The 72,089-nt window shown below is 32.6% G+C and overlaps 3 protein-coding genes across 3 annotated transcripts; 1 reads left to right on the forward strand and 2 right to left on the reverse strand.

Moving 5' to 3' along the window:
- The first annotated feature begins 38,380 nt into the window (after positions 1 to 38,380).
- Positions 38,381 to 40,786, forward strand: LOC139857729 (methylsterol monooxygenase 1-2-like). Its single transcript, XM_071846558.1, has 5 exons — positions 38,381 to 38,767; positions 38,963 to 39,285; positions 39,987 to 40,134; positions 40,251 to 40,283; positions 40,537 to 40,786. The coding sequence occupies exons 1-5, from the start codon at positions 38,438 to 38,440 to the stop codon at positions 40,609 to 40,611; spliced, it is 909 nt and encodes a 302-aa protein (XP_071702659.1). The 5' UTR covers positions 38,381 to 38,437; the 3' UTR covers positions 40,612 to 40,786.
- A 1,501-nt stretch (positions 40,787 to 42,287) lies between these two features.
- Positions 42,288 to 44,048, reverse strand: LOC139860552 (pentatricopeptide repeat-containing protein At3g49170, chloroplastic-like). Its single transcript, XM_071849302.1, has one exon. The coding sequence runs from the start codon at positions 44,046 to 44,048 to the stop codon at positions 42,288 to 42,290; it is 1,761 nt and encodes a 586-aa protein (XP_071705403.1).
- Positions 44,049 to 54,823: 10,775 nt separating this feature from the next.
- On the reverse strand, positions 54,824 to 56,227 carry LOC139860553 (pentatricopeptide repeat-containing protein At5g25630-like). Its single transcript, XM_071849303.1, has one exon. It carries the CDS (start codon positions 56,225 to 56,227, stop codon positions 54,824 to 54,826), a length of 1,404 nt encoding a protein of 467 aa, XP_071705404.1.
- Between the last annotated feature and the right edge of the window lie 15,862 nt (positions 56,228 to 72,089).

Here is a 72,089-nt window from a genome sequence, read left to right on the forward strand (position 1 = left end):
GAATTGTAATAGTACGATCTTGATTAGTTAAATTACCAGAATTCAAGAGTAAAGATGAAATTATCAAGAAAATATGTTCTTGATATGTTTATAGATTAGATAGAATGTAATAGTTGTGTAATATGGCACATGATGACGTTATGATCTGTGAATCATCATGTTCCATTAGAAACTCAGCATGACTTACTGTAATATAATCACGTTGATCAAGTGTCATTATATTATACTAACTCATGCTTCAGTTCCCAACACTACTTCAAAAACATTAATACTTCAAACTCGAAGGTTTCAGAATTTAGAAACTAAATAGTTTCCTTTATGATGTAATACAGATAACGCGAAGAGATAAATAATGTCGGACAAGAGTATTTATGAAGATATCTTTAGAAATATCGAAGATATTTATGATGATATTTTAGAATTTCTAGGATCAAAGGTTGATGAAGAAAGATTTTCCACAAGATTTAACATGACTTCGGAGCAAGATATTTGCTTAAGATTTCATTGAATCCAAAATTAACTGGGTTCTTTGAATATAGAGTTTGGTCCTTGTATTTGTCCTCGGTCTCCTTCAGGGTTAGCTCAATCCGTTTTTCAGTACTAAATTTTTTTATCGAGCGTTCCCAACCTTCCATTCTTTATTATCAAACTTTTGGCCATTTAGACCATCTATAATTTTGCTGTTTCCTCTGCATTTAATGCTACCATATCTGAATCATCGGTTATCAATCCGAGGTGGTTTCAAGATAATTGTGTTTTTAGATGATTAAACACTGATGGTAATATGGTGGAATATAAAAGGTTTTTCGGTAACAATAAAAGAGCACGCCTATATATCAAGATTATAATAAAGTTGTTTCAAACGAAAAGTCGATTTGCTGGAGCTGTGACAAAATTGGCTAATTTGGAGAGGGATTGTAAAATTATTTTCGGTAATAACAACGCCAAAGGAGGTATCACATATACGTGTTAATCGTTTACTCAGGTGATGTTTTTAGGTGCATAACTATATGCATCAATCTTTCCTTCCGTAGATGATGTGCGGTTGGTTCATCCACTCGATCGAGATGTTTTCGAGAATCATGAAAGGTTTGAACGCAGATTGTAATCGTCAAGATACAAATGAGGTTTAAGATGAAATCAAGTGGCAAACTTGAAGAAATGTTTAGTTTCATATGTTATAATCAATATTTTAATTGATTTTAATTCATTTTAATTGTCCAATGTTATTAGTCCACAGTCGATAGTCCACAGTTAACAGTCCAATAATTTATATATAGTTTAATATATAATATTCGAATTAATTAATACGTATCGTGACCCGTGTACATGTCTCAGACTCGATCACAACTCAAAGTATATATATTATTATAGAATCAACCTTAACCCTGTATAGCTAACTCAAGCATTACTGCATATAGAGTGTCTATGGTTATTCCAAATAATATATTTAGATGCGTCGATATGATATGTCAAAACCTTGTATACGTGTCCCGATATTTAAAGTGCGTAAAATAAATAACAGAAATTAAATGACAATAAATAAAATTGCGAGAATATAAATTGCGATAATTAATTTGCGATAAATAAAATGTAATCAGTTAGCTAGGAAAAGTTAGCGTGGATTCTTAACTAAATTTCTCATAGTTAATTTGTTTGTTTCTAACAAATTTTATTTTGTCCAATGTTTTTCTTTATTATGCCACTTGTTGGATAGGTCAAAATTCAAATATGAAATTGAATGAAAATGGTTATTCTGTGATGAACGGATTAGTACTTCTGTGGTTGTAAGTAGGATAGTAAATGACTATTGAATCAAATTCGAAGAATGTACAGTGTAACTTATTAATGTGAAATCTAAATATTTATAGGGTATTACCTAACCGTTAAAATATTTTCACTATTAACAGTTTGTACAAAAAAAAATTTAATTACAATCTTTATGAAAATATACTTACATATATATTTTCCTCAGATGTAATCATGGATTTAATGAGTTAATATGATATTAACTCATCTGATTTACTGTTAGAACAAGAATATATAATATCTAAAACATTAGAGGTTACATAACCATCATGTTGAATGAAGATAAATGATGTAGAACGTCATGTAGAACGGTGATTATACTCGAGGTACGGAATGAGATGTTGAGGCGTGTGATGTTGAAACTTGGGTTATTGGTGGTACTGGTGTTGTCGGTGCTGTTGCTGAAGCTGGTAGGTTTTGCACCACGTTTTTCCAAATTGATTACTCGAGCGCGAAGTTCGTTGACTTCTTCGATTACTCCGGGATGATTTTCGGTAAGAACGAGCGAATGAATAAGATCCAGAATTTGAGATAGTATATAATCATGATGAGATACTCTGGAAATGAGAGTGAAATTGGTGTCTCGGACTAGTTCGCCGGTAAGTGCTTCAGGTTCATTGCCAAGAGGTGAATTCGGTTGGTGGAAGGATCGCCTTCTTCGCGTCTCCATTGATTAAGTAGACTATGAACCCATCAGATGAATTGGGAATGGCTGATTTGTTGATTCATTCTGGTGACGCTATTTTCGGAGCTTAGGTGAACTTCCATGTCGGAATAGCTGTCGGATTCTGAAGAACTTGAACTAGTGGCGAGTTCCATTTCGTACAATTGAGTAAAGGGTTTTTCGGTATGAAATAATTTTTCAAATATCGGATGGTATTATAATTACATAGAATATCTATATATATAGCATAAAGATTTTGCAGATTACGGAGAAAATTTCGAAAGCTGTCAGGCAAAGGTAACAGTAACAGATACGCTAAGATATGGATTAGTAGATACGCTAAGATATGAATTTGTCTATACACTATTCATACAATCAATGCAGTAAGATGTGTCTAGACTAAGAATGATAAGCAGGTAATTTTCGACAAGAATGATAAGAAAAACTTTTTGACATACAACTAAGGTCGAAGTCCAGACTCACTAATGCATCCTAATGACTATCAGTTAGACACACTAATGCAGACCTGGTTTACTAAGACCACCGCTCTGATACTACATTATACGACCCGTCCTAATCCATCTGGACGAATACATTACATTTGGTTACATTACGAGGTACTTGACCTCTATATGATACATTTTACAAACATTGCATTCGTTTTTAAAAGACAATCTTTCATTTCATCGAAAGATGAGGGCATGCATACCATTTCATAATATATCTAACTATAATTGACTTAATAATAATCTTGATGAACTCAACGACTCGAATGCAACGTCTTTTGAAATATGTCATGAATGACTTCAAGTAATATCTCTAAAATGAGCAAATGCACAGCGGAATATTTCTTTCATACCTGAGAATAAACATGCTTTAAAGTGTCAACCAAAAGGTTGGTGAGTTCATGGGTTTATCATAAACAATCATTTCCATTATTTTAATAGACCACAAGATTTTCATATTTCATAAACATTATTCTCATATCAGGCATTTCGCAAACTGCATAGAGATAAAAATCATTCATATGGATTGAACACCTGGTAACCGACATTAACAAGATGCATATAAGAATATCCCCTATCATTCCGGAAAATTCTTCGGACATGATAAAAACGAATTCGAAGTACTAAAGCATCCGGTACTTTGGATGGGGTTCGTTAGGCCCAATAGATCTATCTTTAGGATTCACGTCAATTAGGGGTGCACTAATTCTCAAAATTAGTGATGTTCCCTAATTCTTAGGCTACCAAGCAAAAAGGAGCATATTCGGCTTCGATCATTCAACCATATAATGTAGTTTCGATTAGTTGTGTCTATTTCGTAAAACAGTTATAAAAGCAGCGCATGTATTCTCAGTCCCAAAAATATATATTGCAAAAGCATTTAAAAAGGGAGTAATGAAACTCACGATACTGTATTTTTTAGTAAAAATGTATATGACGACATTGAACAAGTGTAGGGTTGGCCTCGGATTCACGAACCTATATCAAGTATATATATTAACACGTATAATGAACATATAATAATATTCAACTCGGTTTATATTTATTAATCATATAATATATTACTTATTTAAAATAGTCATGTATTTATTATTTCAAAGGCTACATATAATTATATATATGTTGTTTTTGTATTAAAATAGTAAATTAAATACACTTAAGATATATGTAATAATTATTTATTTATTTATTTTATATATAAATATCATTTGTTGGTTAATATAATAATTATAATAATAATAATAATGATAATAATAATGATAATGATAATAATAAAAGACTTATATATTTTATATACTTATCTTTATAATTTCATAAATTTTATAAAAGTAACTAAAATCTATTGTAACATATACATATTCATACTTATATCATATTCATTTTTAATATCATAGTTTATATTTATATTATTTTCATAATGCAATCAAACTTTTATTAATATCTAATTTAATACTTTTAAATTCTAAGATCATTAATTTATTAAATAAAAATTACATCAACTATCCCTCTCAATTCTGGGTAAAATATAAAAAGTTCTAAAATTTAACAAACAGCTCCTAAATATTTTTTTTAATAAGTCCATAATTTATAGAACTCATTTTCGGAGCACCGTTTATTTTAAAATCATATAAGTTCGAATTTAACTTGCTTAATATCAATCAGAACATCAACGAGTGTTACAATTATTTAATATTTATTTTTAATATACTTTATTTGTATATAAATATGTTTTTTAAATAATAATTATTGTTTTTGCATAATTAATTTCTAACAATTACATCATAAATTATATTTCAAATTATATATATATTTATTTAAATATATACATATCTATTTACAAATAGTTGTTCGTGAATCGTCGAGAACAGTCAAAGGCCAAATGTATTTATGAAACAGTTCAAGATTTTTGAGATTTAATTTTACAGACTTTGCTTATCATATCAAATTCATATAAAGATCAAGTTTAAATTTGGTCGGAAATTTTCAGGTCGTCACAATTACCATTATTACTATCATTATTATTATTATCCTTAGTCTAGTATTATTACAATTATTAATTTAACAAATAAATTATCTTTATATAAAAATGTATTTAATGCCCATAACTTAAATATATTAATATTTTATTTATTTAAAATATATGAAATGAATATATAAAACATATAAGTTATTTATGTAAAAATGATATAACTAATAAACATATATATATATATATATATATATATATATATATATATATATATATATATATATATATATATATATATATATATATATATAGGGGCAGGTTCAAACGAGAACCACAAAAAAAGCGAGAACTGTGAGAACTTTTTAATTTCTTAGTTTTTATGCATTTATATTCAACAAATTACGTGCAAATGTTAATTAATGTTCATATCATTAACAAACATATGTTCATTACCACAAATTATGTGTTAAATTGTTAATTATATAAAGTGTTCACATGTTACACAACTAAGTATGCACATGTGAACAGAAAACTATATATTTGATTCTATAGGTAATTTATAAGTTTTTTCAAATTATTTTATGTCCATTCTTACTCTCTATTAACATTTATGGGTGATTCAATTTGTTCACATGTGAAAATCTTAATAAAGTAATAGTTCTCGCGGTTCTCGCCCTTTTTATGGTTCTCGTTTGAACTTTTGGCTATATATATATATATATATATATATATATATATATATATATATATATATATATATATATATATATATATATATATATATATATATATATATATATATATATAAATTTGTTCGATTACAATTATGTGTGTTAATATATATAAAAAATGATATAGGTTCGTGAATCTGAGGCCAACCCTACATTGTTCATTATCGTCATATGTATTTTTACTACAAAATACAGTATTGTGAGTTCATTTGATTCTCTTTTACTCTTTACATTTTTGGGACTGAGAATACATGCGCTGTTTTTACAACTGCTTTATTAAATGTTTTTGAAATATATTTTGAACTGCGAATACATGAACTGCTTTTATAAATGTTTGACGAAATAGACACAAGTACTTAAAAACATTCTACAAATGAGTTATTATGAGTACACCGGATATCACCCCTTTTAGTCTGGTAATCTAAGAATTAAGAAACCGAGCTCCTAATTGACGTGAATCTTAAAGATAGATCTATGGGCACTAACCAACCCTAATCAGAGAATTTGAACTGCTTTAGTACTTCGAAATAGGTATACAACTGCCAGCTTTAAAAGATATGATCTGTTTGTGAGGTGTACACAACCATCATATTTAAAAGAATGGCCTGATTGTATGCTTTTTGCATGACCGTGCGGAATGCCGGTATGCGGGGGATGTAGTGACCCGAACTTTTCCATGTGTATATATATTAATTAAGATTGATATTTACATGACTAAATGTTTCCAACGTGTTAAGCAATCAAACTTGTTAAGACTTGATTAAATGAAATAAGTTTCATATAGACAATTGATCATCCAAGTTGACCGGCGATTCACGAACGTTACAAATTTGTAAAAACTACATGTTGTGGTATATATAGACATATATATATGGTTGACATGAGATTATGATGAGTAAGTATCTCACTAAGTATATTAACAATGTGTGATATACATAAGAAATGAGATTACTAAGTTAAGAAACTCGAAATGATATATATAACGATTATCGTTATGATAACGTCTACTAAATACATATGTATCATATTAAGATATTGATACACTATATTTAACATGATAAAATGATATTTAAATATATCATTAAGTGTGTTAACAATGAACTACATATGTAAAAACAAGACTACTAACTCAAGAATTACAAAACGAGACTTATATGTAACGATTATCGTTGTAACGGTATTTTAATGTATATATCATATTAAGAGATATTCATACATCATAATATCATGATAACATAATAATTTAACATCTCATTTGATATAATAAACATTGGGTTAACAACATTAACTGAGATCGTTAACTTAAAGGTTTCAAAACAACACTTACATGTAACGACTAACGAAGACTTAACGACTCCATTAGAATGTATATACATGTTGTGTTTTGATATGTATTCTTACACTTTTGAAATATTTCAAGACACATATCAAAGTACTTCTACTTAACAAATGTGATGGCCCGTCCTAATCCACCTAGACGAAGTCTTCAACATTTGATTTCTTTGCGAGGTACTGACCTAAATATGCCATGAATGACTTCAAGTAATATCTTTCAAACGAGCAAATGCACAGCGGAAGACTTAATTCGTACCTGAGAATAAACATGCTTAAAAGTGTCAATCAAAAGGTTGGTGAGTTCATAGGTTTATCATAAATAATACTTCCAGTAACGGTAATGGACCACAAGATTTCAGTTTCCATAAATATCCTTACACCGCAGTGTAATAAAAACATTCTACAACCATGGGCACCTGGTAACAAGCCTTAACAATAATAATGATGAATACCCCTGATGTATAATAATATCTGCACCAAATCAAGTGCGTTTCGTTAACCTCGAAGTACTAAACACCCATTAAATGCTAGCGCGACTAGCCCGGATGGGGTTGTCAAACCCGATAGATCTATCAATAGGATTCGCGCCTACCAGTTCATAAACCAATAGATTAATGTTACCAAGCTAGGGGAATATTTGTGATTCTAACCCACGTAGAATTAAGTTTAGTACTTGTGTCCATTTCGTAAAACAGTTATAAAATATTGCATGTATTCTCAGCCCAAAATATATATAATAAGGGAGTAATGAAACTCACAATACTGTATTTTGTAGTAAAAATACATATGACGACATTGAACAACTGAACAATGCAGGGTTGGCCTCGGATTCACGAACCTATATCATTTGTATACTTATTAATACACATAATCGTAATCGAACAACTTTATTTATTATATCTTAATTTATATATTATATATTTAATTTGTGTATATATTCAAAATGATTAATATCTATATAATTATATTAATATATATATCTGATTTGTTATATATTAAAAATACTTAAATTGTTATTTATGAATATTTATATAAAATTGTTAATATGTTTAGTACATACTTATAACCTTAATAATATCCTTAAAACTTTTATTTTCATAATAATTTTAATGTTAATAATATTAATAAGTAATAATAATGATATTAACTATAAAACTGATAGTAATACTTTTATTCATAATGGTAATACTTATTTATATTATTTATGATAGTAATGATGATTATAAAAAATAATAATAATCATAATACTAATTAAAATTATACTATTAATTATACCATAATGAAAGAAATAACTATATTTTAACTTGTAATCATTTTTTATATATTAATGTTACATATTATTAATTATATCGTACTCATATTATATAATAACACATTTGAATATTTAACATCTATATATTTTGTATATATTACAACATAGCTATAATATTAATTGTGTACCGAATTTATATATATATTTATTTTAATATTATCTTAATTATTTTATATATTACTCTTCATATTTAATTCGAATTAATATATACACTTACCTATATATATTTATTCACATATTTATTTACAAACATTTATTCGTGAATCGTCGGGAATAGTCAAGGTCAAATGAATAATAGAAATAGTTCAAAAAATTTTGAGACTCAACCTTATAGACTTTGCTCATCGTGTTGAAATCATATAAAGATCAAGTTTAAATTTGGTCGGAAATTTCCGGGTCGTCACAGTACCTGCCCGTTAAAGAAATTTCGTCCCGAAATTTGAGTGAGGTCGTCATGGCTAATCATAAAAATGTTTTCATGACGATTATGAGTTGAATAATAGAGTTTTATCATCATTGAGTAATATGGATAAAACAATTCAATTATTCGAAGAGTACGAATGAAGCTATCACAAAAGAGTAAAATGAATAAATGCATATTTGTCTTAACCGATGACGTACTCATGGTTGATTTCCAGAATTTAAGGGATTTAGAGATAATCTTCAAAATCTAAAAGATTTGATTCTTCGGTAATTAAGGAAATTAGGATCTCTATAATTAAATTCGGTTATCAGTCCTGATTGCTCTGTCAGATATTTTCACTATAAATCAACTTCTTCCATTCCATTACTTTCACCATTTTAATACTTTCTTTCTTAGTTCATACATCCAAAAGATTGTGAAATGCTTAATCCAGTTCTAATCATTGTTCTTATTCTGATTATCGCAACCATCATTCTCCTCCTCCAACTTCCACCGGAGGAATATGTTTTCTTCTACTTCGCCCTTGGAGTTATAGTGTTTTTAATTCTCCCGTATCTTTATGTTGAGATTGAAATAACACGGTTTGTGATTTCTGTGTTGTTATTGGGCTTTATATTCTCCATTATATTTCGGAGCTCTATGCTTTTGTTTTCTCTTCCCGACTTTAAGTCAAGCGAATAATGGTCCAGAATTTGTAGGTTTGAACTTTCGAATGAACATGACTAACGTTCTAAGAAAGAAATAGTAATAGCACGATCTTGATTGGTTAAATTATCAAAATTCAAGAGAACAGATAGGACTATCAAGAAAATATGTTCTTGATATGGGTGTAGATTATGTAGAATGTAAGAGTCGTGTAAAATGGTACATGATGACGTTATAGTCTGTGAATCATCACGTTACATTATAAACTCAGCATGACTTACTGTAATATAACCACGTTGGCCCGACGTCATTATATTATACTAACTCATGCTTCAATTTCCAACACTACTTCAAAATCATTCATAATTCAAACTCGAATTTTAGAGAAATTTAGAAACTAAGGTAGTTTCCTTTATGATGTAATATAGATAGCACGAAGAGATAAATAATTTCGGACGAGAATATTTATGAAAATATCTTCAGAAATATCGAAGATATTTATGATGATATTTTTGAATTTCTAAGTTCGATGGTTGATGAAGAAAGATTTTCCGCAAGATTTTAACATGAGTACGGAGCAAGATATTCGTTGAAGGTTTCATTGGATCCAGAATTACCTGGATTCTTTGAATATACAGTATGGTCCTTGTATTTGACCTTGGTCTTCTTAATGGTTTGCTCAATCTGTTTTTCAGTACCAAATTTTTCTATCGAGCGTTCCCAACACTCTCTTCTTTATCATTAAACTTTTGACCGTTTAGACCATCTACAATTTTTCTGTTTCCTCTGCATTTAATGCTATGATATCTGAATCATCGGTTATCAATCCGAGGTGGTTTCAAGAGAATTGTGTTTTTAGATGATTAAACGCTGATGATAATATGATGGAATATAAAAGGTTCCCCTGTAACAATAAAAGAGCACGTATATTTATCAAGGTTATAATAAGGTTGTTTCGAACGAAAAGTTGAAGTTGATTTGCTGGAGCTGTGACAAAATTGGCTAATTTGGAGAGGGATTGTAAATTTTTTTTTTTTTTTTTTTGGTAATAACAACGCCAAAGGAGCTATCACAGATACGTGTTAAACGTTTACTCAGGTTCCGAGTGTTTTCAGGTGCATAACTATATGCATCAATCTCTTCTTCCGTAGATGAAGTGCGGTTGGTTCATCCTCTCAATTGAGGTGTTTTCAAGAATCATGAAAGGTTTGAACGCAGATGGTAATTGTCAAGATACAAATGAGGTTTAAGATGAAATCAAGTGGCAAACTTGAAGAAATGTTTAGTTTCATATGTTATAATCAATATTTTAATTCATTTTAATTGTCCAATGTTATTAGTCCACAGTCGATAGTCCACAGTTAACAGTCCAATAATTCATATATAGTTTAATTTATAATATTCGAATTAATTAATACGTATCGTGACCCGTGTACATGTCTCAGACTCGATCACAACTCAAAGTATATATATTATTTGAGAATCAACATCAACCCTGTATAGCTAACTCGATCATTACTGCATATAGAGTGTCTATGGTTATTCCAAATAATATATATAGATGCGTCGATATGATATGTCAAAACCTTGTATACGTGTCCCGATATTTAAAGTGCGTAAAATAAATAACATAAAATAAATGACAATAAATAAAATTGCGAGAATTTAAATTGCGTTAAATAAATTGCGATAATTAAATTGCGATAAATAAATGTAATAAGGAATTAACAGTTAGCTATGAACAGTTAGCTAGGATTTTGTTAGCGTGGATTCTTAACAAATTTTCTCATAGTTAATTTGTTTGTTTCTAACAAATTTTATTTTGTCAAATGTTTTCTTCATTATGCCACTTGTTGGATTCTGATAAGTCAAAATCCAAATATAAAATTGAATGAAAATGGTTATTCTGTGGTGAACGGATACGTATATCGGTGGATGTAAGTAGGATAGTAAATGACTGTTGAATCAGATTCAAAGAATGTACAGTGTAACTTATTAAAGTGAAATCTAAATATTCCTCGGGTATTACCTACCCGTTAAAATACTTTCACCATTAACCGTTTGTATAAAAGAATTTTTAATTACAATCTTTATGAAAACATATATACATATATATTTTCTTCAGATCTAATCATGGATTTAATGAGTTGATATAATATTAATCTCATTTGATTTACCGTTAGAACAAGAATATATAATCTCTAAAACACTAGAGATTACATAATCATCATGTCGAACGAAGATAAATGATGTAAAACGTCATGTAGAACGATGATTATACTCGAGGTATAGAATGAGATGTTGAAGCGTGTATTGTTGATGGTACTGGTATTGATGTTGGTGGTACTGTTGGTGTCGTTGATGTTGCTGAAGCTGGTACGTTTTGCACCATATTTTTCAAGGCTACAACTCGGGCGCGAAGTTCGTTAATTTATTACTCCGGGATGATTGGCAGTTGGAATAAGCGGATGAATAAGGTTTAGAATTTTAGATAGAATATAATCGTGGCGAGATACTCTGGAAATGAGTGTGAAAATGGTGTTTCGAATGAGTTCGCCGGTAAGTGCTTCAGGTTCTTCACCAAGAGTGCAAGTTGGTGGGTGGAAAGGATCGCCTTCTTCTTGTCTCCATCGGTTAAGTCGACTACGAACCCATCAGATGAATTGGGGATGGATGATTGGTTGATTCATTCTGGTGACACTGCTTTCGGAGCTTAGGTGAAACTCCATATCGGAATAGCTGTCGGAATCCGAGGAATTTGAACTGGTTGATGGATTCATCTCGTACGATCAGATGAAGGATTTTTCGATAAGAAATAGATTATAGGATGTAGATTAGTACCCTACAATACATAATTTACATATGCATATATAATACTAAAATCCCATAAGTTACGGAGAAATCTACGAAAGCTGTCAGGCAAAGGTAACAATAACAGATACGCTAAGATATGAATTTATCTATACACTATCTATGCAATAGAGGCAGTAAGACGTGTCTAGACTTTAAGGATGATAAGCAAATAATTTTCAACACTAAATGATAAGCAAAACTTTTGACATGCAGACACGGTCGAAGTCCAGACCCACAAATGCATCTAAACAACTATCAGTTAGACACACTAATGCAAGACCTGGTTCGCTAAGACCACCGCTCTGATACCAACTGTGATGGCCCGTCCTAATCCACCTAGACGAAGTCTTCAACATTTGATTTCTTTGCGAGGTACTGACCTAAATATGCCATGAATGACTTCAAGTAATATCTTTCAAACGAGCAAATGCACAGCGGAAGACTTAATTCGTACCTGAGAATAAACATGCTTAAAAGTGTCAATCAAAAGGTTGGTGAGTTCATAGGTTTATCATAAATAATACTTCCAGTAACGGTAATGGACCACAAGATTTCAGTTTCCATACATATCCTTACACCGCAGTGTAATAAAAACATTCTACAACCATGGGCACCTGGTAACAAGCCTTAACAATAATAATGATGAATACCCCTGATGTATAATAATATCTGCACCAAATCAAGTGCGTTTCGTTAACCTCGAAGTACTAAACACCCATTAAATGCTAGCGCGACTAGCCCGGATGGGGTTGTCAAACCCGATAGATCTATCAATAGGATTCGCGCCTACCAGTTCATAAACCAATAGATTAATGTTACCAAGCTAGGGGAATATTTGTGATTCTAACCCACGTAGAATTAAGTTTAGTACTTGTGTCCATTTCGTAAAACAGTTATAAAATATTGCATGTATTCTCAGCCCAAAATATATATAATAAGGGAGTAATGAAACTCACAATACTGTATTTTGTAGTAAAAATACATATGACGACATTGAACAACTGAACAATGCAGGGTTGGCCTCGGATTCACGAACCTATATCATTTGTATACTTATTAATACACATAATCGTAATCGAACAACTTTATTTATTATATCTTAATTTATATATTATATATTTAATTTGTGTATATATTCAAAATGATTAATATCTATATAATTATATTAATATATATATCTGATTTGTTATATATTAAAAATACTTAAATTGTTATTTATGAATATTTATATAAAATTGTTAATATGTTTAGTACATACTTATAACCTTAATAATATCCTTAAAACTTTTATTTTCATAATAATTTTAATGTTAATAATATTAATAAGTAATAATAATGATATTAAATATAAAACTGATAGTAATACTTTTATTCATAATGGTAATACTTATTTATATTATTTATGATAGTAATGATGATTATAAAAAATAATAATAATCATAATACTAATTAAAATTATACTATTAATTATACCATAATGAAAGAAATAACTATATTTTAACTTGTAATCATTTTTTATATATTAATGTTACATATTATTAATTATATCGTACTCATATTATATAATAACACATTTGAATATTTAACATCTATATATTTTGTATATATTACAACATAGCTATAATATTAATTGTGTACCGAATTTATATATATATTTATTTTAATATTATCTTAATTATTTTATATATTACTCTTCATATTTAATTCGAATTAATATATACACTTACCTATATATATTTATTCACATATTTATTTACAAACATTTATTCGTGAATCGTCGGGAATAGTCAAGGTCAAATGAATAATAGAAACAGTTCAAAAAATTTTGAGACTCAACCTTATAGACTTTGCTCATCGTGTTGAAATCATATAAAGATCAAGTTTAAATTTGGTCGGAAATTTCCGGGTCGTCACAACAAAAATGCTTACAATTACATTCTCGTTCAGTTTCATCAACAATTCTACTCGTATGCACCCGTATTCGTACTCGTACAATACACAGCTTTTAGATGTATGTACTATTGGTATATATACTCCAATGATCAGCTCTTAGCAGCCCATGTGAGTCACCTAACACATGTGGGAACCATCATTTGGCAAGTAGCATGAAATATCTCATAAAATTACAAAAATATTAGTAATCATTCATGACTTATTTACATGAAAACAAAATTACATATCCTTTATATCTAATCCATATACCAACGACCAAAAACACCTACAAACACTTTCATTCTTCAATTTTCTTCATATAATTGATCTCTCTCAAGTTCCATCTTCAAGTTCTAAGTGTTCTTCATAAATTCCGTAAGTATAGTTTCATAAAAATCAAGAATACTTCCAAGTTTACAAGTCTACTTCCAAGCTTTCTAATCCATTCCAAGTAATCATCTAAGATCAAGGAACCTTTGTTATTTACAGTAGGTTATCTTTCTAATTTAAGGTAATATTCATATTCAAACTTTGATTCAATTTCTACAACTATAACAATCTTATTTCGAGTGAAAATCTTACTTGAACTGTTTTCGTGTCATGATTCTGCTTCAAGAACTTTCAAGCCATCCAAGGATCCTTTGAAGCTAGATCCATTTTTCTCATTTCCAGTAGTTTTATCCAGAAAACTTGAGGTAGTAATGATGTTCATAACATCATTCAATTCATACATATAAAGCTATCTTATTCGAAGGTTTAAACTTGTAATCACTAGAACATAGTTTAGTTAATTCTAAACTTGTTCGCAAACAAAAGTTAATCCTTCTAACTTGACTTTTAAAATCAACTAAACACATGTTCTATATCTATATGATATGCTAACTTAATGATTTAAAACCTGGAAACACGATGAACACCATAAAATCGGATATACGCCGTCGTAGTGAAACCGGGGGCTGTTTTGATTTGGATAATTAAAAACTATGATAAACTTTGATTTAAAAGTTGTTCTTCTGGGAAAATGATTTTTCATATGAACATGAAACTATATCCAAAAATCTTGGTTAAACTCAAAGTGAAAGTATGTTTTTCAAAATGGTCATCAAGATGTCGTTCTTTCGACGGAAATGACTACCTCTTTAGTAATTGACATGTAACTTAAATTTTCAACTATAAACCTATACTTTTTCTGTTTGGATTCTTAAATTAGAGTTCAATATGAAACCATAGCAATTTGATTCACTCAAAACGGATTTAAAATGAAGAAATTATGGGTAAAACAAGATTGGATATTTTTGATCTTTTTAGCTACGGGAAATGTTTAACAAATCTATACAAATCATATCCTAGCTAACTTATATTGTATTATACATGTATTCTAATATATTATGTAATCTTGGGATACCATAGACACGTATGCAAATGTTTTGACATATCATATCGACCCATGTATATATATTATTTGGAACAACCATAGACACTCTATATGCAGTAATGTTGGAGTTAGCTATACAGGGTTGAGGTTGATCCCAAAATTATATATACTTTGAGTTGTGATCTAGCCTGAGACATGTATACACTGGGTCGTGGATTGATTCAAGATAATATATATCGATTTATTTCTGTACATCTAACTGTGGACAACTAGTTGTAGGTTATTAACGAGGACATCTGACTTAATACACTCAAATCTTTAAAATATAATAAAAATGGTTGTAATTATATTTTGAACATACTTTGATATATATGTACATATTTGTATAGGCTCGTGAATCGATCCGTGGCCAAGTCTTATTTCCGAGGAAGGAAATATCTGTAAAAGTGAGTTATAGTCCCACTTTTAAAATCTAATATTTTTGGGATGAGAATACATGCAGGTTTTATAAATAATTTACAAAATAGACACAAGTACGTGAAACTACATTCTATGGTTGAATTATCGAAATTGAATATGTCCCTTTTTATTAAGTCTGGTAATCTAAGAATTAGGGAACAGACACCCTAATTGACACGAATCCTAAAGATAGATCTATTGGGCCTAACAAACCCCATCCAAAGTACCGGATGCTTTAGTACTTCGAAATTTATATCATATCCGAAGGGTGTCCCGGAATGATGGGGATATTCTTATATATGCATCTTGTTAATGTCAGTTACCAGGTGTTCACCATATGAATGATTTTTATCTCTATGTATGGGATGTGTATTGAAATATCAAATCTTGTGGTCTATTGTTACGATTTGATATATATAGGTTAAACCTATAACTCACCAACATTTTTGTTGACGTTTAAAGCATGTTTATTCTTAGGTGAATACTAAGAGCTTCCGCTATTGCATACTAAAATAAGGACAAGATTTGGAGTCCATGTTTGTATGATATTATGTAAAAACTGCATTCAAGAAACATATGTCGATGTAATATATTTCTATTGTAAACCATTATGTAATGGTCATGTGTAAACAATATATTTTAGATTATCATTATTTGATAATCTACGTAATGCTTTTAAAACCTTTATTGATAAAATAAAGGTTATGGTTGTTTTAAAAATGAATGCAGTCTTTGAAAAACGTCTCATATAGAGGTCAAAACCTCGCAACGAAATCAATTAATATGGAACGTTTATAATCAATATGAACGGGACATTTCAGTTGGTATCCGAGCGTTGGTCTTAGAGAACCAGAAAATTGCATTAGTGTGACTTACCGAGTTTGTTAGGATGCATTAGTGAGTCTGGACTTCGACCGTGTTTTTCTTCAAAAATGATTGCTTAACATTTTTTTGTTGGAAACTATATATTATTAACATGTAAATATTATGTGATATATTAATCTCTTAACGTGTTTGCTATTGTGTGATAGATGTCTACCTCTAGTACAAATCCCATTGATTCACCTAATAATAATGAAGAGTCGAATATATTTTGGGAAGATTCACAAATTCCCGAAGAGGAACCGGAAGAGGAGGAACCGGAAGAGGTGGATCCGGAAGAAGAGGAACCAGAAGAGGAGGAATCGGAAGAGGAGGAACCAGAAGAAGAAGAGGTTCCGGAGGAAGAAATATTGATACCTATAGTAAATCGATTAAATAAAAGAAAATCCTCAACCAACGGACCAAAGTTAATAATGGTCAATGGTGTTTCCGCCGAGGAAGCAAAATATTGGGAAGATTAAGAAATTTTCCGATGAATCGGATCCCGATGAGGATTCCGATGATGTTATAGAAATTACCTCGACCCAATTTAATAAAGCGAAAGAAAATAATAAGGGAAAAGGTATAAAAATAGAGAAACCCGATTCCAACCCCGATGAACTTTATATGTATCGACAACATCCGTATTTCCTAAAATGTAACAATGACCCGGGAACCTCTAAACCTCCAGGTTTTTCTAAACCATTATGGAAAACGACGGCTCGTATTAGAGGAACATCATATATCCCTATAAAATTAGGAAAAAGAACCAAGTCCGAAGAAGAAGAAACCGGTGATTCAGATTAGAGGGGTGTGAGCATGTTGTGTAATAAATGTATTGTAGTGTGCTTGTACTTTTATGTTCTATGTAAAAATTGCTTGTATTTTTTGTTATTACGAATCTAATCCTTGTCTATTTTACAGTAAAAAACAAAATAGACGTTAAGGGTAGACAACCGAATATTTTAGAAGACCTACCAGAGGATATGATTGAGGAAATCTTGTCTAGAGTCGGTCAGAATTCATCAGCCATTTAGTTATGGCGAAATTAACTTGTCAAACATTTGAAAGACTTTCCAGAAATGCCTTAGTTTATAAAAGGCTTTCCTTTGATAGGTGGGGTATATCACATTGGGAAGACTTTAAGTTACGCCGTGTTTTCTTTAAAGCGTTAAATGCGGGGAACCCAAATGCAATTTTACGCTACGGGTTAAGAACCTATTTTGACTCAACATATCCCAACATAGGATTTCGTGAATTAGAAAGAGCTTCTAACATGCAACAAAAAGAAGCATGTTATGCTTACGGGTTAGTGATGTTAGCTTCTTACCAAAGTGAGAAAAAGAACATCGGATTGCAACTTTTAAATAAAACCTTCCCACAAGTGACGGATTCAGTAGTTGGGGTGAGAAACAAGGTTTTTAGATTATTACGGGGCTGTTGGACATTACAAAACCCTCGTCCTTTTGACGACACTACAACATGCTGCCTAGCCAATGGTCATAACGGTTATTTTTCACAAAACCAAGGATGGAAAGTCATCTTAGTAAAACCAGAATGCATGACTTGTTTCTAGACTTATGAATTACGTGTCTTTATTTCCTTTGCTGAAAAACTTGCGTATTAACTAGATTTATCTTCAAAACTGTCATGTATCATAGTGTACTATATTTCATGTTATATGTAATATAGCGAAGTTGTAAGTTTGAAGAATATTTGTATGTGATATATTATTATAATCAGTTTTTCATATGGAATTGTAGTAGTTGAATTGTATATTAGCTACTAAGTATGAACTTAACGGGTAGGTAGTACCCGAATTTAAACTTATAAAACGTTAATATGAAGAAAAAGCTTTTATAAATGAGTTCATATTATGCTACGAGATACTATTGACTACTCTTAATATTCTGTATGATTAACTTGTTTCATTTGACTATTTTGAAGGAAATGGCACCGACTACTCAACACACCTTGAATATGAGCGAAGAGGAATTTCGTGCCTTTCTTGCTTCAAACATAGCCGCAGTACAGGCCGCGCTACATACCAAAAATAACTCTGAATCTAGCAATGCAGCTAACGGCGCAAGAAATCGTGTAGGATGCTCCTACAAAGAACTCACTGCCTGCAAACCTTTGGAATTTGATGGAACCGAAGGACCAATTGGATTGAAACGGTGGACCAAGAAAGTCGAATCGGTATTTTCCATAAGTAAGTGTACTGAAGAGGACAAAGTTAAGTACGCTACGCATACCTTCACAGGTATTGCGTTAACATGGTGAAATACCTATCTAGAACAAGTGGGACAAGATGCTGCTTACGCGCTACCGTGGTCAGCATTCAAGCACTTGATGAACGAGAAGTACCGTCCCAGAACCGAGGTCAATAAGCTCAAGTCAGAACTTAGAGGGTTACGAACACAGGGATTCGATATTACTTCGTACGAAAGACGATTCACAGAATTGTGCCTATTGTGTCCGAGAGCGTTCGAAGATGAGGAAGAGAAGATCGACACGTTTGTGAAAGGGTTACCGGAGAGAATCCAAGAAGATATAAGTTCACACGAGGCTGCCTCCATACAAAAGGCATGTAGAATGGCTCTCAAACTAGTGAACCAGATTGAGGGAAGAATTAAAGAACAGGCGGCTGAAGAGGCCAACGTGAAGCTAGTCAAAAGAAAGTGGGAGGAAAACGGTGATAAGAGTCACCAATACAAGAACAACTATCCCAACAATCGCAACATCAATCGCAGCTACAAGAAACGACACAACAACAACAACAACAACAACAACAACAACAACTACAACAATCATCCCAACAACAATAACAACCGCAACAATAACAACAACAACAACAATCAGAAGCAGCTATGCCAAAGGTGTGAAAAGTATCACTCGGGGTTCTGCACCAAATTTTGCAACAAGTGTAAAAGAAATGGTCATAGCGCGGCGAAGTGTGAGGTCTATGGACCAGGGGTTAATAGAACGAAAGAAACAAATGGTGTCGGAACGAGTAATGGCGGAGCAAGTAGTGTCAGAGCAAGTTATGCCAATGTAGTTTGTTATAAATGTGGAAAAGCGGGCCACATTATTAGAAGTTACCCGAATCAGGAGAACAGGAATGGACAAGGCCGCGGAAGAGTTTTCAATATTAATGCGGCAGAGGCACAGGAAGACCCGGAACTTGTTACGGGTACGTTTCTTATTGACAATAAATCTGCTTACGTTTTATTTGATTCGGGTGTGGATAGAAGCTATATGAGTAGAGATTTTTGTGCTAAATTAAGTTGTCCATTGACGTCGTTGGATAGTAAATTTTTACACGAATTAGCAAACGGTAAATTAATTTCAGCAGATTATATATGCTGGAATCGAGAAATTAAACTGGGTAGCGAAATATTTAAGATTGATTTGATACCAGTAGAGTTAGGGAGTTTTGATGTAATAGTTGGCATGGACTGGCTAAAGGAGATGAAAGCAGAGATCGTATGTTACAAAAATGCAATTCGCATTGTACGAGAAGAAGGAGAACCCTTAATGGTGTACGGAGAAAAGGGCAACACGAAGCTACATCTTATTAGTAATTTGAAGGCACAAAAACTAATAAGAAAAGGTTGCTATGCTGTTCTAGCACACGTCGAGAAAGTACAAACTGAATAAAAGAGCATCAATGATGTTCCCGTCGCAAAAGAATTTCCCGATGTATTTCCGAAAGAATTACCGGGACTACCTCCACATCGATCTGTTGAATTTCAAATAGATCTTGTACTAGGAGCTGCACCAATAGCTCGTGCTCCTTACAGACTAGCACCCAGCGAGATGAAAGAACTGCAAAGCCAACTGCAAGAACTATTAGAACGTGGTTTCATTCGACCAAGCACATCACCATGGGGAGCTCCTGTTTTGTTTGTCAAGAAGAAGGATGGTACATTTAGGTTGTGTATTAACTACAGAGAGTTGAATAAACTTACCATAAAAAACTGTTATCCACTGCCGAGAATTGACGACTTATTTGATCAACTACAAGGCTCGTCGGTTTATTCAAAAATCGATTTACGTTCTGGATATCATCAAATGCGAGTAAAGGAGGATGATATTCCAAAAACTGCTTTTAGGACGCGTTATGGTCATTACGAGTTTATGGTTATGCCGTTTGGATTGACTAACGCACCGCTGTGTTCATGGACCTTATGAACCAAGTGTGTGGGCCATATCTTAACAAGTTTGTCATTGTTTTCATCAATGTTATACTTATTTACTCAAAGAATGATCAAGAGCACGAAGAACATTTGAGAAAAGTGCTAGCAGTATTGAGGAAAGAAAAACTGTACGCTAAGTTTTCAAAGTGTGCATTTTGGTTGGAAGAAGTTCAATTCCTCGGTCACATAGTGAAAAAAGAAGGTATCCAGGTGGACCCAGCAAAGATCGAAACCGCTGAAAAGTGGGAAACCCCAAAAACTCCGAAGCATATACGTCAATTTTTAGGATTGGCTGGTTACTACAGAAGATTCATCCAAGATTTCTCCAAAATAGCAAATCCCTTGACTGCATTAACGCATAAAGGGAAGAAATTTGAATGGAAGGATGAACAAGAGAAGGCGTTTCAGTTATTGAAGAAAAAGCTAACTACGGTACCTATATTTTCATTGCCTGAAGGGAATGATGATTTTGTGATTTATTGTGACGCATCAAATCAAGGTCTCGGTTGTGTATTAATGCAACGAACGAAGGTGATTGCTTATGTGTCTAGATAATTGAAGATTCACGAGCAAAATTATACGACTCACGATTTGGAATTGGGTGCTGTTGTTTTTGCATTAAAGACTTGGAGGCATTATTTATATGGGGTCAAAAGTATTATATATACCGACCACAAAAGTCTCCAATATATATTTAATCAGAAGCAACTGAATATGAGACAACGCAGGTGGATTGAACTGTTGAATGATTATGATTTTGAGATTCGATACCACCCGGGGAAGGCGAATGTGGTAGCTGACGCTTTGAGTAGAAAGGACAGAGAACCTATACGGGTAAAAACTATGAATATAATTATTCGTACTAACATTACTACTCAAATAAAGGAGGCGCAACAGGGGGTTGTAAAAGAAGGAAAGTTGAAGAATGAGATACCCAAAGGATCAGAGAAACATCTTAATATTCGGGAAGACGGAACCCGATATAGGGCTGATAGAATTTGGGTACCAGGGTTTGGAGATGTGAGAGAAATGGTACTTAAGGAAGCACATAAAACCATATATTCAATACATCCCAGAGCGGGGAAGATGTATAAAGATCTCAAGAAACACTTTTGGTGGCCGGGTATGAAAGCCGATATTGCTAAATATGTAGGAGAATGTTTGACGTGTTCTAAGGTCAAAGCTGAACATCAGGAACCATCAGGTCTACTACAACAACCTGAAATCCCGGAATGGAAATGGGAAAACATTACCATGGATTTCATTACTAAATTGTCAAGGACTGCAAGTGGTACTATTTGGGTAATAGTTGATCGTCTCACCAAGTCAGCACACTTCCTGCCAATGAGAGAAGATGACAAAATGGAGAAGTTAGCGCGATTGTATTTGAAGGAGGTTGTCTCCAGACATGGAATACCCGTCTCTATTATCTCTGATAGGGATGGTAGATTTGTTTCAAGGTTCTGGCAGACGTTGCAACAAGCATTGGGGACTCGTCTAGACATGAGTACTCCCTATCATCCACAAACTGATGGGCAGAGAGAAAGGACGATACAAACGCTTGAAGACATGCTACGAGCATGTGTTATTGATTTCGGAAACAGTTGGGATCGACACCTACCATTAGCAGAATTTTTCTACAACAACAGTTATCATTCTAGTATTGAGATGGCGCTGTTTGAGGCACTTTATGGTAGAAAGTGCAGGTCTCCGATTTGTTGGAATGAAGTGGGGGATAGACAGATTACGGGTCCGGAGATAATACAAGAAACTACCGAGAAAATCATCCAAATTCAACAACGATTGAAAACCGCCCAGGGTCGACAAAAGAGCTACAAGGACAGTAAAAGAAAATATATAGATATTGAAATTGGAGAAATGGTCATGCTTAAGGTTTCACCTTGGAAAGGCGTTGTTCGATTTGGTAAACGGGGGAAACTAAATCCAAGGTACATTGGACCATTCAAGATTATAGATCGTGTCGGACCAGTAGCTTACCAACTGGAGCTACCTCAACAACTCGCGGCTGTACATAACACTTTCCACCTCTCGAATTTGAAGAAATGTTTTGCTAAAGAAGATCTCACTATTCCGTTGGACTAAATCCAAATCAATGAAAAACTTCAATTCATTGAAGAACCCATCGAAATAATGGATCGTGAGGTTAAGAGACTTAAGCAAAACAAGATACTGATTGTTAAGGTTCGATGGAATGCTCGTAGAGGACCCGAGTTCATCTGGGAGCGTGAAGATCAGATGAAGAAGAAATACCCACATCTATTTCTAGAAGATTCGTCAACACCTTCAACAGCTTAAAATTTCGGGACGAAATTTATTTAACGGGCAGGTACTGTAGTGACCCGAACTTTTCCATGTTTATATATATTAATTGAGATTGATATTTACATGACTAAATGTTTCCAAAGTTTTAAGCAATCAAACTTGTTAAGACTTGATTAAATGAAATAAGTTTCATATAGACAATTGATCACCCAAGTTGACCGGCGATTCACGAACGTTACAAATTTGTAAAAACTACATGTTGTGGTATATATAGACATATATATATGGTTGACACGATATTATAATGAGTAAGTATCTCACTAAGTATATTAACAATGTGTGATATACATAAGAAATGAGATTACTAAGTTAAGAAACTCGAAATGATATATATAACGATTATCGTTATGATAACGTCTACTAAATACATATGTATCATATTAAGATATTGATACACTATATTTAACATGATAAAATTATATTTAAATATATCATTAAGTGTGTTAACAATGAACTACATATGTAAAAACAAGACTACTAACTCAAGAATTACGAAACGAGACTTATATGTAACGATTATCGTTGTAACGATATTTTAATGTATATATCATATTAAGAGATATTCATACATCATAATATCATGATAACATAATAATTTAACATCTCATTTGATATAATAAACATTGGGTTAACAACATTAATTGAGATCGTTAACTTAAAGGTTTCAAAACAACACTTACATGTAACAACTAACGAAGACTTAACGACTCCATTAGAATGTATATACATGTTGTGTTTTGATATGTATTCTTACACTTTTGAAAGACTTCAAGACACATATCAAAGTACTTCTACTTAACAAAAATGCTTACAATTACATCCTCGTTCAGTTTCATCAACAATTCTACTCGTATGCACCCGTATTCGTACTCGTACAATACACAGCTTTTAGATGTATGTACTATTGGTATATACACTCCAATGATCAGCTCTTAGCAGCCCATGTGAGTCACCTAACACATGTGGGAACCATCATTTGGCAACTACCATGAAATATCTCATAAAATTACAAAAATATTAGTAATCATTCATGACTTATTTACATGAAAACAAAATTACATATCCTTTATATCTAATCCATATACCAATGACCAAAAATACCTACAAACACTTTCATTCTTCAATTTTCTTCATCTAATTGATCTCTCTCAAGTTCCATCTTCAAGTTCTAAGTTTTCTTCATAAATTCCATAAGTATAGTTTCATAAAAATCAAGAATACTTCCAAGTTTGCAAGTCTACTTCCAAGCTTTCTAATCCATTCCAAGTAATCATCTAAGATCAAGGAACCTTTGTTAATTACAGTAGATTATCTTTCTAATTCAAGGTAATATTCACATTCAAACTTTGATTCAATTTCTACAACTATAACAATCTTATTTCGAGTGAAAATCTTACTTGAACTGTTTTCGTGTCATGATTCTGCTTCAAGAACTTTCAAGCCATTCAAGGATCCTTTGAAGCTAGATCCATTTTTCTCATTTCCAGTAGTTTTATCCAGAAAACTTGAGGTAGTAATGATGTTCATAACATCATTCGATTCATACATATAAAGCTATCTTATTCGAAGGTTTAAACTTGTAATCACTAGAACATAGTTTAGTTAATTCTAAACTTGTTCGCAAACAAAAGTTAATCCTTCTAACTTGACTTTTAAAATCGACTAAACACATGTTCTATATCTATATGATATGCTAACTTAATGATTTAAAACCTGGAAACACGATGAATACCATAAAATCGGATATACGCCGTCGTAGTGAAACCGGGGACTGTTTTGGTTTGCATAATTAAAAACTATGATAAACTTTGATTTAAATGTTGTTCTTCTGGGAAAATTATTTTTCATATGAACATGAAACTATATCCAAAAATCTTGGTTAAACTCAAAGTGAAAGTATATTTTTTAAAATGGTCATCAAGATGTCGTTCTTTCGACGGAAATGACTACCTCTTTAGTAATTGACATGTAACTTAAATTTCCGACTATAAACCTATACTTTTTCTGTTTGGATTCTTAAATTAGAGTTCAATATGAAACCATAGCAATTTGATTCACTCAAAACGGATTTAAAATGAAGAAGTTATGGGTAAAACAAGATTGGATATTTTTGATCTTTTTAGCTACGGGAAATGTTTAACAAATCTATACAAATCATATCCTAGCTAACTTATATTGTATTATACATGTATTCTAATATATTATGTAATCTTGGGATACCATAGACACGTATGCAAATGTTTTGACATATCATATCGACCCATGTATATATATATATTATTTGGAACAACCATAGACACTCTATATGCTGTAATGTTAGAGTTAGCTATATAGGGTTGAGGTTGATTCCAAAAATATATATACTTTGAGTTGTGATCTTGCCTGAGACGTGTATACACTGGGTCGTGGATTGATTCAAGATAATATATATCGATTTATTTCTGTACATCTAACTGTGGACAACTAGTTGTAGGTTATTAATGAGGACAGCTGACTTAATACACTCAAATCTTTAAAACATAATAAAATTGGTTGTAATTATATTTTGATCATACTTTGATATATATGTACATATTTGTATAGGTTCGTGAATCGATCCGTGGCCAAGTCTTATTTCCGAGGAAGGAAATATCTGTGAAAGTGAGTTATAGTCCCACTTTTAAAATCTAATATTTTTGGGATGAGAATACATGCAGGTTTTATAAATGATTTACAAAATAGACACAAGTACGTGAAACTACATTCTATGGTTGAATTATCGAAATCGAATATTCCCCTTTTTATTAAGTCTGGTAATCTAAGAATTAGGGAACAGATACCCTAATTGACGCGAATCCTAAAGATAGATCTATTGGGCCTAACAAACCCCATCCAAAGCACCGGATGCTTTAGTACTTCGAAATTTATATCATATCCGAAGGGTGTCCCGGAATGATGGGGATATTCTTATATATGCATCTTATTAATGTCGGTTACCAGGTGTTCACCATATGAATGATTTTTATCTCTGTGTATGGGATGTGTATTGAAATATGAAATCTTGTGGTCTATTGTTACGATTTGATATATATAGGTTAAACCTATAACTCACTAACATTTTTGTTGACGTTTAAAGCATGTTTATTCTCAGGTGAATACTAAGAGCTTCCGCTGTTGCATACTAAAATAAGGACAAGATTTGGAGTCCATGTTTGTATGATATTGTGTAAAAACTACATTCAAGAAACATATGTCGATGTAATATATTTCTATTGTAAACCACTATGTAATGGTCATGTGTAAACAGTATATTTTAGATTATCATTATTTGATAATCTACGTAATGCTTTTAAAACCTTTATTGATAAAATAAAGGTTATGGTTGTTTTAAAAATGAATGCAGTCTTTGAAAAACGTCTCATATAGAGGTCAAAACCTCGCAACAAAATCAATTAATATGGAACGTTTATAATCAATATGAACGGGACATTTCAGGGGATATTCTAGATGCATTTTGTTAAGGTCGATTACCAGGTGTTTGTAGTTCGTATGAATGACTTTTATCTCTATGCCGTGCGAAATGCCTGATACGAGATTATGTTTATGAAAGATATTAAAAATCGCGAAGCAACCTACGGGGGAGAAAAGGATACGAACCTACTCTGCTAAGCATTATGAAAAATGATTTCGTACACGAGATAGGTGTACTGTATTTAAATCTTGTGGTCTATTAAAATGATGAATTTTATTGTTTACAATAAACTAATAACTCACCAACCTTTTGGTTGACATTTGAAAGCATATTTATTCTCAGGTATGAAAGAAAACTTCCGCTGTGCATTTGCTCATTTTAGAGATATTACTTGGAGTCATTCATGACATATTTCAAAAGACATTGCATTCGAGTCGTTGAGTTCATCAAGAATATTATTAATTCATTTATAGTTTGATATATTATGAAATGGTATGCATGCTGTCAACTTTCGATGTGATGAAAGTTTGTCTTTTGAAAACGAATGCAATGTTTGTAAAATGTATCATATAGAGGTCAAGTACCTCGTGATGTAACCAAATGTAATGTATTCGTCCAGATGGATTAGGACGGGTCGTTATAGAATGAAATATTTGTATGTATACCAATTAATCATCCATTATAAATAAGTATATCAGCGGGCATGAATGAATAGTAGGAATATTAACATGATGACGTCAGCATTTTTTTTTTCATCCAAAATTTTGGGCTCAAATGGGCCTATGACCTCATACTAGTTATAATTATATTATATTATAATTATTATATTATTATAATTATATTATAAAATACACTAATTGTGATGAACTTATTACTGTTCACAGGGTTAGATTAGTCATTTCAGATCCATTTTTTATCTCCTATTTTCACTCAACCCCACCACCGCCACACTACCTGCCACCGCTACCACCACCACCACCATGATTAGTAGCCGCCACCACCACAATCTACCTCCTGTTACAACCACCCTGAATCTAAAACCGCCACTATCACCATCAAAATACGTCAACCACCACTATCAACCTTCGTGCACAACAACAATCGCCCGTATGCCACCACCACGACCTCCTATCACTACCATCTACCTCCTGCCACTAATTATCACCACAATCTGCCTCCTGCCACCATGACCAACGACCTTCAAATATACAGATCTGAGTAAATGTATACTAAAAAATAATAGACGTCAGTGATGGACGACGTGTTTGTTGGAGAAGAGGAACGTAATGCTGGTGTAAGAAAGACACGACGAAAAGAACATCGACGAGATGGACAGATTTATCGGAGTGGTCGTTGGGGTAGCAATGAGCGACGGAGTAGCAACGGCCGGCGGAGTAGCAACGGCCGGCGGAGTAGCAACAGTGAGTGACGGCTGAAAATTAGGAAAGGAGTGTGTTATTTAAAACTAGGGTTCTGATTGTTATTAAAAGGGAGAAAAAAAAAACATATCCGGTGAATTATTATATCAAGGGAATAGAGTGCAGGTTTTTATTTGTGGGTTTTGGCCCAATAATAAAAGTCAAGCTTAACAAAAGAGTTGCTTATTAATGAATTTTGGGCCAACAACAAATCCATCTAGAGCAATATGTATTTCGAACAGATACCATCTCAACTAAGAATAAAGATTTGAGTACATAAAATAATATAATCTTAAAATAGTCTGTGCAATAAGCTTTTATTTGATTGATTTGCTATTAAACCGTTTCTTAAGTGTAAAGTTAAAATAAGCACTTATTGCATTAACCTCATATTCTAATTTACATAGGAGACATAAAATAAAACTAGTTGGGCCAGATTGAGTTTTAATCTCACACGTTTCATTTAAGTGCATTAAACTAGCTACGATTTAATTTGGACGCAATCTAATGGATGCAATTTGAATGGAGACATTTGAGTGTATAAATCATATGAGGAAGCCATTGAGTTAAACTCATATGAGGAAGCCAAGGGATGCAATTTGAGTCTATGGTTCGATGGTAGTACGTGCTAATATAATCTTTCCTGTAAAACAATCTACCTAATACTTAGTCTTTAGCATAACTATACATAACTAGCTTCATGTAACCGAATTTTAACAAGTAATTACTAAGGGTATGTTTGGCATGAAGCTTTTTAGAGCTTTTTGGAGCTTTTAGCGTTTAGCTTTTATGAAAAAGCTTCTATCAAATAAAAAGCTTCGTTTGACTAAAGGAGCTTCAAGCTTTTTGTGGAAAATAAAAAGCTCCATTTAGCTCTATTACTAAACGCTTTTGCATCAAGCGTTTGATTCTTGAAGAGAGCTTTTGGCCATTTAATTACTTAAACACCCTGCTAACTTATATATTAAAAATACACGTAACTCACTATTACTCTTTTCATGTTATATTGAGCAGTATTCTACTACTCCTTTTTACACAACCCAATATTCTTTTTTCATGTTAACCATTATAAACATGCCACTGTATTTATCTTATTGATAGTTGATAGGATATATGGATATATTGATTTATTTGATTTTTAACAACTTTGAGTTACATTAAGATTATTTTATAACAACTTGGATTTATTTGATTTATCTTATTTTTTAACAACTTGGATTTATTTGATTTATTTGATATTTAAGTATTTTTTCTAGTGTCCATTTTTGTCATTTTACTTATTTTATAACAGCTCCAGCTACTTTGCCAAATAATTAAATACATTTAAAAAGCTTCAGCTAAATGCTTGCAGCTGAACGCTTGCAGCTAAATGCCTACAGCTAAACGCCTGTGAAGCGACCCGTCCTAATCCATCCGGACGAAGTACATATCGATTACAAACGATTCACAATAGTTGGTTACATCGCGATGTACTTGACCTCTATATGATACATTTTACAAACATTGCATTCGTTTTTAAAAGACAAACTTTCTTTACATCGAAAGTTGACAGCATGCGTATCATTTCATAACATATTCAACTATAATTGACTTAATAATAATCTTGATGAACTCAACGACTCGAATGCAACGTCTTTTGAGATATGCCATGAATGACTCCAAGTAATATCTCTAAAATGAGCAAATGCACAGCGGAAGATTTCTTTCATACCTGAGAATAAACATGCTTTAAAGTGTCAACCAAAAGGTTGATGAGTTCATTAGTTTAACATAAATAATCATTTTCATCATTTTAATAGACCACAAGAATTTCATTTCCAGTTCTCATAAATATACGTCCTATGCATAGAGACAAAAATCATTCATATGGTGAACACCTGGTAACCGACATTAACAAGATGCATATAAGAATAACCCCTATCATTCCGGGAAATCCTTCGGACATGATAAAATAACATCGAAGTACTAAAGCATCAGGTACTTTGGATGGGGTTCGTTAGGCCCAATAGATATATCTTTAGGATTCGCGTCAATTAGGCGTGCATTAATTCTAAAAATTAGTGATGTTCCCTAATTCTTAGGCTACCAAGCAAAAAGGGGCATATTCGGCTTCGATCATTCAACCATATAATGTAGTTTCGATTACTTGTGTCTATTTCGTAAAACATTTATAAAAGCGCATGTATTCTCAGTCCCAAAAATATATAATTGCAAAAGCATTTAAAAGGGAGTAATGAAACTCACCATACTGTATTTTATAGTAAAAATACATATTACGACATTGAACAAGTGTAAGGTTGGCATTGGATTCACGAACCTATATCATTCATATATGTATTAAAACATATTCTTGAAATCGAACAAATGTTTATATTATTATTAGTGATAATTTTTATATTAATAACTTATATATTTTATTATATATTCATTTTGTATATTTTAGATAAATAAAAGTATTAATATATTTAAATTATGGGTGTTAAATATATTTTTATATAATTACTCTTTTTGTTTACAAAATACTAGTTACAATAACACTAGAATAATTATAATGATAATTATAATTTTTCATACTACTAATAATAATAATGATAGTATTAATAATAGTTTTAAAAAAAATAGATTTAAAAAAATGACACTTTTAGTAGTAATTATATTAATTTTTAATAATAACAGTACTTGTTAATGATAATCATATTAATGAAAATGATAATATTAATAACAATACTTATGTCAATATTAATAATACATAATCATAACACTAAATATTATAAAATGATACGAGTATTAATATTAACAAAAATAATCATAATTTATATCATTTACATAATAATAATAATAATAACATTAATAATCATAATCATAGTGATAATAGTAATAACTATATTTATAATACTAATAATTTCTAAAATTTTAATAAAAATACTGTTATTGATTTTGATATAGATAACAATACTAATAATAATAATATATTATATAATAACAATAATCTTAATCATAATCATAATCATAATAATAATACTTATTCTATTAATAATAACTAATTTAATGAAAATAATTAGAATAATGATAATAATTACATTTAATAATAATACTAGTTAATATTAATAATAACAATAATAATAACAATAATAATAATAATAACAATAACAATAAAGATAATAATAAAAATAATAAAATGAAAACTACCTTATAAGCTTTTTCTAAAAAATAATCCCCTGAACCAGGCTCGAACCCGAGACCTCCCGCTTAACCGAAACACTCCTAACCACTCGACTAATACTGTTTTTCTATTTAAACTATCAACCCAATTTTATTTATCCAGTACCTCTGTTTTCTCCCTTTTTCTTCTTCCCAATCATTCAGAACCCATTCGATCTTAACAACAAATACAATTTGGTTGTTGGGATTTGAATAACAAAATAGAACCGATTTAATTTAAGTGGTTGCAAAAAAAAAATATAAATAACTGAAAGCAGTAGCAGTTGTTAAGCTTCGAAGAAAAATAAAAAAATAAAAATAATAACTCAAAATGTGATTTATAAAATGAGATCGTTTTAAATCCAACAATTAGCTAAGCACATTTAGTGTTTAAATTGAATTAGAAGTAACCAGTAGTTGGGAATTAAATTATCAGACAAAAAAAAAAAAAAAAAAAAAACAGAAACCGCTGAAGAAGAAAAAAACACGACTAAGAACTAAAAATTGATTTTCAGAATTGAGATCGTTTTAGCTGTTGATTTCTACATGAAATAGGTGGCAAATCATTCATATAAACTTCTGCAAACATTAATTGATCTAAATACATCAAAACAACTGCGAATTTTTATGATGAACCAATCTTTTGACTTTTTGAACTAAAACTTTGACCTCCAAATTAACAATTAATATGATAAATTAAAGCTTGAAAATTTACAGAAAGCTTCATTGAACGATTCCTGGTAACTCTGCATTAATAGATTTTGAGGTTTCGTTTGATTTTTGAGTTGCTGCTTTGAACATAAAACGAACGGAGGAGAGGGATTTGTTTCTTTAACCTCGAATTGATCTTTACAATAATTAACAGGGAATAGTAGTGAGTAATTGATAATGATGGTGGTAATCAATTATTTAAAAGCAGAGATGATCAATTCGTATATATTGGATATGTGTGTGTCGACATATACTCACGAGCAAACAGAACTCAGAGAGAAAAAAATAAAAATAAAAATCCTGCTGTGTTGTACCCGTGAAATCTGTTTCCATATATATTATATTTATTTATTTTTTTGTAATGATTAATAAATATACTAAATATAATAATATATTAATATTAATAACACTATTAATATTATTAGTAATGATAAAAATGCTAATAATAATAATAATAGAAACAATAATAATAATTTATAATAATGATAATAGTTATTGATAATAATAATAATAATACCCAATAATAATTCTAATATTAATCATAATAACTACAATTATAATTTTACTACTGATTATAATGATATTAACAATGATAATAATAATTTTATTATTAATTTTATTAATAATACCACTTATATTAATATTATTAATGATAATAATAATGTTACTACAACTTATACATATCATATTTCATTTATATTAAAACTTATAATATTAGTAATACAAATAATAATACTAATATTAATATTAATACTAATGATGAGAGTAATACTAATAATATTGATATAACAAATTATATTTATCAAATCTAATAACTATATATTATGTATTGAATTAATAATATTAACAATACTAATATCAATATTAATAATGAAAGTAATTTTCATTAATATAATAACTATGTCTTAACTTGTAATTAAATTTAATATAATAATATTACATTTTATTAATTATGTAATACTTAATAGTAACATACATTTAATATTAGATATTTTTATATTTTAATATATTAGAATATAAATATAATCGTTGTCATATTTAGAAAATCATTTATGTATATATTTATTACAATAATTAGTTGTATCCTATTTTTACATTTTTAATTCTATTGTTTAGAATATATTTTTATGATTTCAATTTATTATATATACCTACATTTATATATATAAGTATACATATTTAATTATAAGCAATTGTTCGTGAATCGTCGGGAATAGTCAATGGGTAATTGATTACAAATAAAAAAAATTCCAAAATTTTGAGACTCAACTTTACAGACTTTGCTTATAGTGTCGAAATCATATAAGAATAAAGTTTAAATTTGGTCGGAAATATCCGGGTTGTCACAGCCTGCAGCTAAACGCTTGCAGCTTCCAGCTAGTTTTGTCAAACATACCCTAAGCATCTATATATATATAGCTTCATCTAAATGCATCTATGCATACGAGTACGCACAACAACATAAAACCGTAAGAAACAACTAAAACACCCACCCCGCAGCGAAGCGCGGGCAGGTATTCCTCGTTGTTACTATTCACGCTAGCGTCCTATGTTGTTGTTGTTTTTTTAACAAATTTTATAATTTTATTCCTTTTTAAATAACATATATTTTTGATGTTTGATTTGATGCACGAATTCGCACTTGAGCATGAGTGTCCGGAAAATCTTCTCGCAGTAACGTGCGACCCCAATACCATCAATAAAATTAAAGTGTCCTTTGTGTATATAATCACTGAAATTTCGTATTTGATACGAGCAATTTTTTTTGGCGAAAAAGAGAAATTGTATTGATTGAACCGATCTTCATCAAAAAAATGAAGATGATAAAAGTTACAAAGACGGAGTAAACACTCGGTCCATATAAGAAACATACAATTGAAAGATAAAACTAATAACAAAAAAAGGACGGGATATGTTCCCAAACATAGATTTGTGACCCGTAGCAAATCTTAAGATTCGTTGCCCAAAGAAAAGTCTTGAGTTTGATGTTGCGAATCAAGATCGAACGACACGTGAACTTTCGATTGAAAAATAAAATCATTCCTTGCCATACCATGGAACCAATCTAAAAAAATTCTTCAATAGAACCCGGTAAAACCCAAACAAGATCCCACCAACTAAATAGATCCGACCAAACCTTAAAAGTCCACTTACAATGTAGCAAAAGATGAGTGACCATTTCGACTTCCTTCCAACACCAAATACACAAGTTTGATTGAGATGACGACAAAAAATGTCTTTTGATAAGGACATCATACACGAGAATACTATTACGAATTGCGAGCCAATGAATTAACATAGCTTTAGAAGGAACGTTGTTACCCCAAACGACTTTTGGCGACGAAGGGGGGTTATCAAAATTGGGTTGAACAAGGATACGAACCGCGTCGGAAACCGAATACTCACCTTCCGGAGAGGCTGACCAAAACAGTTAGTCTACCCCCTATGAATCCAAAACAGTTTGTCTACCCCCCAATGAAACTAAATGGACACTCGTTAACAGTTGACCTGTTTCAAGGATTTTGACCGAATTAAAAAGTACAGTGGGCGAATGAGTTTCAAACCCCTTCATTAAATTGCACCAGGTGAGGAGAGACAAATTTAAAACTACACTAACCGTAACCAGGGGCAGTTGGCTTGAATTGAAGAGTAGAAATTGAATTTGAAACCGATTGACCATCTTACCCACCATTCGACCTCTTGATTTGTTACCAAGGCCTCGGAAATTCCACGAGGCGATCCTCATGGTTTTGATTTGTTGGAAGGAGTCTCTTCATCGGCCATGTTTTGCATCATGTCATCAAAATTGGCCAACTCTTCTTTAAAAGAGAATTTTTTCCCCTAACCTATTTCGATTAAACTTGCCCATTTAAATTTGAGGTATTTTTCTAGAGCCCTGCATTAAATTTTTCTCTCTTGAACACTCAAATTTATTGCATTTTATATATTGATATTAAATTAATGCTAGTATGTATAGTACCCATTGCTAATATTCACGCTAACATCGTGTGTTTTAAAAGGTTTTATCTTTTTATTTATTTATTTTTTTCCAGCAATTTTATAAAAAAAAAATTCCTTTTTATTTTTAAATATCATATATGTTCAACACGTAAATTCGCACTCGAGCATGAGTGTCTTGAATATCATCTGGTAGTAACGTGCGCCCTAATATCCTCGTTAAAATTAAAGAGACCTTTATGTATATAATGACTGAAATTTCGTATGCGACACGAGCAATAAAATTAGGGTATTATTTTAGAAACCTACATTAAATTGATATCTCCATCGAACACTCAATAATATTTTATTTTATATTGATGTTAATGTTTGTATGTATATATATGTGTGTATGATTGAAGTTTTTTTTACTTGTATTATATTATATGTTTAAAGTTAATTTTAGTTGTATTGTATGTGTGAATTTGTGAAGTCGGTTAATATATCATAATTTTCGAAATATATACTTTATTTGTTTCAAAATAACTGTTCTATTTTTCACTTTTAAAAGTATTTCTTTTTTAACTTTTAACTTTAATTATTTTTATTCTTTCCATGATATTGGCAGTACTTACTAGTCCTTAGCTGTTTCAATGGTAGGAGTTGCATAATACCTGATAAAAATCATATCAGTAAAAACACATTTAAATTTCGATCCATCTATACAAATTTCATCAAATATTATTCCCCCTCTATCAGTGTTGGTCTTTTTTGTAGACGTAACGCTGACATCTCGATGATGTCACACTGACATCATGTTGACGTTATGCAAACGTATTATTTTCATATATTTTTTTTCTAAGAAAGGTAATTTCCTTCTATTTTCTTAAAAGGTAACATTTATTTCCTCCAACCAATATTATAGTATATTATATATTATATTATGTACGGAGTATTATTTTGTATTCATTAAAAGGTTAATGTCCATCATCAAAATGGTATAGAAAAAACTTCTTTGAAAAAGTTCTTATATGTTTTTTTTTTACTTAATTTAGAGGTTAGTACCCATCGTCGAAAAGTACATTTAGTAATTATAAATTACTGAATAATTATTTTTTATGGTATAAAGCGAAATTATTTTAGCTATAAGTTATAAAAAGTCAACGTTGGTCAATATCTGTTTTGACCCCGTCTCAACCTTGTTTTTTCTGTTGTGATATTTTAAAGTTACTACCGCCTTAATACCGTGTCACGTCTTTTTCAACTTTGACCAGGGGCGAACCTATATAGGTGTTTACGGGGTCCCGTGACACCACTAGTTGCGGGAATTTTTTTACTAAGACCACTCCCAACGGTACGTACTCAGCCCGCCATCCGGCCATGCCCTCGAGGGCGCCGATGGCATTGTGCCGCCCTGGCCACTTCCTCGATCGCCCTGCAGCTTGTCGCCCTGGAAAATTTCTTCAAAACCACGAGGAGGAGGGCGTAATCGTGGACCTTTTTCAAGTGTATTTGTAATTTTCCAGTGTATTTCCATTTATTTTTTACACTTGCAACCTGCAATTGATTTTTTTTTTAAACAAAAATGGAGGGTTGAAGGAATGGGTTAAAAAGGGGAAGAAGAAGATGAAGTGGGTGGTGTGTTTTTATTTTATTTTATATTTATATTACTTAAATAATTAATATTTATATTTATATAATATATGTGGGACCCCATTATAAAAGGTAGTTGAATATTTCAAGTTTTTATTCCAGATTTTTTTATGTTACTCATTAACATTATTTGATTTATTTATTTTATTTTATTTTTATACTAACGAATTTTAATAAAAAAAATAATAAAATTTGAGGAAATATGTCATGGTTGGCAATGGTATGTTATGAGAGTGTTATGGGAGGAAGTGGTGAGAAAGGAGGAGAGAGAAAGCTGATGTGGCGCTGAGGAAGTGCACATGACGGCGTCATGATTGGGAGTGGTCTAATGATCACTAAAAATTTTACTGGACACCACTAAAAATAATCGTAGGACCCAATATATTTTTAAATTTTAAAATTCTAAAGTATGAACCACTAAAAGATACTTAAAAAGGAGAGTGATTCGTACACCACTAGAAATTATCCATACATCACTAAATATGTTTTAGTCGATTGTACAGTACAACATTGTATTACATATTTAGTGGTGTATGGTTAATTTTGATAGTGTACGAATCATCACCCCACTTAAAAATAATCTCACTTATGATTTTATAATATGAGTCATTAATAAATACTTTCTCCATCCTATAAAAATAGTCCGATTTAACTTTATTTTCAATTTAAGATATATTAAATTGTATACTTTGTCATTCAGTTAATGTTGTTAGGAAGAGTAACTAATAAATTAATTGGTATATTTAATATTAAATTTGGCATAATAAAAGAAGTCTAATTAGAACTTGAATATATATTTTATTTAATTTCTAATAATATATTTAATAAAAGACGTCTAAAGGGAATGCATCTTTCTATCTATTCAATTGTATTCTTTTAATTGGTTTCTAAGTAGAGGAAACTCGAACATAAATTGGGTCGATTGGCTTATTAAGCCATTGTAAATGTTGATTTTACTTCCTCTAGCTTCTTGTTAGAGGGTTTTGTTTGTTAATAAAATTATCGCTGTTCCAAAAAAAAAGATAAATGATGATAATTTTCGAACAATATAGTTATTAGTAGGGTTTTCTTTTAATTTATTTACAGATTCAACAAAATTGTTGATTTGAATAATATAGGTATTGTTTGATACCTTAGTTTGATGATCATAAATATAAATATTAGTTAGAAATCAATTTATGAATGATTGTCTGATTTCATATGTTAAGATGGATGTGTTAGATGGTATTAGCAATAATACAATTGTGGATGAATTTTATTGTACGAAACCGCGTAGACAAAAGTAAAAGTTGCATTTACTATGTAAAAGATTGAATACAAGATATAATTGTATTAATTACATGCTTTTGTTTGATGGTGTTCCTAATGACCCGATGCAGTTCGACCCAACCCGATTTGATCCGACACATTCAGTGTTTTGTTTAAGTAAGTTATCGGGAAAAATTTTAGGAACCCATTGATTTATGATTGTAGATTCAGCACTCACTTTGACTATAACCCATGATTTAATCAATAAAATCAATTGAAAATAAGAAAAATCCAGTAGTGAGTAGCATTTTACATTCAATATCCCTTTTCCCCCCAATATTTTAACCGAAAAAACAAACTGACAAAACCTCCGATCCCCATTTTCAATCGCCGTCGCAATTATGTTGCCCTACGCCACCCTACAACACGCTGAAACCGCAATCGGCCGATCTCTCACCGCAGCCGAAACCCTATGGTTCAATTACACCGCCAATATGTCCGATTACATTCTCTACTGCCACAACATTATCTTCCTCTTCCTCATTTTCACTATCGTACCTCTTTTTTACATCCTTATCGAACACTTGTTTCGTGATTACATCACCGCTTATAAAATTCAACCTAAAGTTAAGTACTCGTTGTATGATAACTTCAAATGTTATAAGGATGTAATGCGTATGTTTATCCTCGTTGTTGGACCTCTTCAACTCGTTTCTTATCCTTCGATTCAAGTAAGTTTTATCTTCTGGCTTTTAGACTTTAGTTTTGACTCTGTTTTTAAGTCTATTTGCAATTTCTTCAACATTGATCTGATTAGCTTTCTGCTTATGGTTGCAATTGTGGGATAATTTTAAAAGTTGTAAAGGTGAAATAATTTACACAAGTTATTGAATGTTATTAATTCCTTGTTATTGGTATAAATGTAGATGATTGGCGTTCGAACAAGCTTGCCATTACCGTCATTGATGGAAATTATATCTCAATTGACTGTATACTTTCTTATTGAAGACTATACCAATTATTGGATCCATAGATTTTTTCATTGCAAATGGGGGTATGAGAAAATTCATAAAGTTCATCATGAATACACAGCACCAATAGGGTTTGCAGCGCCGTATGCGCACTGGGCTGAGGTATTGATACTTGGGATTCCATCTTTTTTGGGTCCCGCAATTGTCCCGGGTCACATGATTACATTTTGGTTGTGGATTGCCTTGAGGCAGATTGAAGCTATTGAGACTCACAGTGGGTAAGTAAGTTAAATATGTTTTTGGGAATTAAAACCAACTTTATAATGTCACTTTTTCATTGAGTGTGATTGATCTTCTTTTTCTTATTTAGCTTATATTGTCCCAATGATGCCTAATAGTGTATTAATCTTAGGCCTGATTCCTAACAGTGTGATTGATAATAGTAATAATAATAATAATAATAATAATTAACTTTTGGTCATAATGAAAAGGGTCTTACTTTTTTCTTTTTCTTCAAACTCAATGACTTTATGTCATATACATTCTACTTTTGTTACTTTATAGTATTTCTTTACCTTGTGCTGCACTGAAGTCTAAATGGCAGATGCTATCTTCCCCTGCTTACCGTCTTTCTTTCCGAAAAAAAATTTGAATCTAAATCTAAATAATCTTAAAATGAACCTAGAAACTTGTTAAGTTAATATGAGGCTTGATAACAAATCTATATGTACCCACAATTCATTAGCCATGATGTGGAATACAAGACCAGATTAAGGACTTTTTTTAATATTCAGTATCTATATGTTATCTAACTTAGACAATTTCCATATGACCGGGTGGTAAAAATAGTTTGCAAGTTTCAATTGCATCAAATTGATAAGTTGAACAAGAAAAAAAAAAAAAAAAAAAAAAAAAAGGCAGTAGCAGTCTGCAGTTTATACTTTGTACTGAAAACTTGTGTTGAAACTTTGTGTTGCAGGTATGAGTTACCGTGGACATTAACAAAATATATCCCATTTTATGGCGGTGCAGATTACCATGACTATCACCATTATGTTGGAGGCCAAACCCAAAGTAACTTTGCATCTGTCTTCACTTACTGTGACTACATTTACGGAACAGACAAGGTAACTTTAATTTACCTTTACTAATTCATTATGTGACATGCTTTGATACATCATAGATAGGAGTTGTAATTAAGGATTCAATTCAATTACTTTTTTTTTTTTTTTTATCTTTACAGGGCTATAGGTACCAAAAGAGACTCATGCAACAGGTAAACGTGCACTTTGTATGTATCACAAATCTATTCTTGTAAAGGATATATATATATATATATATATATATATATATATATATATATATATATATTCTTTCTTTATCCAAAGAATGAATGCTAAAAACTTTAAACTATATATCGCTTGTGTGATAACAACATGCAACTCATGAAGTATATATTACTCTGCATATGAAGTTTGTATAACACTGACATTCCCTCTAATACTGAATTGAGAATTGATCTAATTCAGTTAAGATACGGCTCTAAAGAAAATGGTGGATCATATGCGGCGGCGGCTGCTGCACCAGGTATCAAGTCAGACTGATCACGAAAACTCAAATCTCATGTTGAGTCTCATTGTATGCTTCTCATCACTGGTATTGAGAGTCAGAAACCTTTTTTAGTTTTCTAGTGTTAGTATCTCTTGTAGATCACAACTTTCTTTACCAAAGGGTCATTATGGTATCTTGTGTAATGAATGACTCGTGTTGTAATGTGTTTAGTAGGTAATTTGGATTCTAAATTATTATAAGGAATGTGTTATGATTATTAATTTTGATTGATTTTTGATGATTTTGAAGAATAATGTTTGTATAAACTGTTTGCATTTTGCAACTATAAACTTCACCCTGGCGCACACTTTATAAATACACATACCCATACCCATATGTTAAATAAAACAACCCAAATGGGTGTTATTTGTATAGGTTTTGTTATTGGTTTTTTTACTGCATTGTATTGTTTGGGTTAGGCTATCCCCTGCCTGTCTATGCTTTATTTTTGTGTTAATATATATTTTACTTTACCAAAATAAAAATAAAAATAATAATAATAATAATAAAACAACCCAAATTACCTCATCAGTTTATCGTATTAGTTTGAAATTACCTCATCACTTAAGTTTAACAGCATATATGTAGATTGTGATTTTACAGTTTCGTAGCTTCTTAGTAATGTAATGAACAACACAAATAACTCGAAATCGACAAAAACGAAGAGACGTAACGAAGCGCATATTGGACCAATTTCTAGTTAATAATAACATAACAGTAGCTGATTCATTTCTATGATGAAACCATCAGGCAAGAACCCGCTTTGTTTCATTTCAACAAACAATTCTTTTCGCATCCTAAACTAGACCTTCAAGTTTTTACACTATAATTATTATTATATACCCTATGAATATCTATACAACAACAACAACAAAACCCAATACCACATGAGTGGTGTATGGGGAGGTGGGATGTAGACAATCCTTCCCCTACCCGAGAATAAAAACAAGTCATTTCTCCACCCAGAAAAGATAGAGAAAGTCGTCTCTCTCTTTATTCGACGGATAAAGAGATTGCTTCCGAGTGGACCTCCAGCAAAAAAGTAGGACCTTTTTTTTAATAAAAAATAAGAAATAGTAAAATAAAATACAAAAAAATAGTAAAATAAAAAAAAGACGCCATGAAAATGGTAGAATCAGATTTTCATGGGTTTAAAAGCCAGCCAGAAAATCAATTTAGGCTCTAAGCGGCAGTCAAGACGCCACTTAGTCGACGCTTGGTGTTGCCTTAATAAATAGAGCCAAGACCCTATGAATATCTATCTAATCACTAAAAGTTTCAAAAGGGGGACATAACCAAAACCAAAACCAAACAGGGATACATACGGGTCTGGAGCCTGGAGGTGTGTCCTAAATCAGCTTTCAACTCAAACCAACTTAAAGAACAATAACACATTATTTATTATTATTATTATTATTATATACCCTACGAATATGTATCTAATCACTAAAAGTTTCAAAAGGGGGACATAACCAAAACCAAAGAAGAGTTGGTTTTTAACCTCAAAACCAAAACCAAGGATATATTATTTAAAATTACTACTACTATAATAAACTGTTCCGCTACATTTATTTAACCTCAGAAGAAGATGAGTTGGCTGCAACAAGCTAGTAGACGAGGATCAATAATATACCTTACTCTACTCTACTACGCTCTCATGTCCAGTGACTTAAAAACGAAAGTCGGAATCTAAATCGAAAAAAAATTCATCTCTCTCCAAATAACATAACGGAAGCTGATTCAAATCTACGACACCATCAGGCAAGAAACCCCTTCGTTTCATTTCTACAAACATCCTTTTCGCATCCTTAAATAAACGTTTATCACAAAACCCGCGAATAAGCAGAGTGTACGTCACATCATCAGGTTGCAAACCTCCTCCTCCTCCTCCTTTAACACTTGTTAGCTCATGGAAAAGTCTCCTTGCAACATCAAACCTTCCACTCTTGTTTGCCCCAAATATGAGGATATTGTACACCTCAATATTCATGTTTAGCTCATGCCCATCCATGAAATCGAACAAATTGAGCGCCTCAAAAAACAAGTAATAGGGCTGCGTATATAAACGATGCAAGTACCTGCGCTTGATATCATATCGATATTCTGGTTTTGATGGATAATGATGATGGTTGGTCTCAGGGTTTAGCAACCCTGATATAAGGAAGCGAGTCACATTGTCGACAAGTTGTTCAGGTATGCTACTATACGTTATGATAGCCAAGTCTTTATTCAAATCCTTCATATACCCGTCTATTAACCTGTTGTACGTAACGATATCAGGTTTGATGCCTGGTGTCATCTCCAACAGATTAAACGTTTCCGACGCTGCGCTCATCATTCCACCTTGGGAACAGAACATTTTAATAACCGAATTGGATGTGACTGTGTCAGGATGATAACCATTTTCAAGCATAAATATGAAAACATCCCAAGCCTCATCTGACTTATTTTGTTTGCAAAGGGCATTAACTATTATATTGAAGATTCCCGTAGTATCTAAAGAAGACATGTTTTCATCATCCTCCATTCGTTTTACCATCTTACAAACCTCATCCCAACGACCCAATTCACAAAAGGCGTAAATTAACGACTTGTACGTATCTGCATTGGGACGAATACCTTTGATTAAAAACATTTCATTAAAGAGCTTTAAAGCGTCATCTATCGTATTTACTACCCCTGGGTCGATACAAAGACCATTGATTACAGTATTATACGACACTATATCGGGTTTACAACAACCGCCTCTTCCGTCCATTATTCTAAGCAAAGCAATGGCGGTAAAGTTATCCCCAACCTTACAAAGCCCTTTAAGCATAGTGTTGTAGCTGTCAATATTAGGTTTTGGATAAACTAATTCTAATTCATCTGTGTTGTTGTTGTTGTTGTTGTTAAAGATGAACATCTTTTTGAACAATCTTTCGGCCTCGTGGGTCCTATCTTCACCGATAAACCCGTCTAAGATGGTATTGTACATCGACACATTATTGCATTCAATGCCCTGTTTTAAGCAACGACGTAAGATAGTGAAACTATGTATGGTTTGTTGCAAATGACAGTAACACTTAATTAAACTATCGGCAGTGGAAGTATTAATAGGAATGCCAACTGCAGACATTTGTTCAAACATTTTAAGAACAAGGGTAGAAGAAGAATATGAATATGTTTTTTGGGTAGCAAGATTATGTAAAATCATATTAAACCCTTCAACAGGAGGCAGAGGTCGTGTCTGTATCATATCATCAAACTCTTTGATAACGTCATTAATCGGATGCTCACAAGAAGAAGAAGATTTAGAGTGATAATTACTGAAACACGATGATGAAGATATTGGAACAAGAAAACGATTGAGATTATTATGATGAGTAATAGTATTACCATTTCTTCTAATTGCTTTCATAAAACCATGAATTCTGAATTTCACTGCCATCCTAGCTCGAGAGAGAAACAGAAACCCTAATTTTGATTTTGATTTTGATTTTTTTTTTTTTCCCCCTTGTGAGTTTGGTTTTAGAATGGGTTGAAAGGGGTCAACTTGGGTTGACCCGGAACACTTTTTTGTCTATTTTTACTGTGTACTCTATCAATAGCGTTATGATAAAAACAATATTATTATTATTATTTTTTTTGAAAAGCAAGTGACTTTCATTAATAACCAACGAATATTTACATAGGATAGACTGATCACGAAAACTCGAAGCAATCGTTGAGTCTCATTGTATGCTTTGTTGTAAATTTAGTGTAATTTTGGGTTTTAATCTACACTTGTAAATGGGTTTGGAGGTACGGAGTGTACACCCATTAAGTGATAGATTACCCGAACCCAAAAGTGGTTTTCCATTATTTACTATCATGACTTGGTCTACCTGAAATTTGACTAAGTGTTTTCAGTACTAAGTTTTCTTAGTAAGCTGAAATTTGGCTAAGTGTTTTGTGCTGGTTGTTCTGCATTGCTGGTCCTTGTGCTGGTTGTTCTGCATTGCTGGTCCTTGTGCTGGTTGTTCTGCATTGCTGGTCCCTGTGCTGGTTGTTCTGCGCAGCTGGTCCCTGTGCTGGTTGTTTTGCGCAGCTGGTCCCTGTGCTGGTTGTTCTGCGCAGCTGGTCCCTGTGCTGGTTGTTCTGCGCAGCTGGTCCTGCTTGCTGGTTCCTCTGCGCTGCTGGTCCTGTATGCTGACTTTTGCGCTGCTGGTCCTGTATGCTGACTTTTGCACTGCTGGTCCTGTTTGCTGATTTTTGCGCTGCTGGTCCTTTTGCAGTGCTGGTTCTTAAGAGACAGCAGTAAGAAAACACTTAACACAATTTTGAGTGATTACGGAAGAATTATTCTTGCACCCACTTTTGCTTTAGTGGTTGAAGGAATAATACTTGTTTATTATAAAGTGATCACTCATGCTTTGATAGTTGTAAAATATAATATTTGTTTATTGTAAAAGTAACAACTTTTACTTTAATGATGGAAGTGATAATATTTGTTTATAGAAATATTCTTCCTGTAACCACTTTTGAATATTATAGAAGATACTTTTATTAATCAATCGGCCAATTGATTTTAATAAAAGACTCTTTCATGATTAAGGGTGTATATAAATATATTAACCAATATGCATGAGATAGACACAAGTTACGAACACCAAAATATTCTTCTGCAAAAGGAATTCTTGTTTCTGCCAAAACAAGAATTTAATCTCTGTCTTATCCCAACGTGATATTCGTGTAACCCAGGCTATAAGGGTCGAATAATTACTTTCGGAAAGTGATACCACGATTCAGTGATTTATCCGGCTATCGATTATTTTACCCTACACGAAAGAAATTAATAAAACCTCCAACAATCGAAAGTAATTATTTGTTATAATCGATGGCGGCTACGATGAAACACATGACGGCGAATTTCTCCAAACTTGATAAGTTTGAGGGAATTGATTTTAGGAGATGGCAAAAGAAGATGCACTTCTTTCTGAGCAGCATGAGTGTGGTGTACGTACTCAGCACACCAATTCCTGAAGATCATGGTGATGATGCCACTATTGAACAAATTCGGAAAAGGTGCAAGTGGGAGAACGATGACTACATCGCTAGAGGTTTAATCCTCAATGGTATGGCTGATTCCCTTTTTGATATTTACCTAAATGTTGAATCTTCTAAAGAACTATGGGACTGTTTAGAAACCAAGTATATGTCTGAGGATGCTTCTAGTAAAAAGTTCCTTGTGAGTAATTTTAATAATTACAAGATGGTCGATTCTAGACCGGTCTTGGAACAATACAATGAGCTCATTCGTATACTTGGTCAATTCACACAACATAAGATGAACATGGATGAGTCTATTCAAGTCTCAAGCATAATTGATAAACTACCTCCATCTTGGAAAGAATTTAAACATTCTTTGAAACATAAGAAGGAGGAGTTAACTCTTGTTGAGTTGGGTAGTCATCTGCGTATTGAGGAATCCCTCAGGTTGCAGGATAATGACAAGCCAAAGAGCAACGAAGTTGCTGGTACGTCTGTTGTCAATATGGTGGAACATAAAAAGTTCACTAGTAATAATGACAAAAAGGGCAAACGTAAACATCAAGGTTATAACAAGGCTAATCCGAACAAGAAGTCTAAATTGACTTGTTGGAAGTGTGGTAAAACTGGACACATGAAAAAGGATTGCAAGGTTATTTTTGGTAATAATAATGCCAAAGGATCTAGCACAAGCGGTTCGGGAAATGGTTTAAACAACCACAACTCGAAAGGTCAGAATATATTTAATAATTCAAATGAGAATTATTATGTTTCATATATATCTGAGGCTTATTTTGTGCAGGATGATGATGTCGCGTGGTGGGTTGACTCGGGAGCCACCACCCATGTATGCAAGGATAGATTTTGGTTCAAGACTTACGAGTCCGTGACTGATGGATCAATTCTTCATATGGGAAATGAGTCAACAGCCTCTGTTCATGGACGTGGAAGTGTGAATTTGTGTTTTAGTTCTGGAAAAACTATTTGTTTGTTTGATGTTTTGCATGTACCACAAATAAGAAAAAATTTGGTTTCCAGTAATGTGTTAAATTGTTGTGGTTATAAACAAGTGATTGAATCTGATAAGTTTGTTTTGTCAAAACATGGTATGTTTGTTGGTTTTGGTTATTTATGCAATAGAATGTTTAGACTTAACATTAATCACTTGAATGTTAATTTTGCTTTTATATCTACTTCTAGCATAAATAATTCTACACTTTGGCATGCTAGACTAGGACATATACACTTTAAAAGAATGCAAGATATGTCTAAAGATGGATTAATACCGGCTTTTGACATGAACAATGAAAAGTGTAAAACCTGTATGTTAACAAAGATCACTAAGAAACCATTTCAAAATGTACATCGTGATACTGAAATTTTGGAATTAATACATAGTGATTTATGTGATTTGCATGCTACTCCTACTTTAGGGAACAAGAAATATTTTGTGACTTTTATTGATGATGCTTCTAGATTTTGCTATGTTTATTTGTTACATACTAAGGATGAAGCATTATATAAATTTAAAATATTTAAAACTGAAGTGGAATTACAACAAAAGGCTTTGATTAAAAGACTTAGAACAGATAGGGGAGGTGAATACATTAACCAATCGTATTTCCAATCCGTTGGTATTATCCATGAGACCACAGCTCCTTATACTCCACAACAAAATGGTATATCTGAAAGGAAGAATAGGGTCCTTAAGGAAATGGTTAATTCCATGTTATCCTATTCGGGTTTAAGTGAAGGATTTTGGGGGGAAGCTATGTTAACAGCTTGTTATTTGCTTAATAGAGTTCCTAACAAAAGAAACAAGATTACACCTTATGAACTTTGGAATAAAAGGAAACCTAACTTGAATTATCTTCGCGTATGGGGCTGTAGGGCGGTTGTAAGACTACCTGATCCCAAGAAGAAAAGTTTAGGTGAAAGAGGTATAGATTGCATATTTGTTGGATATGTTGAACATTCCAAGGCATATAGGTTCTATGTAATAGAGCCTAATGAGTTTGTCTCAATCAATTCTGTGATTGATTCAAGGGATGCAATCTTTGATGAAAATCGATTTTCATCTATACCTAGACCAAAGGATATGATTCCAAGTAACAATGGAATCAATAAGGATTGTAATGATGAAGTCTCTGAAAAGGCTGTTGATCAGTCACTTGAGCTTCGAAAAAGCAAAAGAAAAAGGAAACCTAAATCATTTGGACCAGATTTTCAACTATACTTAGTTGAAGGTTCTAGGGATGATGTTTCTACCCAATATTCGTATTGTTTCAATGTTGATGATGATCCTAAAACATATGATGAAGCAATGAGGTCTCAGGATGTTGCATTCTGGAAAGAGGCAATTAATGATGAGATAGATTCTATCATGGGCAATAACACTTGGGTGTTAGCTGATCTACCTTCTGGTTGCAAACCTTTGGGTTGCAAATGGATTTTCAAAAAGAAGATGAAGGTGGATGGAACTATTGAAAAGTTCAAGGCAAGGTTAGTCATTCAAGGCTTTAGACAAAAGTATGGAATTGACTATTTTGATACTTATGCTCCCGTGGCACGTATCACTACCATTAGACTGCTGATTGCTTTGGCTACGATTCACAATCTAGTTATTCACCAGATGGATGTGAAGACAGCATTCTTGAATGGTGAATTGGATGAGGAGGTTTATATGAACCAACCTCAGGGCTTTGTCATGCCAGGAAATGAAGGCAAGGTGTGCAAACTTGTGAAATCCTTATATGGTTTGAAACAAGCACCTAAGCAATGGCATCAAAAGTTTGATGAAGTGATTTTATCTAGTGGTTTTAAATTAAACCAAGCAGATAAATGTGTATATAGTAAATTTGATGATTCTGGTAAAGGAGTTATAATTTGTCTATATGTTGATGACATGTTAATCTTTGGGACTGACCAAAGTCAGGTTGATTTAACAAAAGAATTTTTGTCATCAAAATTCTCCATGAAAGATATGGGGGAGGCTGACGTTATCCTTGGCATTAGGATCAAACGTGAAAGCAAAGGAACTTCGATTTGTCAATCTCATTATATTGAGAAGGTGTTGAAAAGGTTCAATTGCTTTGAATGTAATCCTGTGAGTACCCCTGTTGATCCAAGTGAGAAGCTTATGCCTAATCAAGGTGAAGCTGTATCACAACTTGAGTATTCTCAGGTGATTGGCTGTTTGATGTACGCCATGACTTGTACAAGGCCGGATATTGCTTTTGCTGTGGGAAAACTGAGTAGATATACTAGTAATCCTAGTACTCATCACTGGCAAGCAATTAGGCGGGTACTGAAGTACTTGAAGAAAACTATGGACTATAGTTTATCTTATAATGGGTTTCCTTCGGTAATAGAAGGATATTCTGATGCGAGTTGGATAACCAATTTTGAAGATCATTCTTCAACGAGTGGTTGGGTGTTCTTGCTTGGGGGAGGTGCTATTTCATGGGCTTCTAAGAAGCAGACATGTATTACCAACTCAACGATGGAATCTGAGTTTGTTGCTTTAGCTGCTGCTGGTAAAGAAGCAGAATGGCTTAGAAACTTGATCCATGAGATACCATTATGGCCTAAACCTATAGCACCCATGTCTATCCATTGTGATAGTGCTGCGACATTGGCAAAGGCTTATAGCCAGATGTACAATGGAAAGTCTAGACACTTAGGTGTCAGACATAGCATGATTCGTGAACTCATCATGAATGGGGTGATTTCTATAGTGTTCGTGAGGTCACAACAGAATTTAGCTGATCACTTGACGAAGGGATTGGCAAGAGACTTGGTGAACAAGTCTGCTGTGGGGATGGGTTTAAAGTCCACATAAATTTCTAATTATAAGATACCCAATTCCCTTCTGATGAAAATTAGAAGTTGAATTCAATGTGGAAGGCTTATACTTAGAAATTTGGAGTACAAAATTTTGTATCATCCCAAGGTAAGGTATGTACTCGGACCTGTTGAAGGTGAGGATGAAGTTTAGCTTCTTAATGGTTTATTTGAAAAAGTGCAATAGCAGGTGCATGACTGAAATGAACTACCTATGTGAATGTGAAGTTTTGCCGCTTCAACAAAGCTTGGACTTTTGCTTTAGATACATTCATGAATGGATATGGACACATGGCTTGTAAAGTGTCAGGATAGCTTTAGAGTATTTGAAAACTTATGTGTATGTTATTTTCAGTTATTCAAATGGGTTGAAGGGTTCAATTCTTAGAACACCCCGATTCTCGAATATTTGGAATGTGTAATGTACTAAGGTGAAAATTCAATCTTCAAGATATTTTCATTTATGCATGAGTTTTGTTTTAATTTGTTTAATTCTCATGAAACGAATTGCACTAAATTGGGGAGGATTGTTGTAAATTTAGTGTAATTTTGGGTTTTAATCTACACTTGTAAATGGGTTTGGAGGTACGGAGTGTACACCCATTAAGTGATAGATTACCCGAACCCAAAAGTGGTTTTCCATTATTTACTATCATGACTTGGTCTACCTGAAATTTGACTAAGTGTTTTCAGTACTAAGTTTTCTTAGTAAGCTGAAATTTGGCTAAGTGTTTTGTGCTGGTTGTTCTGCATTGCTGGTCCTTGTGCTGGTTGTTCTGCATTGCTGGTCCTTGTGCTGGTTGTTCTGCATTGCTGGTCCCTGTGCTGGTTGTTCTGCGCAGCTGGTCCCTGTGCTGGTTGTTTTGCGCAGCTGGTCCCTGTGCTGGTTGTTCTGCGCAGCTGGTCCCTGTGCTGGTTGTTCTGCGCAGCTGGTCCTGCTTGCTGGTTCCTCTGCGCTGCTGGTCCTGTATGCTGACTTTTGCGCTGCTGGTCCTGTATGCTGACTTTTGCACTGCTGGTCCTGTTTGCTGATTTTTGCGCTGCTGGTCCTTTTGCAGTGCTGGTTCTTAAGAGACAGCAGTAAGAAAACACTTAACACAATTTTGAGTGATTACGGAAGAATTATTCTTGCACCCACTTTTGCTTTAGTGGTTGAAGGAATAATACTTGTTTATTATAAAGTGATCACTCATGCTTTGATAGTTGTAAAATATAATATTTGTTTATTGTAAAAGTAACAACTTTTACTTTAATGATGGAAGTGATAATATTTGTTTATAGAAATATTCTTCCTGTAACCACTTTTGAATATTATAGAAGATACTTTTATTAATCAATCGGCCAATTGATTTTAATAAAAGACTCTTTCATGATTAAGGGTGTATATAAATATATTAACCAATATGCATGAGATAGACACAAGTTACGAACACCAAAATATTCTTCTGCAAAAGGAATTCTTGTTTCTGCCAAAACAAGAATTTAATCTCTGTCTTATCCCAACGTGATATTCGTGTAACCCAGGCTATAAGGGTCGAATAATTACTTTCGGAAAGTGATACCACGATTCAGTGATTTATCCGGCTATCGATTATTTTACCCTACACGAAAGAAATTAATAAAACCTCCAACATGCTTCTCATCACTGGTATTGAGTGTCAGAAACCTTCCTTGGTTTTCTAGTGTTAGTATCTCTTGTAGATCACAACTTTTTTACCAAAGGGTCATTATGGTATCTTGTGTCATGAATGACTCATGTGTTGTAATGTGTTTAGTAGGTATTTGGATTCTAAATTATTATAAGGAATGTGTTATGATTATTAATTTTGATTGATTTTTGATGATTTTGAAGAATAATGTTTGTATAAACTGTTTGCATTTTGCAACTATAAACTTCACCCTGGCGCACACTTTATAAATACCCATATGTTAAATGAAACAACCCAAATTACCGATCAGTTTATGGTATTAGTTTAAAATTATGGTCATCCTCTCATCCTTGTCTTCTAATTCTTTTTTTTTTTTTTTTTTTTTTAATTCCAAATCGCACAAGCGAGACGGTGTAAACTCAATCTTGTTTTGATTTAACACAACTTATATTACGTTTTTACAGCTTCTTTTAGTAAATTTTTGATGTAGCTTTTGACCCACTGATGGGGAAAAGAACATGGCAAAGGAACTTCTTAAGAACAATAACTCGTAATAAAATTATTTTGAATGTACTACTCTATAATATTGCAAAATCATCAATGTATTAACATTTACTCCGTATATCTTAATATCTGAATGAACTCTACCATAAGTGAACGTAATTTCTTTGTATCACATCATCATCGTCATTTATTTAATTCATCATTTCTTTTAATTGAAACAACATCAAACAAAAACCAACAAACGGATGCAAACGCAACTAGACTAATCCGAAATACAAATCATAAAGAAAAGAAGCCGGACTAAGAACTCGAGAATCTTCGCCACCAAACAAGTTGTTCATACACGACCAGAAACTTTCCACCTCAATGCTTAACATTCTTCTCCTCCTTAGATATTGGATTAAAAAGTTTGCCATTAGCTTTCGAAAATCAGACATTTTTATCTGAACGCAAAGAAAACGAATACTCCATATCTAACGCAAAGAAGCATCCATCTTTACACCACCAAAATCTTTTTTTTTTTTTTTTTCCTGACAAAAGATGTTCCTTTTTAGGTCCGAGATTTTACCTATATGGTTCACAACATTCGCAACCCTAATGCAGTGTCTTAGATAAGAATTGAACACAAGACTAGCAGATTGCAGGGGATCAGGGTACGTACGTACTGATACCATTCTATTGTCAACTTGAGTTACCACACACAAATTTATATATTCAACTAAATGTTACAAATCTCATAAGATGAGGAGTTCACCCATAATAATGAGCTCAATTTCATATTTAAACAGTTACAATAATGATAATCATGAATGATAATAATTGAATTCAATAATACAAATACAAAAATATGAGACAACAGTAGACACAAACTATAATAGTAATAATAATAATAATAATAATAATAATAATAATAATAATAATAATAATAATAATAATAATAATAATAATAATAATAATAATAATAATAATAATAATAATAATAATAATAATAATAATAATAATAATAATAATAATAATAATAATAATAATAATAATAATAATAATAATAATAATAATAATAATAATAATAATAATAATAATAATAATAATAATAATAATAATAATAATAATAATAATAATAATAATAATAATAATAATAATAATAATAATAATAATAATAATAATAATAATAATAATAATAATAATGTAATGAATAATACAGTAAATTTATATTGAATTGAATTAATTTAAATTTTATGTAATGAATATATGAAACATTAACTTCCCTACCTAGTAGTACACAAATACAATACCATATAATTCATATACAAGAAACCAGTCTATCTATTTGTAGGATAAAAAAAATACAGTAACTTTCTCCCATTTGTTCTTTTAGCTTGTTTTACTTCTCTAGCCAGGGTACCTCAACTTCTATGAAGAAAACCGAAAAAAAAAAAAAAAAAAACCTACTAATTACAGAAAACATTGAGATAAACACTAGGAAAACACCACTCATAACACTAAACCTATGAAAAATAATGTTGTGTAAATCAAGTATAACATGTTCTGATAAACTAAAAGAGATGATCTAAAAGGTGGCAATCTCAATCCAAGAGTTTATAAATGGGTCATTTAGCTTATGTTTCTTCTCTAATGGGTCAAATGAAATAAACTCAAAAAAGTAACTACAAAAGTCACGGGTCAACTAAGTCAAAAAGGATGAAAATCACTCAAAGAGTAAGTTAATATTTGAACGCAGAAACCTCATATACCATTTTATTCAAAATACTATATTGTTGAAATTATAGAGTTTATGCAGTCGCATTGGCCACATAAAATATTTATTAAAATACTAATTTGTTTACGTAAAGTGTTCTGGACCAACTCAACAAGACCCGTACAAAAAGATGCACATTTTGACCCATTACCAAATGTGCCGGCCGACCCATTTTGCCACGTCAAATATTATATTCTTATCTACAAATTTAAGATAACCTTTTCTGTTGACGCATATACCATCGCAGCATCACCATGTCGACGTCCAGCCATTACACGAGGAATTTTCTGAAAAATACAATCAATGTGTAAACTTCACATATACAAAAAAAATTACGAAGTATATATTATAATTATAATATTATACAATTTTGATAATAAACATTAGAATAAAAATGACAACAGACTAAACATACCCCTGTTCCATCTTTAGTTGAATAGTCAGTTCCAAATACTGTACCTGTACTTCTGTTACATGTATATTGTGATTTTAAAATTTCATAGCTTCTTAGTAATGTAATGAACAACACAAATAACTCGAAATCGACAAAAACGAAGAGACGCAACGAAGCGCGTATCAGACCAGTTTCTAGTTAATAATAATACTAATAAATAAAAACAGCAAAACTGTCTCGATTGTTTATGACACTCAAAAGGAAAATTGTTGCAACTTGAATTTGAACGAAAATGTATCTAGAGGACTGTAAATTACTACTACTAGTAATTAAAGAGATGGGTTAACGTGCGCCATAAGTAGATCCGGCGACTTTAAAAAACCGTTGTGGTAGATTTAACCTCAAAAGATTTGCAACAAGTAATTAAAGAAACGCATGCCATACCATTAAAGTCGTCTTCCTCCAAATAGCATAACGGTAGCTGATTCATTTCTATGAAACCATCAGGCAAGAAACCGCTTTGTTTCATTTCAACAAACATCCTTTTCGCATCCTAAACTAGACCTTGAAGTGTTTACATTATTATTATACCCTATGAATATCTCTAATCACTAAAAGTTTCAAAAGGGGGACATAACCAAAACCAAACAGGATACATACGGGTCTGGAGCCTGGAGGTCTGTCCTAAATCAGCTTCCAACTCAAACAAACTTAAAGAACAATAACAACATTATTTATTATTATTATTATTAACATTATAATAATAATAATTAAAATAATAATAAAATTTAAAAATAGTAATAAACAGCTAATAAAATGTTTAGATTAGTGATGACACCCCATATTGAAGTTGTTGCAACTTGAATTTGAAGATAAAGTCAATTAAAATTACTACTAATACTATAAACCAACCGGCAAGAGGGTCGGTCCATGCTTAGAGCCTCTGAATCTATAATAAACTGTTCCGCTACATTTAACCGTTGCAACAAGTGGACGAGGATCAATAATATATCCTTATTCTACTCTACTCCGCTCTCATGTCCGGTGACTTAAATCAAAAGCTGGACTTTAAAGTAAGGTTCCTCCACATAGCATAACGGAAGCTGATTCAAATCTACGACACCATCAGGCAAGAAACACCTTTGTTTCACATCTACAAACATCCTTTTCGCATCCTTAAATAAACCTTCAAAACAAAAACCGCGAATAAGCAGAGTGTACGTCACATCATCAGGTTGCAAACCTCCTCCTTTAACACTTGTTAGCTCATGGAAAAGTTCCCTTGCAACATCAAACCTTCCACTATTGTTTGCCCCAAATATGAGGATATTGTACACCTCAATATTCGAGTTTAGCTCGTGCCCATCCATGAAATAGAACAAATTCAGCGCCTGAACAAACGAGTCCTCGTACATATATAAATCATGCAAGTACCTGCACCTGATATCTCGATATTCTGATTTTGATCGATAATGATGATGGTTGGTCCACCCTGATCTAAGGAAGTGAGTCACATTGTCGACACGTTCTTCAGGTATCCTACAATACGTTGTTAGAGCCAAGTCTTTATTCAAATCCTTCATATACCCGTCTATTAACCTGTTGTACGTAACGATATCAGGTTCGATGCCTGTTGTCTTCTCCAACAGATTAAACGTTTCCATCGCTGCGTTCATCATTCCACCTTGGGAACAGAACATTTTAATAACCGAATTGAATGTGACTTTGTCAGGATGATAACCATTTTCAAGCATATATATGAAAACATCCCAAGCCTCTTTTGACTTATTTTGTTTGCAAAGGGCATTAACTATTATATTGAAGATTCCCATATCTAAAGACATGTTTTCATCATCCTCCATTCGTTTTACCATCTTACAAACCTCATCCCAACTACCCAATTTACAAAAGGCGTAAATTAACGAGTCGTACGTATCTGCATCGGGACAAATACCTTTAATAAAAAACATTTCATTAAAGAGCTTTAAAGCGTCATCTATTGTATTTACCACCCCTGGGTCGATACAAAGACCATTGATTAAGGTATTATACGACACTACATCGGGTTTACAACAACCGCCTCTTCCGTCCATTATTCTAAGCAAAGCAATGGCGGTAAAGTTATCCCCGACCTTACAAAGCCCTTTAAGCATAGTGTTGTAGCTGTCAATATCAGGTTTTGGATAAACTAATTCTAATTCATCTGTGTTGTTGTTGTTGTTGTTGTTAAAGATGAACATCTTTTTGAACAATCTTTCGGCTTCGTGTGTCTTATCTTCACCAATAAACCCGTCTAAGATGGTATTGTATATGGACACATTATTGCATACAATGCCCTGTTTAAAGAAATAACCTATGAGAGGAAAACTAACAATGGTTTGTTGCAACTGATAGTAACACTTGATTACACTATCGGCAGTGAAAGTATTAATAGGAATGCCAATTGCAGACATTCGTTTAAACATTTCAAGAACAAGGGTAGAAGAAGAATATGAATATGTTTTTTGGGTAGAAAGATTATGTAAAATCATATTAAACCCTTCAACGGGAGGCAGAGGTCGTGTCTGTACCATATGATCAAACTCTTTGATAACGTCATAAATCGGATACTCACAAGAAGAAGAAGAAGAAGAAGAAGAAGAAGAAGAAGAAGAAGAAGAAGAAGAAGAAGTTCGTGGGTTTGGTGTAGTGAAAGAGAACAAGTAGCTTCAGTTACTGAACAGGGCAAGTATACCTAGGAAATCGAGATTGGGAGTGATAATTACTGAAACACGATGAAGATACCGGAAAGATAAAACGATTGAGATTATTATGAGTAATAGTATTACCTTTTCTTCTAATTGCTTTAATAAAACCATGAATTCTGAAATTCGCTGCCATCCTAGCTCCACAGAGAAACAGAAACCCTTATAATGATTTTTTTTTTTTTTTTTTTCCTTCTTGTTTTTGTTTTTTTTCGGAAAGGAGTTTTGGTGGGTAATGTGTACTTTCATGAAAGAGTTTGACTGTATTTTAGATTACTCCGTATTTATTTGTTAATATTCGATTTTGTTATAATTCAGTAGGCTTATAACTACCTTTAGTGGTTTGATTCTTGATGTTATAATTCAGTAGGCTTATAACTACCTTTAGTGATTTGATTCTTGATGTTATAATTCAGTAGGCTTATAACTACCTTTAGTGATTTGATTCTTGATTAAGAATACTAATAATGAAGTGTAAGAATAAAGATGATAATGGAGAAAGAAAGAAACACTTTGTAAGTGTGTGAAATGGTGCAAGTTTAATGCTTGCATTCATGAGTATTTATAGCCTAAAATCTCAATATAAAAATACATACTTTGTGTACCAAAATTGACTATATGTATACATCAAAATTGACTATCCATATCTATATTATTATTATTATTATAACACTCCCCCTTGGATAGCAATTTTTGAAGATCAACTATAAATTACTGCCTCGTTAAAAACCTTGCTAAAGAAAACCCAGTGGGAAAAAACTTTAGCTAAGGGAAAAAGAGTGCAGCATGGAGTTGACTCCCCTCAAGTAGACATCGCTTCAGCTGTTACATCTTTTGAACATGTCTCATGCCAATGTTATGAACGTGTGTTCTGAAAATAGCAGTTGGAAGTGCTTTCGTGAAAAGATCAGCAGAGTTTTTGCTGGATTGAACATATCTCATTTCAATCTCGTTGTCCTTAATGAGATTTTGAGTGTATGAGAAGAATCTAGGAGGTATGTGTTTGGTTCGGTCACTTTTGATATACCCTTCTTTCATCTGTGCTATGCAAGCTGCATTATCTTCATAGATAATTGTTGGACTTTTATCGCGTTCTAGTCCACAAGAATCAGTAATGATTTGTGTCATTGATCTCAACCAAAAACATTCCCGAGTAGCTTCATGTAATGCAATCACTTCGGCATGATTTGACGATGTAGCAACAAGTGTTTGTTTTTGAGAACGCCATGATATTGCAGTACCTCCATTTAGGAATACATATCCAGTTTGAGATTTAGCTTTATGTGGATCAGATAAATAACCTGCATCTGCATAACCAACCAAATCTTGTTTTGATTCGTTAGAATAAAATAATCCTAAATCAGTAGTTCCTCGAAGGTATCGAAATATGTGTTTGATCCCATTCCAGTGTCTTTTGGTAGGAGCAGAGCTGAACCTTGCCAACAAATTAACTGCAAAAGAAATGTCAGGTCTTGTACAATTTGTAAGATACATAAGAGCTCCAATTGCACTAAGATATGGTACTTCTGGTCCAAGAATGTCTTCTTGATCTTCACATGGACGAAATGGATCAGCTTCAACATTGAGTGATCTAACAACCATAGGAGTACTTAATGGTTTTGCCTTGTCCATATTGAAACGTTTCAAAATCTTTTCAGTATATGTTGTTTGATGTACAAGTAAACCATTAGGCATATGCTCAATTTGTAAACCAAGGCAATACTTGGTTTTTCCGAGATCTTTCATTTCAAATTCTTTCTTTAGAAGTTGAATGGCTTTATGGATCTCTTTATTTGTACCTATGATGTTAAGATCATCAACATAAACAGCTATGATCACATATCCGGATGTTGTTTTCTTAATGAAAACACAAGGGCAAGTAAGATTATTTGTATACCCTTTGCTTATCAAGTAATCACTTAATCGGTTATACCACATACGTCCCGATTGTTTTAACCCATATAAAGATCTTTGTAATTTAATCGAATACATTTCTTTGGGTTTTGCATTTGATGCTTCTGGTACCTTAAATCCTTCAGGTATCTTCATATATATATCACTATCAAGTGATCCATATAGATAAGCAGTCACAACATCCATGAGATGCATTTCTAAATTTTTAGAAACTGCCAGGCTGATTAAGTATCTAAAAGTAATTGCATCCATAACAGGGGAATAAGTTTCTTCATAATCAATTCCTGGTCTTTGAGAAAAACCTTGAGCTACAAGTCTAGCTTTATACCTTGTAACTTCATTTTTCTCATTTCTTTTTCGGACAAAAATCCATCTGTATCCTACAGGTTTCACATCTTTAGGAGTGAGAATGATGGATCCGAAAACCTTTCTTTTATTGAGTGATTCTAATTCAGCTCGTATTGCTTCTTTCCATTGAGCCCAATCATGTCTATTTTGACATTCAACCATAGATGTTGGTTCTGGATCATCATCATTATTCATGATGTCATACGCAACATTAAATGAAAATTTCTCATCAAGATTTTTCATTTCATTTCGGTTCCATAATATTTTTGAATATGCATAATTGATTGCAATTTCTGTATTGACATCATCAATCTCCTCTGCAGTAGGAGTACTGATTTGTGGTTCTTCTTGAACACTTTCTTTTACTTCATTATCAGCTGATTTTCTTTTTCGAGGATTTTTATCCTTTGAACCAATTGGTCTTCCACGTTTCTGACGTGGCAAAGATTCATGAGTGACGTTATTGCCAGCTTTTGGAATTTCAATTCGAGCTGGAGTATTTACTGCTGGTATATATGATTTTGTCACCGTTTTTGTATCTGTAAATGCATCAGGCAATTGATTTGCAAGTTCTTGTATATGCATTATCTTTTGAACTTCTGTCTCGCATTCTTTTGTGCGAGGATCAAGATACTTTAATTGAGGTTCACACCATGAAACATCATTTTCTTTATTTTTCATTTCTCCCCCTAATCTAGGGAACAATGTTTCATTAAAATGACAATCAGCAAAACGTGCTGTAAAAACGTCACCTGTCATAGGTTCAATATACCTTAATATTGAAGATGTTTCATATCCAACATATATTCCCAACCTCCTTTGAGGACCCATTTTTGTACGTTGTGGTGTCGCAATTGGAACATACACTGCACAACCAAATGTTCTAAGATGGGAAATATTTGGCTCTTGACCAAAAGCAAGTTGTAGGGGAGAATATTTATGACTTGCACTTGGTCTGATGCGAATCAATGCAGCAGCATGTAAAATTGCATGACCCCATATAGATACAGGGAGTTTTGTTCTCATTATCAATGGTCTAGCGATTAACTGTAAACGTTTAATCAATGACTCGGCTAAACCATTTTGTGTATGCACATGAGCAACAGAATGTTCAACAACAATTCCTATAGACATGCAATAGTCATTAAATGCTTGAGATGTAAATTCACCAGCATTATCAAGTCTCACCCTTTTAATGGTGTAATCAGGAAAATGAGCTCTCAATTTAATAATTTGGGCAAGAAATTTTGCAAATGCCACATTACGGCTTTATAACAGACAAACATGAGACCATCTGCTAGATGCGTCTATTAGAACCATGAAATATCTAAATGGTCCACATGGTGGATGAATTGGTCCACATATATCACCTTGAATTCTTTCAAGAAACATTGGTGATTCTTTCTCAACCTTAAGTGGTGAGGGTCTAGTTATCAATTTTCCAAGAGAGCAAGATGTACATGGAACCATTGTATCATGATGGATTTTTCTATCCTTTAGTGGATGTCCATGAGTACATTCAATAATCCTTTTCATCATTGTTGATCCTGGATGGCCTAATCTGTTATGCCATAAACTGAATACACCAGGATCAATATATTTTTCGTTAACTACCATATGTATTTCTGGTACATTTATATGTGTATAATGTAATCCAGAACTAAGTCTTGGCAGTTTTTCAACCACATGACTCTTGTCAGTGATACTTAAATATTTCTCATTTTCTGTTGTCACTGACTGATAATCATACCCGTTAAGGTATATGTCGGAGAAACTCAATAAATTTCTGCTTGACTTGGGAGAAAATAAGGCATCATTTATTAAAAATTTTGTACCATTTGGTAGTATGAAATTTGCCTTTCCTATCCCTTTTATCAAGTTAGCAGGTCCTGATATTGTATGTATAGTTCCTTCCGTTGGTTTTAGATCAATAAAATATTTCTCGGATTTAAGTATAGTGTGTGTAGTTCCACTGTCTGCTATACAGAGATCTCCACCACTTGATTGATGTTGTATTCCAGCAAAATTCATATTGAACTTCATATATAAGAAATAAATAGTGAGTACATTAATATTACACAATATTTTAAACGCAAATAGATAGTACTGAAACATTTAGCAAACATAATGACAAAGACAGACGATATTAAATCGTTTATTTTTCGAAAGACACACAACTTAAACATTCAAGAAATCTTCATATAAATCAGATGGTTTCTCAGCGACTGTTGGATCGACGTTATCCACAAAGTTTACTTCCTTTTCTTTATCTTTCAGCGAATCCTGATACATCTTAACAAGATGTTTAGATGTTCGGCAAGTATTAGCCCAGTGGCCCATTCTACCACATCTGTAGCAAGATTCTTCAGAATTTTTAGAAGAATTTTCTTCAACATCTTGTTTAATGGGCTTGTTTTGTGGTTGATATTTATATTTTCGTGGATTACTATTTCTTTGACCACCACGGCCACGACCACGACCACGTCCACGCCCATTACCATTACCATAAGGATGGTTTCTACCATAGTTATGGCTTTTGGCATGATGATGGTGATGGTTATTATAACCACGACCTTGCCCGCGTCCTTGTCCCTGTTTATAATTATTTGCAGTATTTGCTTCAGGGATTGCAAGTGTACCAGTAGGACGGGATTGCTGATTTTTCATTAATAGCTCATCATTTTGCTCTGCAACTAAGAGATATGAATTAAGTTCAGGATATGTTTTGAACTTTAGCATTCTCAAATTTCTTTGCACTGTGATGTTTGCAGCATTCATTGTGGAGAAAGTTTTCTCCATCATGTCTGCATCACTAATTTCATGTCCACAGAATTTAAGTTGTGAACATGTATTATACAGAGCTGAGCTGTATTCATTTACTTTCTTAAAGTCTTAGAACCTTAATGTTCTCCATTGTTCCATTGCAGCTGGAAGTAAAATTTCTCTTTGATTATTGAATCTGCTTTTGAGACCTTCCCATAAAACATGGGGATCTTCTACAGTCACATAATTATTTTGTAAGCATTCATCAATATGTTGATGAATAAAGCAACATGCCGTAGCTTGTTCTTTTTCAGAACAAGTGTTGTTTTCATTTATGGTTTCAAGAATGCCCATTGATTTAAGATGCATTTTTACTTTTATAACCCATGGCATGTAGTTGTTTCCAGTTGATTCTAAAGGAGTAAATTTAAGCTTTTCCAGATTCGACATTTTCTATTATCAAAAATTAAAACAAACATCATGATAAATTAGAGTCAATTTATATTCATAAGTATATAAACATTAAACATAAATTTAATATAACATAAATGATAAGTAGGTGACAGTGTCGACCATGTGTAAGCAATCATAAATAAATGTTATATAACAAAAATATAAATATTAGTAAACATAAATGAAAATTTGGCGACAGTGTCGACCATATATTTTTTCAGGTGGTATAACCGACCATATATCATTTTGGTGGTATAACCGACCATATATCATTTTGGTGGTATAACCGACCATATATCATTTTGGTGGCAGAGCCAACCATATTTAGTATTAAGATTATCGTGCTGATAACGTGTTATAATTCAGTAGGCTTATAACTACCTTTAGTGGTTTGATTCTTGATGTTATAATTCAGTAGGCTTATAACTACCTTTAGTGATTTGATTCTTGATGTTATAATTCAGTAGGCTTATAACTACCTTTAGTGATTTGATTCTTGATTAAGAATACTAATAATGAAGTGTAAGAATAAAGATGATAATGGAGAAAGAAAGAAACACTTTGTAAGTGTGTGAAATGGTGCAAGTTTAATGCTTGCATTCATGAGTATTTATAGCCTAAAATCTCAATATAAAAATACATACTTTGTGTACCAAAATTGACTATATGTATACACCAAAATTGACTATCCATATCTATATTATTATTATTATTATAACAGATTTGATTTTCTTCCTTAATTATCGATTTTTTTTCTTTATTACTCCGTACTTTGTTTTTCTTTTTTTTTTTTCCAGCGAAAAACGGATAAAACTGTTATGAATAGAGAGGATCATCGGAAAAATGAAACATTCTTCAAACATACAACCATGAAACTCGAGCAAAACTACATGAACCTACACAAAGATCGCACAACCAAAAAACAAAGATGAAGCACCACAAAGCACATAAGTCACGACTAAAAGGAAAAACAAAGAGATGACATCCGATCTAACCGACGATCGGGAGACTGAGATTCATCTAAAGAAAAAAAAAAAAGACTAAGCTTAAGCTCTTTGATGAAGTCACCAACACCTCTAACTCTTCTTCCTAGGAAATTTTATTTTTAGGTTCCTTTCTCGACTTCTTAGCATGTGTCGAATCGGAAGACGGTAAATTAGAGTTAGAATCGGAACCCTTTTGTACGCCATCCATATTATCCATAACCTCACTGAAGGCCACAATAGCATCTTTCTCATTAAAATCCCTCTCAACCGAACCCTTTCGTCTTCACTGTTTTTGAACTCGTTTGATTTTGGGTGATTGATGGTGAGTGGTGATTTTTTTAGTGGAAATGGAAATGGATGATTTTTGGAGTAGGGAATTCTCGTATTCTCGTGTTTCCGGAATATTTTGAAAATCTTGACTTTACTATATCAGTTTTTGAGTGCTTTCAGTAGTCTAACTTACCTGTGATATTACACATCTAAATGAACTATGTGGTTTATTACTCATTTAACTTAAACATTGGTCTATTGTTATGCAATAGGCAATGAATTATATTTGAATTTATTGTCCGTTGATTAATTAAAGATTTTAATTAAAACTTGCAACTGTCCTTTAACTTTGTTTTCACAATTTTGCTTATATTACGCGTTTGGTCCCAGAAATTAACTCCAGTTTACATTCTTAGCTAAATGCATACATTCTTCGTTTAATGCATACATGTGAAATACTTGCTAGAAAATGACATTATATGTACTGTATACCATGCTTATATGCAATCTGTTAGCTTATCATTGTCAACATCTTTCCAAAGCTTATACCCTTGATGATTTTACTTGTACTTTTTTACTCTATTGGTATTTTTATTTTATGCTCTCCATGAAATGCTTTAATGTTTAGATCGTGTTCGATAGTAAATAATTCAGAACTTACTAGCTGAGTAATTGTTTTCATCTGCATCACATATATGGATGAGATTGATACTAACTGAATCATCATTGTCAACGTCTTTCCAAAGCTTATACCCTTACTCGATAGTGCAACATTTGCTATCGAATGTTTGGAGTATATTCTTTTTAGAAAACATGGATGCGTATTCATATCAACTATCTTCCACTGCGACCAAACAACTCCGGTTCAGGTCTATCTTCGTTCGTTTTTTCCTTTTGTTTTACCAAAAGTTCTTCCATCATTTTCTTCTTAAACGAGCCAATCTTTCCACAAAATGATGTTATGGGCTCTGCTCAGGTCTATCATCATTTGTTTCCGAAACAACGATAGAAATAGCAACAAAAGCAACATATGGGCTCTGCTCAGGCCCAACAACACCAAAACAGTCAGCCGCAACATCTGGGCCATGCCCAGTCCCAAAATCCGCTTCCAAACACTTTTTTGATGGCTTCCCATCTTTATTCGTGTCCTCACCTAGTTTCAAAATAACAACCGCATCTCCATTAGGTACAACAGTAGCATCCAAAGTGCCAAATTTAATAACCAAGCCATCCAACTGTTTTACCATATTAGAATTCAACAAGAAAGATGGTCACAAGCTACACGCTTCACTGCTATGCAAAAATAATAATAATATTAAATAAATAAATAAACGTGAACGCTGCAAAAAAAAATATGTATAATGTAAAATGTATAATGCCTTCTCATGTGTATTCAAACAAACAGTACCAGTGGCAACATTTTCCCCTGAATATTCAACTCCAACGAAAGGTGTACGAGACATCTTTGCAGTAACATCCTCGAGCCGTGAAAAGTATAAAGGGTGACCAGGCTCCTTTTTCGACTCCACATCTTCTTTACAAGCCTCCTTCTCGACCACCACAGCTCCGTTCGATATCACAAAGCGGTTAGTCAAAACAAGTAAATGCTTCAGGTGGTACTAAACATATCTGGTTACTCAAATTCCATGTGACACCAGTACATTGCCAACAACAAAAAATAAATAAATAAGTAAATAAACCGAGTATAACCCATCCAAATTTTACATTGTTATTCTACCCTACGAATATGTGATCAATAAAAGCTTAAAAGAGGAACATTACCAAAACCAAACAGGATACATACGGGTCTGGAATTATATTAGTAAAAAACAGCTAAAATGTCTAGATTAGTGATGACACCCAATATTCAAGTTGTTGCAACTTGAATTTGAAGATAAAGTCAATTAAGATTACTACTACTATAAGCCGGCAAGGGGGTCCATGCTTAAGGTGTGTGACTTTATAAACTGTTCCGTTACATTTAACCTCAAAAGAGTTGCAACAAGTGGAGGAGGACTAGATCCGTACTCTTCCCCGCTCATGTCAACAGAAACGCAAGCCGAACTACAAAATCCATCTTCCTCCAAGTAGCAAAACGGAATCTGATTGACATCATCTATTCCACAGTCCGACAAGAAACCGCTTCGTTTCATTCTAATAAACATCCTTTTCGCATCCTTAACCATACCTTCCCGACAAAAACCGCGAATAATGAGAGTATACGTCACCTCATCGGGTTCCAAACCTTTAACAGTTAGCTGGTGAAAAAGTTTCCTAGCAATATCATGTAAGGATATTAGGACCCAAAACAACGCAAGTGATTCAACAAGATCACTCACCGATAGTAATTCTATAAGATTACTAACCCACTTAATGAACGAAAAATTATAAATGCAAGAAATGTAAATCGACACAAGAGATAACGTGGTTATATGCAATCGTTGTGATTGCTTTAGTCCACGGACCAACTAGAGAATGTATTTACTGAATATTTGTGGTGTGTTTACAATGAGTTACAAGAGGGTCTATTTATAGAATGATTTAAGGAGTAAGCTAAACAATTCCTTGAAGCTTCATGTGAGTTTCCTGACAGCTTCATGGAAGCTACATGTGAGTTTCCTGACAGCTTCGTGGAAGCTTCGTGTGAGTTTCATGGAATCTTCCCTCTAATTGTTTAAAGTTCTCCATATCTCCAACAATCTCCCACTTGGAGACTTTGAACAAACCCAACCTTCGTCAACCCAAAATATCAACGATCTAACCAAGAAAGTTAAACCACCATTATACCGCCAAACTCCATTTGGGACACGCACACTCAACACATACTTCGGATGAGCAGACTTTCGATACAAGGTCTTCAACACTACTTGTTAGAATTGAAACATTAACTCTCTAATTCTCTAGTTGGGGTCTTCTCTCATCAATTCATTAGAAGACCAATTGAGGTAATGAAAAACCTCAATTTCTCTGTCGTAACAACCTTAGTAAACATATCAGCAGGATGCTTCGTACCAAGGATTTTTTCCAATAATAAAGTACCATCATTTATAAGTTGTCGAATAAAATGATACCTTATCTTGATGTGTTTCGTATGACTATGAAACACCGGATTCTTCCCAAGATGTATTGCACTATGATTATCACAATACAAGACGCAATAGTCTTGTCTTTTACCCAACTCACCTAAGAAGTTCTTCAACCAAACAAGCTCTTTAGAAGCTTCTGCAATAGCCATATATTTGGCCTCGGTAGTTGACAAAGCAACACTCTTTTGTAGTCGAGAGATCCAACTAACTGCCGTCTTCCCTATTGTGAAAACATAACCCGTAGTGCTTTTCTCCGAATCATCACATCCACCCAAATCAGCATCCGCATAACCCCTAAGTATGAGATTGTTTTTGGAGAAACACAATCCCATATTAGAAGTACCTTTCAAATAACGAAGCAACCATTTGACCGCTTCCCAATGCTCTTTCCCCGGATTAGACATATAACGACTTACAACTCCCACTGCTTGAGCAATATCGGGTCTTGTACAAACCATGGCATATATAATACTACCCATGGCCGATGCATATGGAACCTTTTCCATATCCGTTTTGTCTTTTACCGTCTTTGGTGATTGACTTTTTGATAACTTAATCGTGCTACCCAAAGGCATAGAACGAGCATTTGAATTCTCCATATTAAACCTCTCTACTACTTTCTCAATATATTTGGATTGAGACAAGTATAGAGTACCTTTCACACGATCACGCACAATACTCATGCCAAGTATTTGCCTAGCACCACCAAGATCTTTCATCTCGAATTCACGGGAAAGTAATCCCTTCAACTTGTTAATTTCGGACATGTCGGAACCTGCAAGTAACATGTCATCAACATACAACAATAAGATTATATAAGAAGACTTGAGTTTCTTCAAGTAGCAACAGTGATCCGCTTCACATCTTAAGAAACTAATCTTCTTCATAAAATCATCAAACTTCAAGTACCATTGCCGAGGTGCTTGCTTCAATTCATACAAACTTTTCTTTAGCTTACAAACCCACTTCTCTTTACCCTTTACCTCAAAGCCCTCAGGTTGCCTCATGTAGATCTCTTCAACAAGATCACCATGCAAGAATGCGGTCTTCACATCTAGTTGCTCTAGATGTAAGTCTTCGGATGCAACCATAGAAAGTACCAAACGAATAGTAGTCATCTTCACCACCGGTGAAAATATCTCTTGGTAGTCAACTCCTTTCTTTTGTTGAAAGCCTTTAACCACCAAACGAGCCTTGTACCTTTTCTTGTCATCCAACTCATTCTTGATTCGATACACCCATTTACTTTGCAACTGAATGGACCCGTCCTAATCCACCTGGACGAAGTCATCAACATTTGGTCCCATTGCGATGATCGGCTCCAAGTAATGTCCTTATATTGAGCAAATGCACAGCGGAAGACTTAATTCGTACCTGAGAATAAACATGCTTTAAAGTGTCAACCAAAAGGTTGGTGAGTTCATAGGTTTATCATAACAATCATTTCAATATGTTAATACACCACAAGATTTCATAATCATAAACATAATACACTCGCAAGTGTATGTAAAGCATTCTAAGTGGTTGAGCACTTGGTAACCATACTTAACATTTAATCAACGTCGCATATTCCCTTTATTATGAAATCTCACTACACCGTACCAAGTGTAGTCACCAAAACGAAGTACTGTGCAACCGTTGAATACTGGTCGTCCAGTCCGGTTGGGGTTGTCAGGTCCGATAGATCTATCAACAGGATTCGCGTTTACAATACCCATGTAAATAATAGTTACCAAGCTACAGGGAAATATGCCAGTGGTACAACTCAACGTAGAATATATTTTTAAGTACTTGTGTCTATTTTGTAAACATTTATAAAAGCAGCGCATGTATTCTCAGCCTAAAAATATATATTGCAAAAGCAATTAAAAAGGGAGCAAATGAAACTCACTTTTGCCTTGAAGGTATTTAATTTGACTTGGTCTCCGATAGATATCACGAACCTAACCATATATATAATATATCAACATATTTTCTTTTTAAGTAATCGTTACATATATATATACTTTTAATACTTTTAATATTTTCTTAGTCCGTAGTTAGCAGTCCGATGTTAGTGGTCTACAATTAGTTGCTTAAATAAAATAAATAAAGACCCCATCGTATTCATATTGATCAGAATTAATCTCGACCCATGGTACCATGTTGTCAAATGACGTGTTGCGTACATAAAGTACCGTGTTGTCAAATGACGTGTTGCGTACAATCATGAGGTCTTATGATTAATCTTCTCGTGTTGTTTACGGGTGGTCCTGAAATATATAAAATCAAATCATAAGTAATTATATATAAAATATCATATTAATTAGAAAAGATATGATTAATTTACTTTTTCTCCAAATATTTTCGTAGCTAAACTAGCTTCGGATACCCAATCTTGTTTTAGTCGTAGTTTCTTCATTACAACTCCGTTTTTGTTGGTTCAACTTGCCACTTCCTTGGATCGAGTCAAATTTTAAGAATATGAACTGAAAATACCTTAGTTTGTATTCAAAATCATAGGTTATAGGTCAAACTTTGGTGAAATTTATGAAAGTGACCATTTTCCATCATAAAAATAACATTTAATGATCATTTTTCTAAAAATACTTACACTTTGAGTGAAACCATGAAATTTTTATGTGTTAACATATTCATAAGAAATATCATTTTTCCAGAACATGAATTTCCAATTTAAAGTTCAAGATGGTTTTTAATTATCCAACTCAAAACAGCCCCCGGTTGCACTCCGACGACGTAGATTCAGTTTTTAAGATGTTCTTTGCAAAACCAAGTTATATCTTGTTAGGTTAGCATATCATTATGATATATTACAGGTTTTGAAGTGTTTTAAAAGTCAAGTTAGAAGGATCTATTTAGTTTGCGAACAAGTTTGAAATCATTCAAACTATGTTCTTGTTGTTAAAATTTTATACCACAAAATAAGATAGCTATATGAATATGAATTGAATAAGATTATGAACAAGGTTACTACCTCAAGTTACTTGGACAAAGTTACTGCAAAAGATAAGAAATAATCTTGGAATCAAAGAGTGGTGGAGTTAGATCAAAAGGTTGAAAGTAAACTTCTTCAAATGGGTGGTTATTTTGATATGTTCTTAAAAGAGTTTTCTTATGGTGTTTAAGGCTTGTAATTGAAGCTAAATGATGGGGAAAATGCTTGGAGATGATCAAGTATGAAGTTAGGAGTATTTTGAGAGAGAAATGAGGGTGTAGGTATGAGAAAATGGAGTGAAGAAATGGTGTTCATTTATAAAAACGTTTTTAGTTTATAAAGAAAGAAAAGGATTCCTAATTTTGTTTTCTTACTAATAATTCATACTACTTGACAAATTCTAGTTACCTCATATCTAGGGCAGTAATAATGTTGATTAGGATGTTGATTTGATGTGTATATACCAATAGTAAATACATATAGAAGCTAGGTATGATACGGGTACATATACCCTAGATATACGTATAGAAATCTTGAGGAAACGGAACGAGAATTCAAATATAGCTATCTTTTGTGAATATACTTATATTGTTTTATGTATTTAAGTCCTTAAAAAGTGATTAAATACATTATATATACAATACATGTATAAGCATTATAGATTATAAGTATATATATCAAAGAATGTTACGTATAGTTATCGTTTTGAAAACTTAAGTTAGTAGTTTCAAAATATACTTATAACTCATTGTCATTAGTACAAAATGAGATGTTAAACCATCCTTAGATCATGTTAAATATATATAAATACATATATATACACAAACGTATAATTATCGTATGTTATATAGTTCTTGATATCATCGGTCATATTGGACGGTCAAACGTTGTGTAAAACTCTTTTCAAAAACACAAGTCTCAACAATTTGGATTGCTTATCATGTTGGTATGGTTTAATTTATGTAAATATTAATCTCATAAGTATAATTTGGTCGGAAAATTCCGGGTCATTACAGTACCTACCCGTTAAAGAAATTTCGTCCCCGAAATTTGATAGAGGTTGTTATGGATAACAATAAGAAGGTTTTCATGACAAATATAAGGTGATAATAGAGTTTTATCATCATTGAGTAATGTAGATAAAACGATTCGATTATGCGAAGAATATAAATGAGACTATCGTAAAAGAGTGAGATGAGTAAAATATATTCGTCTTAACCGATGACATAGTTATGATTGATTTCCGGGATTTAAGGGATTTAAAGAGAATCTTACGTAATAAGATTTGGTTCTTTGGTGATTAAGGAAATCAGGATCTTCTTTGATTATATGCAATAATCTGTTTCGATTGTTCTGTCGGATATTTCACTATAAATTCACCCCTTCGTTTCCTTATTTTCTACGACTCACACCTTCTATTCTTTCTCCCTTGATTCTTACTTTAAAGCATTCATCAATATGCTCCATCCAGTCCTGATTCTTGATATACTCCTAACTTTTATATCTGTCATTCTTCTTTTTCATCTACCACCAGAAGAATCTATTTACTTCTACTATACTCTTGTGTTTATAGTGTTTCTAATTCTCCCGTGTCTCTATATTGCTATCTGCATCGATATACATGGTTTGTAATTTCAGGGTTATTATCGAAGTTTATATTCTTCATTATTTTTCGGAGCTTCATGCTTTCGTTTTCTCTTCCCTACTTCGAGTCAAGCGAGTAATGGTCCGGAATTCGTAGATATGAAATTCAGAATGAACATAGCTAATGCTCTAAGAAGAAAATGGTAATAGAACGATTTTGATTTGTTAAATTACCAAAATACCCTGGAGAAGACCGAGTCATCCAGAAAATAATTCTCTTGATATGTTTAGAGATTAGATAGAATGTAAGAGTCGTGTAAATGGCACATGATGACGGTACTGTGAATCATCATGCTTCATTAGAAACTCAGCATGACTTACTGTAATATAATGACGTTGATCAAGTGTCATTATATTATACTAATCCATGCTTCAGTTCCCAACACTACTTCAAAACATTCATATTTTAAACTCGAAGGTTTCAGAATTTAGAAACTAACACAGTTTCTTTTATGTTGCAGATATTACGGAGAGATAAATGATCTCAGATAAGAATAGTTGTGAAAATATCGCTAGAAATATGGAGGATATTTATAATAGAACATACGAGAATGTCTTAGAATTTCTAATATCAATGGATGATGAAGAAGATTTGTCTGTGAAGGTTTAGAATGAGAAATAAGATGTTTGCTAACGATTTCAGCAGGCACAGAATCATTTGGATTCTTTGAAGGCAAACTTATTCTTTGTGATTTGTCCACGGCTTTCTTCATAGTTTCGCATAATCCGCTTTTCGGTACTAAATTTTCTATCGAGCGTTCCTAACACTCCTTTCTTTAGCATCAAACTTTTGGCCATTAAGATCATCTACAACATGCTGCTTCGTCAGCATTTTCAAAGTTAACTGATCTGAGTCATCGGTTATCAAACCGAGGTAGTTTCAGGAGAATTGTGTTTTTTTAGAATGATTAATCGCTGATGGTAATATTGTGGAATATAAAAGGTTCCCCAGTAACAATAAAGAGTACGCATATATATCGCGGTTATAATAAAGTTATTTCGGATGAAAAGTCGGAGTTGACTTGCTGGAGCTGTGACAAAATTAGCTACTTTGGAAAGGGATTGCAAAACGATCTTCGGTAATAACAATATCAAAGGAACTAGAACAGATACGTGTCAAACGTTTACTCAGTTTTCGAGGGTTTTTCAGGTGCATAACTATATGCATCAAT

This window comes from Rutidosis leptorrhynchoides, chromosome 7, assembly GCF_046630445.1.
Source record: "Rutidosis leptorrhynchoides isolate AG116_Rl617_1_P2 chromosome 7, CSIRO_AGI_Rlap_v1, whole genome shotgun sequence".
NCBI classification, from domain to species: Eukaryota; Viridiplantae; Streptophyta; class Magnoliopsida; order Asterales; family Asteraceae; genus Rutidosis; species Rutidosis leptorrhynchoides.

Excerpts from the sequence above, each read along its gene's own strand:
- LOC139860552 (XM_071849302.1), bottom strand. The coding sequence starts at position 44,048 with ATGGCAGTGAAATTCAGAATTCATGGTTTTATGAAAGCAATTAGAAGA.
- LOC139857729 (XM_071846558.1), top strand. The coding sequence starts at position 38,438 with ATGTTGCCCTACGCCACCCTACAACACGCTGAAACCGCAATCGGCCGA. Across the intron at positions 38,768-38,962 it reads TTTCTTATCCTTCGATTCAA|ATGATTGGCGTTCGAACAAG; the intron begins GTAAGTTTTATC and ends GTATAAATGTAG. Across the intron at positions 40,284-40,536 it reads AAAAGAGACTCATGCAACAG|TTAAGATACGGCTCTAAAGA; the intron begins GTAAACGTGCAC and ends GATCTAATTCAG.
- LOC139860553 (XM_071849303.1), bottom strand. The coding sequence starts at position 56,227 with ATGTCTGCAATTGGCATTCCTATTAATACTTTCACTGCCGATAGTGTA.